General features: G+C 42.6%; 1 protein-coding gene across 1 annotated transcript; it reads left to right on the forward strand.

Moving 5' to 3' along the window:
* Positions 1 to 10,538: 10,538 nt before the first annotated feature.
* LOC147445417 (CA-responsive protein) lies at positions 10,539 to 44,604 on the forward strand. The gene is made up of 6 exons (XM_086524924.1): positions 10,539 to 12,523; positions 33,636 to 33,688; positions 33,821 to 33,908; positions 33,995 to 34,093; positions 44,129 to 44,259; positions 44,338 to 44,604. Exons 1-6 carry the CDS (start codon positions 10,682 to 10,684, stop codon positions 44,378 to 44,380), a joined length of 2,256 nt encoding a protein of 751 aa, XP_086381050.1. The 5' UTR covers positions 10,539 to 10,681; the 3' UTR covers positions 44,381 to 44,604.
* Positions 44,605 to 72,089: the final 27,485 nt, after the last annotated feature.

A 72,089-nucleotide genomic window follows, 5' to 3' on the forward strand; every position in this document is an offset into this window, starting at 1 on the left:
ACCACTAGTTACAATACCATCTACCGGTAATTTCTAATCTCGGGTGAATGGTTTTTTAAGTATGATTCAAGAGCTTGCTTGCTTAGTTCATCTTTTGGTTTTGCAGCTGGAGGTGACGAGCATGTCCAGATTCTGCATCTTGGCCGGGACAAGACAGAGGATGACTTGAAAAATGCATTGTTGAGCAATGTCAAGCCTCACGTGGTGGAGAAGTGTTTGATGCCAATGGGAGATGGGTCAGACACAAATTCATTGGTGAACACATCTATTCTTTTCCTACCATCAAACGTGCCTGTGTATGGGCTGTCTGAAACATAAGTCCTTGATTGGAACAAGATGGAAGTATGCCATTTTGGACAACTCGCACGACTTGCATTGGCAACAGCCGATGATAGAGGTCTGTTCGTGGTTGTTTTTTCGTCAGATAATTATGGAATGGTGCATGATATGGCATCAGCTGTTGGTTGGCGAGAAGATCACTTGAATGTGGTTGTGTGTAAGACAAAAAGTAGAACCGTGCGTCTGTTGTTGGTGTCAGCTATGAGAAAAGAGCAGACTTGGACTTTAGAGGCCATTGACATTCCATCAGATGCTTGGTACGATTTGTTGCAAGAGGATGATTAGACACAAGAGGAGGATGGGACACCAATGCAAGGTACATTCCGTTTTTTATTGGCTCTAAGTATAGTTTTCCTATGTCCTATTACTAAATCCTAGCAACATCTCTTGTGGAGCCACATCCAAACATTGTGGAAGTGGATCCACCAGCCCATCCCATAGAGTAGACTAACAACAAGATACCTCACATTTTGTAGATGATGTTGTTTGTGGTCTTCCACTATATACGCATGCTTTGAACATTCTATGAATAAATAGATGGGTTTTGTTTGCTCGCAAATACTTGTAAAGATGGCTTTTGCTTGTTGGCGTCGTAAACCAGATCATTTATAGTGAAAGAGGATGTACAAACTTGTCTGTTTTTGTTTCTTCAATACTACGTGTTTTTTTTTGGTCTATTTTGTAAGCACAATTGATCATTATGGTTGTCCTAAGTAGGTGCTACATAGAGTAGAGAGAGAGCTTTTTCGTCTTTTTGACTCAATCCACTAAAACGAGCATAGAGAAAGCTTTTTCAAAAACATAATCAATTGTTCTATTTTTTAAAGAAAATCTTTTTCGAGAGCTCCCTCAAAAATCTTCCTCCAAGCCCCTACTCCCAAAATGCTTGAGAGTTTTCATTCCCTTTTGGATCATATAACTTAGCTATAGAAATGCCACAATTCAGTAGACGACATCTCAATTATAGCAATAACATTGTCTTTTACACACAACACATGCATGGAATATAGTGAACCATGCTTCTAATCCTTGGGAATTGGGAATAACCAAGTTTCTCTTCTTGATAGTCTAAGACTGATTCTTAAATATGGTCATGTAACCCAAGTCATCAAGCTTTTCATTAGAAACCAAGCTCTTGATCACTCAAGAACATATTTGACATTTTGTAGTACAAATTTATATCATTCGAGAGTATCAGTTGAATGTCTCTAATGCCAACTATGTCAAGTGCATAACTATCACCCAACTTGACAATACCATGATAACCTTCTACATAAGTAGATAACCAATCTCTATGTGGTATAACATGGAAACTTGCACCTGGATCTATCATCCAATTCTATGCATATATGTAGCAAAAGCATCTGCACTAAGATATGAAGTAAATACACAAAATCCAAAACATGTGCATCAACACCATATGGACTATCACCTTGACAAGCCATGTGTGATTCAACCACATTGTTTTCCTCAATCTTAGCTTTTTTCTTAGAGTCTAAAGTGGTAGGATTCTTGTCATCATTATACTCCTTCTTATTTTCCCTTTTTGTTGCATAGCAATCCCTTTTCATATGCGCCTTCTTAGGGCAATAGTAGCACTCAACATTAAGCATAGAATCATGAGATTTACTAGGAGTGCTTCTATGCTCTTTTGGCTTACCAAAATCATGGTACAATATCTCTACTTGTGAAAGTGGGAAACATAGGCATCACCAAATTTGGTTGGCTCAAGAGTATTCTTACAAATATCCTCTATAAGCAAACTACCAAGAATGACATCATTAAATGCCAATGTGTCTTTTGGTGTTGAATTTATTCATAGTCTAGCGTACACTGCAAAAAACACGCAATCATATGTTTCTCGGTAGGCCAAGGAAGATTTATTTTGAGGAGGATATTTGGAGATGGAGATGGAAACAAGAATCCTAAGGCAAAGGGGAAAGTTTGTGTTTTAGAGCAGAAGGTTAATGAATCCATATGGGCAATTTGAAGAACACTCCATGGTAGCCATGTTACATGTAGAGGCACACCCAATAATGGAAGAAGATGTGGACATCATATTAAAAGATGTAGCAAAGGCACTCTACACTATCATTTGAGGGGTATATAAAACATCCAAGTAGGCTACATAGATTTACAAAATAGTGGTTAAATTTACAATAAAAAATGCGATATAGGAAATGAAATCTCACAAACTTAAACAATCTTATTTTCTTATGCCTTCCATTGTCCATATACACCACTAGAATAGGTAGTATGTGTCATATCTGTATGTATCAAGATATGATTGGTCACAATCATCACTCAATAGCCAAGGTCTACCAATTCCAAGTCTAATTTCCTGATCTGATGAATCAACACCAATTTGGCGTGTTGCCTAAACCAAGAATCTGCACTAGTGATGTCTAAGCTGGCAAATCTCCATTATAAGGATGGTGTTGCCTAGCTCGACAAATCAACACTAGAATGAAAATGTACATGGCCTAAATTGAAAAATTGATATACTTGTAACCAATGTGCTAGGTATGGCATAAAGTTTTTTTATAAAAAACTTGCTACCATTTTGAATAATTCCAAGTAAAGATGTACTTATGAGAGCATTGCACATTGCTCTAAAAAAATTGTAGCTTATCTCTCTAGCTTTAAGTGAGAAGAGTATTAACTTGACAACCAACCAATTGAGTACTCTCAAGACAACACAAATATAATAGCTTCTCTTCTAGCCAAAATACAAGAACTATGTATATACATATGTAAACTCTCCTTTCAAGTAAAATTAGTGATGCTCTATTAAATGTAATTTGATAGAATCATCACCATACCTTGAAGATATCTTACCATTATAAATCTTTTGCAAATTCAAGAGATCATTTGCATCACAAGAAGTAAGTTTATTATCATATGTCAAGACAATACCTCGACAATATTGATAACATAATACACAATAAGGTTGACAATACTTTCAAGAGGCAATTTATCATGATCACACTATTAGTTTTTAGTAGGGTATATTATCTTCATAATCCATTGTACCCTGTGCATAGGATCTTTGATTGGGTAGCAATTGACTTGCCACATTACTTTTGGCTAGACTTAGTCTGCATAACAAAATCATAACTTGAAACTAGAAACATAAGTATTTTTTGGAGATAGATCATTAGCCGAGAAAGACATTGAATTTTTCAAATTTGTAAGCTCCTATGAACTTGCTTAAATTAGCAATATTAGCAACGATTTTGATAAGGGGGTCATCTAGAATAGGACTTTCCCTTCCAATCATCTACAATCTACTGAGAGAAACTTCGCATCTTCAAAGGTGCAGGGATACCCAAGTGGGCTTTCATGTTCAACAAAGGGTAGGTCTTTGCCTATGCATTTCTATTGCTATGCCAAAGAATTACTAGGCTAAAAATATATATATAAATTACAAACTAATTTTGACATTTGATTTGGACAATAGGCAAATAGTCCATCATTAAAGATTACATATTGTTCTAGTATGTTATCTCCTCATGTTTGTAAGTGACTATGCAAAAATAAAAGAGAAGAGAGTGTAGAAGATGAATTACAATTCTACTTAGATTTACTTGCGAACAATATGCCTTAACCAAAAAACATTCAGGGAAACATTATTCCTTTTAGTTCAAATACAAATCAATGTCTTACTAGATAGTGTGCAACTAAAAATACAAAAATATAATAAAGGTACGTTTAATAAGGTCTTAACCAAAACATGTTACCAAGGTTTGGAGACTAATAACTAGACTATAACCTACACAATTAAGATAAGCTATGATCAACTATTACATGTGAACTAAGAAATGAGTAACACCATGCTTAAATTGAATAAAATAACCGAAAATACAGCAGGAATTTGAAAGCAAATGGAAAATTTTGGCTAGAACTAACCTTGAAGAAAAATGGTAAGATGCTACAACTTTTTAATATAAATTTTGATAGACATTCTGTACAACGTTTGGTCTTTATGAATATCTAGTCATGCCTTTTGGCTTAACTAATGTACCAGCCACGTTCAATCGTTTAATGGAGAAAATATTTAGACCCTACTGCAAATTCAGTGGAGTGTTCTTTGATGATATTATCATCTACTCCAAGTCCTTGGAGGAACACAAGCAACATCTCCATGTGATTTTTCAAGCTTTGAGGAAGAACAAGATTTTTATCAATCAAAAGAAGAGAGAATTTTTCCTTCAAGAGATTCAATTCTTAGGTCATATTACCTCTCAAGATGGTATCCGTATGGATCCATCAAAGTTGCAGGTAATAAAAGCATGGCCTAACCCAAGGAGTCTACATGAGCTAGTAAGCTTTATTGGTATGTGTGCATACTATTAATGCTTTATAGCAAAATTCGCTCAAATAGCATGACCATTACATGACTTAACAAAGAAGAACGTTAAATACTCATGGACTGCTAAAGAGCAAAATGCTTTTGACAAGCTCAAAGAGAAGCTTACCTCCCAACCAATCCTTATGCTTCTAGGTCTCTCAAATCCGTTTGAGGTCCAATGTGATGCTTGTAGTGTTTGCCTTGGAGCAATTTTGCTTCAAGAAGGGCATGCCATAGCATATGAGAGCCGAAGGCTCAATGCCGATGAAAAAGTCTTGGGCATATGCAAAAAAGAGTTTTTAGTTGTTCTACATGTCCTAGACACGACACTATCTATTGGGGACTCCATTTATTTTGCGAACGGACCACCAAAGTCTCAAGTACTTCATGACGCAAACCAAGCTTTCTGACAAACAAATGAGGTGGGCAAAATTTCTTTTACAATTTTATTTTCATATTGCTCACATTGCTAGTAAGCATAATCAAGTGGCCGATGCACTTTCAGGACGAACAAAAGTTAATGCGGTGTCTATAACAACTCACAATGATCTATCTTCTATGATAGATGAGTATGCTATTGACCCTGACTTTAAAGACACAATGTCAACCCTTGCATTGGGCAAGAAAGAAGAACCATCAACCTTGCAGGATTGTTATCTTCTCCATGGCAATAGGCTATGTGTTACCCACTCCCTTAGTGACAAAGTCATGTATGAATCCCATGCTCTTCCCTAAGTGGGGCATAGAGGAATTCAACCTACTCTTTGAGGAGTAGAGACATACTTCTATTGGCCTACCATGAAAGTGGACATACAAGAGTGTGTTTCAAAATCTGTGGTATGCCAAAAGACCAAGTATGATAGAGGGAAGCAACCTGGATTACTCCAGCCATTTCTAATCCCTAATTCACAATGGGAGAGTATATCCATGGATTTTATCTTTGGATTATCCAAGTCTATCCATAGAAATACGCGAATATGAACAAGATTCAACAGGTGTAGCAAGCAAGCACATTTTATTCCTATAAAAAAGACTATTAAGGCACACCAAATGGCAACTCTCTTCGTATCTCAAATTTTCAAACACCATGGATTACCAACATCCATCGTGTCAGATACAGATCCTAGAATAACCAGTAATTTTTGGAAAGTCTCTTTGAAAATATAGGTACAAGATTGAATTTCTCTTTGACCTTTCACCCACAAACGGTCACCCACAAACGGATGGCCAAAGTGAGATAGCCAATCTTACGATTCTTGATCTACTAAAGACTTATGTTACAGAAGTAGATCAACTCTCACAATGGAAAAAGTACTTACCCCTTGTAGAGTATGTGTACAATAATACTGTCCATACTACTAGGAAAAGACACCTTTTGAGATCACAGAGGGAAGACCCAAAAGTCCCTTGCTACTTAAAGTACATGGGAAGATCTTCGCTGCCTATGAGTATAGCCGTGACCTACAAGAATCTTTTCAAAAGATTAAGGAGGCTATATTCATCTCTCAAGAAAAGCAAAAATTGTTGTTGTTGACAATCACATAAGGGCCTTAATGGTCAAATAAAATGGTTGGGTCTTACTTAAGTTTCCCAAGGCTCGATTGAGGCAAACGACGGGCAAAAATCCTACGGGCCATCAAAAGTATTATGCTAAACTAGCAAAAAGATACTATGGTCCTTTTCAAATCTTGAAGCCAATCAATGAGGTGGCTTATCAACTCAAGTTGCCCAACCATTCGCTCACACACAATGCTCATCGACTAATGACTAAGGCTTTATCTCTTCTACCTCATAGTTGAGGACGACTATGATTTCAAGAGAGAGGTAATGTCATAAAATCTAATATCTAACCAACCCAAATGATTTTCTCATATTAAACTAATCATTTAATGTGGGAGCATAAATGGGAACAAGGGTTAGAATATAGACATGTGCTTATGGATCTATCTCAATAGGGGCCAATGTTAAAGGGGTCCAAATGAGAGATGGTTTGTCAAAGAGCAAGGCTAGCTAAAGGATCTTAAAGACCTTAGGGTTAGCTTTATTAAAGAACTCCAAAGGTTTGTGTTAAAAGTCCTTTGACCTTAGGAAAGCTAGGGTTGTGCTTGAGGTGGGAACCCGGCCATAGCTTGAGGTGCTTGTCGTGCTTGCTGACTAAAGTGCTTGAGGTGCTTGCTAACTAGGGTGCTTGAGGTGCTTGGTGACTAAGGTGCTCGAGGTGCTTAATGACTAAGGTGCTAAGGTGCTCCATGACTAAGGTGCTTGAGGGGCTTGAGGTGTTCCACAAAGTCAAACATATCCCTACTCGGGGTCGAGCCCTCATTGTAGGAGCATGAGAGAGAACACACACACCCTCACACAAGGCAAGCTTGGTCTAAAAAGCAACTAGGACACTTGTCAAGTTCCTCTTCATGTTGCCCTCGTGGCGTGCCTAAAGCCTATTGGTTGGCCTCTCAAGGGGTCCAATGATAATTTAGTTAATTAAATTAATTGATTATGCATTTATCAAGTCCTCTCTCTCAAAGGGGAAAGGGGACACTTGTCCCAAGGCTAGCATGCTTGCTTGATATGCACTCTGCATGTGATTGGCCAGGCTTGGAGGGGTCCAATGAGCTTCCATCTTGAGCTAGAAGAGGGGGTCGACCAAAGCAAGGAGGGGGCTAGCTTGGGGGGTATACTCTCTCTCACTGACTCTCTCTCTCTCTCTCTCTCTCTCTCTCTCTCTCTCTCTCTCTCTCTCTCTCTCTCTATCTATGAAGTGCAAAGTGCAAGAGCTCCATCTCCTTCTCCAAGTTTGTTGAGAAGTTGAGAGTCTACACCAACACTCTTGGCTATGGGATGCAAATCCAACCAAGAGCCATGCTTGAATGCTTCAACTTGCCATCTTCTCCATCTTCATCACTATGCTATTATGTATGCTAAGCAAGAAGAGTGATGATAAGTGAGGAACTATTTCTTTCTCCTATGAATGTTTCTTCTTCCTCTTCCCTACCCTCATTCCCCACTAGCTCTCTCCACCTTTGAAGGTGTTTGAGGCCTTGGAAGTGAGGTCGGGGATTGTTAATGCTTTTTGCAAAGATTATGTTATGCTCGTGATGCATGAAGTTTTCCATCTTCATTGCATCACCTAGGTCACAAGGAACACACATATTTTATTGTACCAAGCCTCTCTTGATGGGAGAATCTATAATACAAAAGCCTATTGGAGGGGGGACTGGCTCCACATAAATCCTGTCCTCAACTGTTGTCAAGTTCTCTAACTTTCGCTCTTGCAAAAGTATTGTTCATGCCAAGTTAATTAAGTATTATGGTTATGTTGCTACCACTAATTAAGTTCAGCCTCTATGTTCTCAAAGTAGTCTCACAAAACTGCTCACTCTCATTCTCTTAATTCCGATATTCTCAAAGTTCATAGGCCATTTCCATTATATAGGCTCAACTTTGCCATTTCCATTATATAGGCTCAACTTTGCCAATGCCTCTACCCATTTTACTAGGCCTAAGGGTGGGTTTAGATGGAGGCAAAGGGTGAAGGGGAGTGCTTGCAACATGGCATGCATGCATTGCTTGGGAAGAGACTTGGACTTCTAAGGATTCACACGACATGCATAACTGATGCTCCCCTTTCAACAAAAAATGTAGAGCTACTAGCAAGTAGTTTATCCAACATCTCATGTTGCTCTTGCAAGATAACATCATCCATTTCGTATGAACTCGGATGGTTGAAGCTTCAACAACTCAACCTTCATTTTTGCAAGCCTAGCCCCTACTTTCTACTGAAGGTCTAGCCTAAAAGTTGCCCTTCTTTGTGAAGGGCACTATTTTGAACTTGCCCTTCAAGTGATAGATACATTTTTTTGTGCCCTTCCAAATACTAGTTTGGCAAAAATCCGTACTCCTCATGAAGCCAAAATAAACACAAAACATTTTTAGGTTTTGTTCCATCTTGGTACAAACTAATAATCAATTGTTTGTTGCCCCTAATACATACATGATTAAAATCCCACACATACAAACACATATACGTCTGATTTTTTTTGCCAAAACAAGTGCCCTTGGAGGGGGGCCTTGCGGTTCGCCCTCTACAAGAAGGGTAAACTTTTAAAATGACAACTTGAAGAGATTTCCCATAATTTGGAAGGTCAAAAGTCGCCTTGAAGGGCTATGTAACCTTCACAAATGAACCTCAACTTGAAGGCCTTAGAACCCCCCCCCCCCCCCCCCCCCCCCCCCCCCCCCCTCTTGAACATGAAGGGCCCTTGACACACCAATGTTGGTCTCAACTGGTGGAAGTGCATGCCCAACTTCTGTTTATCGAGAACAACCAGTTCAAAATGCGATACGTGAATGTTCAGGGTGCTTCAACCACCCTTCAAGGAAAAGGCACTAGTTCTTCGGTCACTGGCTATTTTGTCGCCTTGTAGAAATGGTTATGGTGAACGCCAAGTAGATCTAGAGGGTCCTCCACAGACGTTGTTAGGGTGCCTTCTCATAGACCTGCCATAGGCGATGTTAAAGGACCATTCAAATCGGTAGAGACATCTCATACACCACGAAGAGCGCTGCTGCCAAGAAGTCGCAAGCGGTTTTGACTCTAGCATGGGAGGTGGTCCAACCACCCTCCAAACTTCTAAACTACCTTCAAAACCGGGTAGAGCCCGTCTCACTGGCCGCCTTCTGCTGCCTACTGAACGAGACAGTCACATAGTGACCGACACAAAACAATTTGGCAATGGTAAAGTCGTTAAGCATGGTATTGGAGCTATCTTGCTAACGAATCCTCCAAACGTAGAGGGCCTTCTCTGCAAGCGACACCTTTTAACTACCTATGGGAAGGCACTCTTAGAGGGCCTATGGGGAAGCCCTCTTAGGCCCGATTCAAACGGGGCAGAGGAAGGCGAAGGCTATGCAAGTTGGTGCAGAAGGATTGGACGGTCAGAGAATGAGTCGAATCGCCACTTCTTTTTCGAGACCCCCCCCTCGGAAGAGCTCACTACCATGATGAAGAAGACAAAACAAAGCTGTCTTTTTGTGCCAACGAGAGCTTTCTAAGCCAATCACAGATCGCAATGAGTGAGCTTTTAAAGACCCTAGGGGTGGAAGACGAGGCCCAAGAACTCCGGATTTACACCACGCCGTCTTAACCCGGCCTTAGGGAGTGAGACTCCTCCGTGGGAGGGTCAACCACGACACTAAGTAACACAGGGGCGCACGTGGGGGCGGGTAAGGGGATCAACGGTGAAGGACTATGGTAGGGATTTTGAGGCGGGCAGGTCAACCCAAAAAATGGCGGCGCCGTTGGGGAGCTGGGATTTGAACCCGCGACGCCGCCCCTCAATGATTTTCGAAGCATGGGCTAACCACTACACCCGCCCACGCACGTTTGAAACCAAATCCATTTTACCAAATGTTATAAACGTAAAACCTGGACTTCCCTAGGACTAAACCCGGATAGGCCCCGTGTCCGGGTTTAGTTCTTGGCCGGGTTTAGTTTTAATAAGAGATCTACTGCGGGCATCGCCTCAACGGCTGCACGCGGGCTTCCCATCCATTGATCCCCTCACCCCCCCCTCTTAAATGCTCCGTGTCATTTAGTCCCGAGGGTCAGTCAGCCCGCCATAAGTTCTTGTCCTTAAGAGGCTCTTCCTCAAATGGTGGGCAGCGTGCGAATCTGCTCTAGGTAGTGGAAATTGGCCACTCAATCAGAGCGCGCCTCTTTCCGCCCCAACAACATCCCCACTCACTCAATCTGCTCGTCTCGTTGTTCCTCTTGATTCGTTGCAGCAGTCCTTCTGCGTCGAAATTTCGATATCGTGGTGGACACGCTTCCACTTCCGTCGCTTTCGCCATATCCCTTGCATTTGCGCAGAGCCTCGGTCTCTCCTACATTTGAGTTTGGTTGAATGAAGCAGGCTTAGCTCTTCTTGAATCGCCGTTAGAGACGCCCAGAAGCCTTTTCAGTAACAGAGCAGGCATTGGAACGCAGCCACCATGTTGGTCCTTTTGTTTGCAAGCATGCTGTTGTTTGCAGGGCTGGTGCTTGCATCGACCATGCATTTTCTTAAGAGCAAGCGTCATCATAACACACATTCCGGAAGCATTTCAAAGAAAGTGGAATCTGACTCTTCTTATAGTGCCAATTCTTCATGCCAGACATGCCATTTGTGTGGCGGTCTACGGTTACGGACCCGGAATGCAGCCTCTCTCAATTATTCTAATGTTTCAATGTCGCGCAATCGGCATCTGGACGAGGCCTCTAGACCAATTCAACATCAGTGGGCAGCAATGAGAACTCAGATGTTGTTGAGCATCAAGCAGGCAATTCAAAAGCTGATAACCCACCATAAGAAGCAAGCACATGTAGATTTTTTAATGAAGCTAGCGAGTTCAAGCAACTTTTTGACACGAAAGGTAACTAGACACTCCAGAGATATGTGTGTAGTGCCTACTGGTTTACCTGCATCTAAGGGTGGTTCTGAATCCTCAACGGCTTTGAGTTTGGGCACTTCTATTGTTGGCACAGCTCCTAATGCTATCGATGCTGCAGCTACAGATGGCTTTAGCAAGCTTGCGGTTCAAGACACTCAAAGAAGCACCGAAATTCAGCCAGATGCTGCACCTGTTCACAGGGTTGTCTTGGAAATTTTGGTATCTCCCTCTGGAAATTCAAGGGACGGTAGTTGCACAATTAGTCCTGGTATAACTTTGAAGCTGGAGACCAGTCATTTGGCTGGCTGTGCGGAGGCTCTCAAGAAAAACGCCACCAGGAAACATGAGTGTACTCCTGATATAGCACAAGTTTTGCACAGAGAAAAAGATGCATCGCCGAAAACCTCGGGCTCCAATTGTGACCACAATTCTCAAAGGTTAAGTCAATTTCTCCAGGAGGAAATTTTGTCGGCAAAGGATGAAATCAAGTCTTCAGATTTTGTGGTTGCAAGATTTGAAACTGCTGAGAAAGATCCCATGCTCAATGCCTGTTCACTTAACACAGAATTTCAGGCCTTGATGAGCCTCAAGGATTGTCCTCAATGTTGTCATCTGTTGAAAGACAACATGGAGCACGAGCCTTCTAATAGTGCCGCCTCTGCCGCAGGGAAATGTTCTGCTCAGCTGAAGGGTAAAAGCAGCAACTGTTTGTGTGGAAGTGTTGTGTCTGATGTGGCTATGCAGCATATGGTCGAGTTTGAAAAAGGATTAGGTAGAGCATCGGGGATGCCCCTTAATAACTTAGGTTCTTTACACATATCTTTCTCGAAGTCTAATGAGCAAGAGAGTAATATAGATGTCAATAGTCAGGCTGGATCCATGCTGGCTTCTTTGAATGTTACTGACAAAGTCACTGGTGGAATAAGTTTGGGTAGTGCAAAAAAAGAAAAGCCCAAGAAGGTCGGTGTACTTTCAGACATTGGCGATAGTCACAATTCTGCTTTGATCAGGGTGGCTGAAGGTGAAGGTATGTGTGAGGAAAGCTCAATGAAGAAAGAACTGCCTTGTCCTTTGCAAGGTTCAACAGACATATCGTTTTCTAAAAGGAATAAGAAGAAAAAGAAAACGAAGGGCAAGAAACCAAAAGCTAACGTGGAGTCCTCGGTAGTGGATGCAGAAGTGATGCAGGAAATTGGGAAAGTAGCTTTAGAATCTGCAAAACATGTCTCTGTGTTTCCTGAGAGGGAATTAGGGTGTATTTGTGGAGCTATGAAGGGCAATCTACACAATGAAAGCTGTCCCTATCCCTTTATATCACCAGGTAGCATGCTCCAAAGGAAAATGCGAGAACAATACAATGATCTGGTTAGGGCAAATGCCACAAAGACCCTCACGCTTGCGCAGGTAAGTGTCTAGATTCTGGCTTTATATGCCAATTTTGTGAGTTTCATGTAGATGTGTTCCTTTGTTGAACTTCGAGATTGTGATTTGGATGGAAAGTGTGAAATTGGTTAGCTAGGTGGTGATAGACTTGATTCAATGGAAACTAGCAGACCCTCTAGAAAATTTTCAAAGGACTATACAAAAGCTGCAACATTGTGATGAGAAGAGGTGTAGTTCCTCTCAGGAGGACTGGTGCCCCTTGCTGTTGTTCTTTACTGGTGTTATTGAAAATCGGCACTGCACTAGAGTGCTATAACAACTTTTTGTGAGTATGCACCTCTGCCACATAGATGGAGCTCCACAAAATGATGCTTAGATACAGAAAGTTGATTGCAGGCTACTCTCAATTACGCAGAGAAGGTACTTAGAGACCAAGAACTCAACTACAAGTTGCTGACGACGGTGATAATCCTCAGCTAGCTAATGAAAGATCTCTTGTCTAAAGCGTCGCTCTAAAACTGCTTCAAGACCTAGCGCTGTGAAAGCTCCCAATACTTTCAGTTGTTAAAGTTTATGCATCTCAAGTGAATGCCCAATGCGATCTTATCATTTTTTTTTCATTTTTCTCTAGGTAGTATATAAGTAGCACTCTACCCCCATTGTACAATTATCTAATTCATTGCCTTGGTTGGTTGGTTGGTTTGAGCAAACTCTCTCTCTCATGCATTGTCTCTCTATCTCTATTTCCCGCACCGTCGAGTTTGACATGGTATCAGAGCTGAGCATTCGTTGATTGTAGGAGAGCGGCCCGAAGAGGAGATTGTTAAGGGCTTTACCGCATGGCTTTGCTTCACCAAGATGGCTCCTCCATGTTCGAAAACTAGCGACAAACTGACTGGAGATAACGTTGCTCATTGGAAATTCATCATGCGGCTGTTGGGTTCTACGAAATGGCTTAAGAGTTACAACTTTGAGAAATACAGAATGCGCGTTTTCGCTTCTTTTCTTTTTTCCGCAAGATACGGAACTGTTTGACGAAGATCGCTCACTATTGAGTGTTCATGAGATTAGAACCGAGTTTGAAAATTGTTTTGTATGATGAGTTGGTTTGGTGATACACCGGAAAGATCACAGATTGATCTAGTAGTTGGTAGTTATTCATTAGATTACGTGCTACATTGGGTAGAGTGTACGAAGGAACCATTTGGAGACTTTGACAAAAGACGGCTTTAACTAAGCTTGAGTACCTTTTAAGTCCCCCACCCATACTAGTTAAAGGAAGTTCATTGTGATTCTTGCAGGACACGAGGTGATTATGACGACATTCAAATTGCATTTGATCTCTCTCTCTCTCTCTCTCTCTCTCTGTGTGTGTGTGAGGGAAGGAACAATAGAAGGTTACGACGTGCTCGAGGAATTCCAGGATCAAAATCCAAGTTTACTTGAAGATCGAATGTTATGTTTTGATCATAGAAGAGAGGATCTAGTCTATGACACCGTGGGGATGGGTGTTTAATGTTCGGGCGGATGTAATGTGAACCCAACTAGTGTGTTCGGTCACTTTTATGAAAGGAGGCCAAGGCCTCATTTATAGATCATCGACATCTACTGGCAGAGTGTTAGTGATTAGTCTGTCACAAAATTAAGATGTGGCATAACCTAATGACAAAGACCAGATGCTATAAGTTGTTTCAACTTATGTGCTCCTGCCGCCAAGGCCCCAAGGGACACAAGGAAATTAAAAGAAGGTTGGTGGGGAGGCTGTACAGACCCACTGCAAATCGTGCTGAAGACTGGCTGATCGAATGATCGGAAATCGCTAAGCTGTGCTAACGTGGCAACGTACAGAATTCTGTAATTTACGCTAGTTAAAACGCTGCAAGCTTTTGAGACAAATTGCTTTTGAGTTTAAAGATTTTCATGTAACTGCTTTTCCATGGCCAAGGGCCTTCAAATAAGACCCAAGGGCCACTCTTTGGCTCAGATTGCTAAAACGAGCCTTCGAGTAGAGAGGACCCGAGGGCATTGTAACTTTGCTCAAGCATTAATATAAAAATAAATATCGAAAGGCGTGCTAGTCTTTGGGGCAATCTCTCTGGGCACGAAACTATGTCGGGTTGTGCGGACTCAATTGGAGTGTGAAGTATTTTGTGATTCTCTCGTGTGTCGTGCTAGATTCTCGACTTGGGGTGCCCAAGTCTGTTACAGTGGTATCAAAGCTCAACCAATTTCTCTTCTATCGGGAAATCCGATCCCTTTTTCAGACACACATGGATTCTGGTGATGATTCTCGCAAGAATTGGACGAACCTTACTAACGCTTTTGGAACGGGAGGCAGCATGGAAAATTCAAATGGAACAGCAGATAAATATACGGGCCACCTCGGTCTACGGAGTATCAACTAATGGAGATGCAGCGTCATCCGGCAGGTTGATTGCGCAAAGCAGATGCTTCAGTTTCAAAGGATCCCCAGTATACCAGATTTTTGATCCGACATCCGATCGATGAAGTGCATTCCCAATGGCAAAAGGCCATCGATTCCCCATTAAAGTCGGGCCTCAAGAAGCCTCCTGTCCCACGGATGTTTACTGAAGATGAACTTGATGACGTTGTCGAAAGACGAGTCAACCAACTTTTGGGGGCGAAGAAGCAACCGAAGAAACACAAGGGAATTGACTACACTGGTTATTTGGGCCGTCAATCTCCTTTTGTGAATGCAAGAAAACAAAAGAAGCATATACGCTTCGAAGAATTGTCTAGTTCGTCCTCATCTTCTTCTGACGGTTCGGATAGCTCTTTCTCTTCTGATTTGAGTGATGAGGATAGAAAGGGCAAGAAACGAAGAAAGAACCAGAGACTTGGAAAGAACAAGAAGAAGGCCAAGAAAAGCAGACCCGACTGCAAATCCCGACACTTTTTTGACAGTTTTGATGAGGATTTATCCTCTTCTGAGAGTTCGGACTCCGAGGACTAGATATTTTAGTCAAAGAAGAAGCATTTTTACATAGCAAATCAATATGACGTTCTCGAAGACAAGGATAAGAAGACCAAAGAATTCAAGGAAGGTGGACAAGTAGTCAAAGTTGATACCTTTTCAAGGTTTCGAGATGCCCACAGTGCCCTTGCCTTCATTTAGCAGTTTGACATAGCTTTTTCTGGAGGGTGCTACTCAGAGCACTCAAAGATTAGAAAGGTGGCATCTTATCTAAAAGGAAATGCTCGAACATGGTGGTCCACTCTTCTCTTATGGAAAGAAGTGCCAATTAAGTGGCTTAAATTCAAGCGACTTTTTATTTCCTCTTGGCTCACTCAGGAATACGAGCGCGATGTGATTATAGCCTAGAATCGTCTTCGGATGACTTAGGGGAGACACTTTGGATTCATTTTGCGAAAGATTTTGGGATGCCTTTCTACCTGCCTCTTCCTTCAAAAAGATCAGTTTTAAGTAGCAAATTGAGCGGTTTTGCTGTAGACTCTCTGAAGAGATTCGAGATTACTATTTACTACAGAAATCCGAGTGCATCTAGCAATTGATGGGACATGCTAATTAATGGTTTGCTATGCATTCGGGTAACCTGACGTACCCTATAGGTCAACAATTGACGCCAAGGACCGGACAAAATTCGAACAATGACAATAGGAGGAAAAAGAGTTTCAAAAGAAGAAAGATACTCGTCCGCGTTTGAGGAGGATAGAAATCCGAGTATCTCAAAGAAGGAAAGTGTTTTGACTGTGGCGATCAATGGCATATTGCCGCACGGTGCCCCAAAAAGGCACACAAAGCACCATCAGAAGACAGGCCAGAGAGTTCCCGAGTAGCCGAAGAACAAGGGAGAAAAGGAAAGATGAAAGCGAGACTGATACCAGATTGTGTGGGGACCGACCCAGATCAGATGGATGAAAACACAGAACTTTGTCACGCATGGAAAAAGTACGAGGTCAAGAAGCCCTCATCTTCTTTGATGGAGGAGCCAAGGCCAACTTCATTTCACTTGAATTGGCCGATACAATTGGACCACAGGCAGAAGCTGTTCTAGCGGCACTCGGAAAGGATGTTGCCATTACACTTGGCATTGGCAAACTTCATTTGCATTGTCAGGGGCATTTAGGGCGCGAGGACTTTTACACCATGCCTTTGGACGGGTGTGACATCCTCCTAGGAATCCCTTGGTTCGACGAGAACAATGCAGTGGTCGACTATAGGGCGAGGAAAGTGACTTTGAAGAATGAGAAGGGCAGAGAAATTGTACTTGAATAGAATTGAAGGGCGAGTCCGTCCCACTTGTATCGGCTTCGGCCATTTCCAAATTAATGAAGTCAAGTCTTTTTGTTTACTCCATCTTCTTGAAAGAATTGAATGATGAACAACGAACAAATATGTCTGAATTGGAAAAGAAACGACAAGAATTTTTGCACACACTGACTGATTGTTGCTTTGAAGGCCTACCAAGCGAGTTACCTCCACCTTGTCGTGAGGACCATACGATTGATTTGATTCTCAGAAGAAGTACACCACCGAACCGGCCACCTTATCAAGTTAGCTGAGCTTAAAATGAAGAAATAATGAATCAAGTAAAAGAACTTCTAGAAAAGGATCTTATCCGACCTAGCACTTTACCTTTCTGTTCTGCAGTATTGCTAGTATTAAAGAAAAGACGGATCTTGGAGGATGTGCATTGACTATAGAGCTCTCAATAAAATCACCATCAAGAACATATTCCCTATTTCAAGGATCGATGTTATTCTCGACAGACTACAGGGATCCTCTTGTTTTAGCAGAATTGATATGAAGAGTGGATATCATTAGATCCGAATTGATGTCTACGAGACAACTTTTCGGACAACCTTTGGTTTGTACGAATATTTGGTTATGCCTTTTGGACTTACGAATGCTTCGGCAACTTTCAACCGACTGATGGATAGGATTTTGAGAGAGTATCGATCTTTTTTGGGCACTTTCTTTGACGACATTATAGTTTTCGCCAAGAATGAAGTAGAGTATAGACATCATTTGCTACAGGTCTTTCAAGCATTGCAGAAGCATAGATTGGTTATCAACGTGAAGAAGAGTGAATTTTTCTTGCCTGAGATACATTCATTGTCTTAGCAAAAGGAGTACAAATGGACCCGACCAAAATTGAGACTATTCGCAATTGACCTGACTTAAAGAATGTTCATGAAGTTCGAAGTTTTCTGGGCTTGTGCTCTTATTATCGGTGGTTTATTTGAAAATTTGTAGAGAGAGCTTTTGGGACTGACAAAGATTCCGCTTTTTAGACTCTCAAAGAGAAATTGACTAACGGACGAGTGTTGGCCTTGCCAATAATCCGGCGCGGGAATTGAAGACAAGAATGAAGATTTGGACAAATTTTTTTTCAGTGGAAAAGTTTGCCAGAACGGAGTACAAACGTCAACTGCAGATTGGCATATGTGTGAACAGATTGGTTAAGTACTCCAGGGACCCAAGATTGGCGAAACACCTGAAGGATTACCTGATTGTTGAGATTTACTTGAGAAGGCGTGAGGCCATTGATTCTCCTCTCAGGTCGGGAGGAAAGCTGGAAGGGAAGACGAGTGCAGACAAGCGGAACCTCTATTTGCAGAAAGAGATGGACAAGAACTCTTGAAAAGAAGATGAACCAGAGGCCCACCAAAAGATAAGCTAGAGAGTTACAAAGCAGCAGCCAAGTGCGGAAGAAAAGGAAAGACGAAAGCAATACCGGTACCAGATTTTGTGGGGATCGCTGACCTTTATCAGATGAAGGAAAATATCGAACCTTGCACAGCATGGGGCAAAGTGCAAAAGACCAGGAAGCCCTCATCTTTCTTTGATGGAGGAGCCAAGGGCAACTTCTTTTCACTTGAATTGGCGGCTCGACTTGGAATTACGCTCGACAGGCTAAGGCCACAGGCGGAGGTAGTTCTAGCGTCACTCGGACGGGATGTTGCCATAACACCGATCATTAGTAAATCAGATATAATTATTTTCAAGTAAATTTTGATGAAAAACTCATGTACTTGCTGATTTTTTCTTCTATGAGGCCTATGATCAGGTAATAAATCATCGACTTTAACTAATTTTCTGATGAAAATCAGATTTCTACTTGCGCATTTGCTGATTTTGAGAAAACAAAGCATTCTCAATTGAGTTTCCCAGCTTTTACATGGAAAAATCAGCAATTTGACAAATTTTACTCCCGATTTTCGAGAAAAATCATGGTTATCATTTGTCTATTGATTTCTCAGGAAAATCAAAGAATTTGAGGCAAGTTTTCTTAATTTGAGTAATTTCTTTCTGTTGAAACTTCTCAAAATTTACAAAGATTGGGAACAAAAAATTAATGACTTGATTATAGTACTCAATTTCCTCAATTTTGTCTCTCTGTCCCTGCTCATGTTGATATGTGTGTGAGAGAGAGAGAGTGCCTTTCCACTGATGTAGGAAGAGAAAGAGAGTGACTCATGCATACTGTCACACATGCAAAAATTACTTTCGTGTAGAGAGAGAATACTCCAGCTTGGGGAGAAGAGAGAGAACAAGCGTTCGAATTTCGTAGAGAGACGAGAGAGAAAGTACTCTTGCGTGGAGAGGGCAGCAGGATCCAACTTGCACTCCAACGTGGAGAAAGTGTGGGTCTACTCGAGAATACATGCGCACATGCGGTAGTACACGTGTGGTAGCCCTCTCCTCTTGCATCTATATTTTCGTCCAGAAACCCACGTTTTCTCTCTATTGATTTTTTCACACTACCTTATGTTCAAGTCAATTTGCCTTCTTTAAAAAGAAGGGGGTGGTCAAATTGTTTTAAAACTTTGGTCCATTTTAAATGTGAAACCTGTACCATTATCATACTCTTACAGAGAGTTTGATTTTAAAATGCAACTCTCGGAGAGTGTATACTTTCACTTCTCTCGAGCCTTCTCTCTCTCTCTCTCTCTCTTTCTCGTACAGACGCACTCCAATCATTACCTGCTACACTTGGCACGCCCTTGCCAATGCGGTCGAGCATAGAATTTCACCTTTTCGTGACGCAAAAGGTTGAAATTGGGTCAAATTTTGGTATATTCTCCGAGTTTTCTGTGATGGATTCCTCCGGCTTTGATTCACCTAATGAGGGCACTCAGGTAATATTTAAATTGTGTTCATGCACGCCTTGTCGTCATGGAATATCATAGATTGTGAACATTCGTATTTGTTCTTTCTGAAAAGCTATTTAGAGCCTTGATCTTTGTGTTTTTGCTCTCGAAAACCCAACTCAACCGACGCATGTGCGAACTTGAAATTCGACAAGTGCCAATGCAGATTGGCGATAATGTGTGTCCATAGGTTGGGTGATCACTCAATTCTTTGGCGAGGAGAGAGAGTGTACGGAGTTTGCAGACAATAATTGTCTTCGCTAATTGAACAATTTATGTTGATCTCCATGAAAAATAAGACTCGCAAAGAATGCTGATGCTTCCTAGGTACTTGAGAGGTGTCACATTCATCTGGTGACAAGGGGGAAAGGTATGTAAGATACGGTTCTGATTCAATACATGAAAGAGAAACTCACAATATGGGTTGACACGTGTGCGAAGTTTTACAATTACTTTGCCAAAAAGGATCCATTGAAGGCATACGCTAGGTTTCAAAGAGTGTTGATGAAATACTACCGCCTTCAAGGAGGCCCTCTACTTTATTGATTTGGACTCTGAACATTGCGTCCACATGTATATCCTTGGCTGACATGAGGAATATCTTTGGGCATTACTCAGAGGTAAAACTCCGATAGATGTCAAAGATTCGTGTGGCTAAGGCGGCAGGCCACAATGTGCTACAAAATAACAGAAGAAAGCATTATTGTACCCGCCCATCCACCGGCAGCCTTTCCAACAATTAATGTCAAGATTTTTAGTATACCCATTTCAAGCTGAAATTTGTTATTTTAGCGCACAATACATGCACTGATTGTAAGCTTACCACCGAAGTGTTTCACAAGCACGCTCCTTTGTGCGAGTGATAGCCACGATGTGACTATCTTCTTTGATAACAAGAACTTACACAATTTTGTGGATTTAAAATTGTTACAGATGGTGCGCCTATAGATGCGGGATAATGACCATGAGAATCGCATGAAGTTGGCTTGTGGTTTGAACATGGATATGAAACCAACTAGTTTTGGATTTTGAGCTTGAGTAGTAGACTACAAAGAGAATGTGCAGTTTATTGTACATAGACTATGTACATAGCTTTTTGTTTATGCAGCAAGACATGCCACAATTATGTATCTCTCTTTGTAAATGTTTGTACGTATCCTTTTGGATCGCCATTGCTCTTGCAATGCTTAAGGATATATAAAGTCTTTTGATGTTTCTATGTAATCCATGCCTATAGTTTCGTCATTGCTTTGGAAATGTTTGGGGATACAAAGTCTTTTGATGTTGACTTCATCGGTTTATTCGTCTCTGCTTGGTACATCTATCATTGAATTTCATAAGAGTGTATCTTGTTTAGCTGTTGAACTTCATGATTCTGACGAATCTATGATTGTCGAAGTAATCATGAGTGATTTCAAGAACATTTTTTTTTGACGATCAAGGCTTACCGCCTTGAAGGAGTAGATTATGCCATAGAAACCCCATAAGTTGGGAACAACTTATAAAATAGTCATTTTATCCATGTGAACATGCCTCATCATCACTTTGTGAAATGAGTTTAAATCTAAAGGAAGAGGATCAAATTGGTACAATCCACACACAATTGTACCCCGTTGAGTTCGAGGCCGGAGACTTTATCTTTAATCGATAGTGTGTGCTCATTAAATACCACCACCATGCCAAGTATGCAAAGCTCATTTATTGACAAAATGTGGTAACTAAGACAAGGCACATAAAGAATGTAGGAGATATACATTCCCCCTCTATCGTTGAATAGCCCCCTCACTATGTACAAGAGCCACTGATGTGTCTCCAAATATATTTGTACCTTCATACGGCCTCATATCATACATCAAATCATGAGAACAAGTCATGTGCCTAACAACACCACTGTCAATGATCCAAAGTCGAGAGTAAAGGAGAGTAAAATTACCCTCCTGCTTCAAAGGTATCTGCTCCTATGGGATCATCTGTGTAATAAAGGCAGGTGTTGGAGTCGTTGTGACAGACTCTGCCCTCTACAAAGGACATTTCATAGGGGTAACATACTCATAAATGGACTCCAAATGACCCTAGCACTTGTCATTGCCTTCACATGATCCAAAAATTGTGGGGTACAATTCAAGATGATAACGGATTGCACTCGAGCATTGACATGCTCCCAAAGTGCACCCCTCCTCCGTTGTAGATGGCTTCTCCACCTCCTCGGTCACAAAGAACCTGAGATCATACGAGTCGAATTTAATACCTCCATCATCATCATTCTCCAAGTACCATAGTTGGTACCATTTAATCGACGATCAGCTGGAAAAGTTGGAAGGGTAGATATCGTCATAGGGTGGTCACTCGTTTCCTTTTGATGCCAATCCCACGTAGCACCTGACGATGATCCAACACCACCACCATTTGAGTCACTTTCCAGCATGTTGGCAGGGAAAGTATTGTCGTGTGAAGATGATGGGCTCGAATTGTAAGATGCAACGGAATGAATGTTGAACTTTGCTCAAGATGAGTGCTCCGAACTGTGCTCAAGGGTTCCTTTTACTTACGGAAGGGAGAGCCTTCCGTTCCTTTAGTGAGAGAGTGTAATGGACACAAACAAAGTGGTGAACAGTGTGAATGAAGGTGCTGAGATTGAGAGATAGAGAGAGAAGAATACGGCACCAGAATGTTGTCAAACCCTCCTCCGAAGGCCCCACTCTCTATGGCGAGAGCGGTCTACTATTGATTGCACAAATCTCTACAATGCTTTGGACTTGCCGACGATGTGGACGACAACGAGACGGGCTGAAATCTGAAAACGCTAATGGCTGAAATCTGCAAATCTTTATCTGCTGAATTCTGACTCTTTGTCGATGATGACGGTACGACGACGACGCGCTGAAGACGCAGATGCTCAAACTTCGCGGGATCTGACCGTGCAGCGAGGATCTGCTGCGGGAAGGTGAGATTTGCGAGGTTCGGGACTTCTACTACGGATTCTGAATGCTGAAAACTGAAAACGCTGATGCTAACTGAGGTTCCGTCGCGATGAATCTGCAAAACGCTGAGTTGCTTTGCTGATGCAAAAAACGCTAGGGCTGATTTCTGTCTCTGAACCCAATGTAAGGTGTTGCAGTTTGCAAAACGCTAGGTCTTTTGATGGGGTTTTGCTGAGAAGTTGCTTGTTGAGCAAGGTGCTCCTGCTGCCTCTTCTGCCAGAAAGTGCTAGCGCTAGGTTTCTATATATACAAATTTATGAAATTTTCCCTATTCACTTTCCAACAAAAGTCACTCAATAAATAAGTGGAAAATGTCAAGATAGGGAAAATAGGTCTATGCACTGTAAAAATGCTCTCGATGGGTTCTGATGGAAATATGATGATCATGCTGTGTGCAACCAGAGGATATGCATCTATTCTAAGTGTTTGGACATGCACGGTCTGCGAATAGACTCACAAAAGTGCCAGATCACTTCCTATTCTAGACTGACTTGATTGAACTGAACCCTGGTCATGCTGTAGCTTGTCCACGGACACATAGGGTTGGATGTGTCACGTGACATCCCCTCCTTTTCAAAGTGAGGTACTCGTACCGAATTGCATGGCGTCGAGGGAGATCGCCAATATTTCCGGAATCCTAGAAAGGACTCTTCGTCGGCCCACTCTGATGCGTGGGTCATGCGATACTTAAACTTCATAAAGGTCTGCAATGCTTGCTTCTCTGGGCGGCGGTGAAAGCAACACAAAGTCTTCTTCAATGCTTCCACTTCACCTTCTTCAAGAATCTCCGAGGATGAAAATTCCTGAAACCACTTCCAACACAAAAACATGAACATACCCATTCCATGTAAAGTGAGTGGAAAAACTCTCGTCTTCTCTAAAGACTGTGCATGCAATGTAGATGAACATAGAGACAAAGTGCCAAACCGTTCATCAAACACACGCAAACAATGAGATCAAATCTTGTCTTTCTGATCTAAATCAATCAACTGTGGCAAAACATAATGGAAATGCCTATGCTTGATGCTCAATCTTTCTTGTGCTCTTTCTACGATTGTGTCATGCCAAGGAAGAGACATGGAATGTGACTTCCTTGAATGCATATTTTTCAGCTTTTCATGAGAAATCCGCATACATCCGTGCTCATTCATGAGTGAATCGTGCTCATTGTACAATATGTCATGCATGTGAAAAGGGATCATATAAGGACGGTGACTAAAATACAGGAAAGCGTCATGAATAAAACACTCAAACAATGCGTGCTGACTAATCATTCGTACACATAATACCATAGTTACATGGGACGGCGGGTCGGGGTCGGGAACAGGGTTGGGACGGCAAAAGTCAGGAAACGGGAACGGGGGTCGGAACGGCAAAAAAAAAAGAGTTTTTTTGGCATTTTTTGACCTACACACATGCCACACACATAGAGCATCACTTTGACCATAAATTTACACTAAATAGACCAAAGAACACGAGTCATATAGGCTGAAATGTGCTAATAAAACATCGATTATCGATCGATACAAAATGAGAAGTGCATGCCACAAGGGCTCAAGAGTCAAAAAGCCTAAAGGACTTAGGACAAGCCTGAGGCCTCAAGGATAACAAAAAGTACAAAGGGCTATGTAGTAGGTAGAGTCGTAGACTCAAGAGTCTAGACTCGAGAGTCGAGTGATCAATGATCATCAAACTCAAGAAGTGCTCGCCTGTTGAATCTCCACATCGTCGTCGTAGTCGAGGTCGTCAGCAACGTATGAGGGCTCCGGCTCGGGAGGCTCGCATTGAGGCTCGAAATCCTCCTCTAGCTCCTCCAAAAGAGTATCGGCCATAGATGGATTCTCTTGTGCCATCTCCCACTCAGTGAAAGGATCTGCCTTGTGTGTGACGCTCTTGGCAAGCATGCGCAAGTTAGCGCTCACAAACACCAAATCATTGGCCCTCTGAACCCCAAGGCGATTCCTCTTCTTAGAGGCAATGTGGCTGTACACACTCCATAGTTGCTCCAAGCAACTAGTGGTACATGCTTGGCTAAGGACACGAACAGCCAAGCGCTGCAAATGTGGGCCATCTCCTCCATAGTCCTCCCACCACAAAACCGAGCCAATCTTGTTGCGATCAAGTTGTGCATCTACACATCCATAGGAGCCCTTCTTTTGCCTGTAGTTGAGTATCTCGTCTCTAATCTTGCGCCTAATGTCACTGCTAGGCTCAAGGCGCTCCAATGCAAGCCGCCATCCTTTGCTCACCTCCTTGTCGGTCTCTTGACGCCTTCCTTGAAACTCAGGGTCAAGCACATAAGCTGCCGCATGAAGTGGAGAGTAGTATCCATTCCACCTCGACTCACACAAGCCATGAATCTCCGCATACTGAACAGGGTCAGGCACAAGCTTCTCAAGTGCCTCTATCATCCGATCCATGGCTTCGTAGACTTTGCCAATGCATGGCTGCAAGCCATCCACCACTCGAAGTAGGTGTAGAATAGGCTTGACCATGGCGTCAAGAGTCTTCACCTCCTCCCACCAAGCGGCGTCGTCGGCCCATTCTCGGCATTTCAATCCTACTGCTGATGTAGACTCCGGCATGGCCTGGAACTCATCACTGAGAAAGAGGCCCCTTAAGGCTCCGCCTCATGTAGACAAGCGGCCTAGCATAAGCCAATTGAATGCAAATCTTGTCTCTGAATATTTGAGCAAAGACAAGTGGCTCCTCTTTGAGAATTCATGGCGCACTTTTTGATGGTTGAGCACAAAGGAGACAATTCGAGAGGCGTCACCAATGGTGGGTGAAATCCATGACAAGTTCCCTATGTCCTTGAGGAGGTTATTGAGGCAATGCGCCATGCAAAATGTGATATGGATGCTGGGATACATGCCCTCAATGATAGCTCCGGCTGCCCTATTTGACGCCTCTCCATCTGCAACCATACAAAGGACATTCTCTGGGCCGGTGATCTCTATGGTGCTTGTCCACTCCGCAGCAAGCATCTCGGCGGTCTTGCCACTATCAGATGCATCATGTGACTCCACAAAGTACATCTCCCCCCGAGAGTAGGCCACCACCCCGTGGATGGACCGCTTGCGGGTGTCGCTCCATCCATCTACAAGAAGAGAGACGCCATTGGTCTCCCACAAATCCTTTGTTGCTTGGGCCGCTTGCTCCACGGCAAGCTTCTCTTTGTCAAGGAGGGTGGTGCGAAGCCTCTCCGATGAAGGTGGCACATAAGAGGAGCCATATTCCCCTATTTTCGTAACCATGGTTCGAAAGTATGGAGACCTATCCACACAAAATAGAGCATGTTGCGTTAGTATGGAGAGTCGAGAAATTATAACCCATTATGAATACAAAATGGAAGATTGCAATGTGTATATGCCAAGGGAAACTCACTGCGAAGCATGGAAGGCAATGTGGTCGTGGAAGAAGAATCGGACAACCGACCTATCCACCTCTTCCTTCAATTCAGGATTCCAATTTTCGTTGAGAGTGGTTTGGCGATGCGGAAGGGAAGAGGTCGGTGTAGATCCATGGCTCTTGAAGGTTCGAGAGATGTCGTCAAGGTTGGCTTCCCTTTGCTCTCGCGGTGTCGCCGTGGCGGAGGGATCAACGGCAACAAAACGGCCCCTCTTGGCCGCTTCCGCAACCTCATACACCGTGAGTTTCTCAAGAAGATCCAACCTCTTCTCGGGAGCTACATGAGGGCAAAACTTCACCTCGTGACCGGGTTCATGAAGAAGATGGGCTCGCACTTTGTTTGAACCACCCGATCTCTTGTATGGACATAGCTTGCACGTCCATGGTCTTGCACCGCCACCTTTGCCACGCGAGCTAAAGTCGACTTCATCCCACCACGACCACGTTTGCACGGCGGGCCTCCTTCGAGAAGAAGCGGCTTGAGAAGTGGAGTTGGCTTGAGATGACATGATGGTGGAGAGACTCGAGAGAGTAGAGCTTAGAAGTTAGAAGGGTTAGAGGAGAGCTTGTGTGGAGAGAGAGTAAAGGAGAGCTTCAAAGTGGGTAGAAGAGGGAGAGGAGAGCTTCAAAGTTCAAACTTGAGCCTTGAGCTTGAGGAAAATGGAATGAGTTTGAGCCTTGAGCTTGAGGGAAATGGAATGAGCATCGAGCATTGAGACTATGAGTATTAAGACGCCCAAGGGAGCCTTTTATAGCCTCCCAAGGGCCAAGGCTTAAAAAATATGGCAGTTGGGGCTGCACAGAGCCGTTGCAAACGGTCAAAAATGGCCATTTTTTAGAATCCGACCCCGGCCGACCCCTGCCGTCCCCGTCCGGTCCGTCCCCCCTGCGACCCGCCCGTCCGGCCCGTTTTCCGTCCGTCCCTCGGCGTTCCCAGCCGTTACCTGCCCGGTTACGGCCGTCCCCCGTCCCCCGGCCCTAGGGCCCGTCCCCCCCGTCCCCTGTAACTATGCATAATACTTCCTGTGGGGGTTCTTTGGACCTATGCTCGAGAGCCAAGATCGTTCTTTGTGTTTGATCGAATCTTCAATGAGGTTAGCTTCACTAGAGAAAGTATCAACTAACACATCATCCTTGTGAACAATCACATCATCTTCATGCAAATCATCATGCTTGTGAGAAATCACCGCTTTTTTCTGCAAATCATCATGCTTGTGAGTAATCACATCTTGATCATGCAAATCATCATGCTTGTCATTGTCTTGCAATTCTTCATGCTTATCATCATACAAATCCTGGTGTCATGCTTTGGAGAAGAAGAGACTGAGAGAGTCTCCTTTTCCCGAATCTCTTGCATCTGTGCCTGCACTTGAGAAAAGAGTCGCAACATCTCTTTCATGTGTCGGTCGTTCATTGCTTTTTTTGCTTTGTTCTCGCTATCAAATGTTGCCTCTCTTTCGTCGCGTTCACGTGCTATGGCTGCCATTCTTTCTTCGTACTTACGATCAGTTTCTGATTTTCTTGCTTCGCGTTCTAACTTGTTGTTCATAAACATCTGCTCCAACTCTTCCATAGGATCTGGTGCAATCCTTGGCGTATGTGGGGAAGGGGGAGGGTCGGAAAAACCTCCTGGTGGGGAAAATTCTTCCTTGCCTCTCTCATGCTCATCACCTCCAAGCGAAATATCCATTCCGCTTCGAGTGATGACCATCCACTGAAGTCGTGGGTACTTGTGGGTTCGTGTGGTCTTGGGTTCTTAAGTTCACGAGGAACTTGGGTTCTTGGGGGTCTTGGTTCTTGGCGTTCTTGAGGGTCTTGAGGTTCTTGAGGGTCTTCTTTCGCTTGCAATCTGTGTTAGAGAAGGATCTTCTCTTCACACGAGTTCTTCTCTTTCTCGCGGGCGCACCCCTTGGCGGCCTTGCGCTCACACCAAGGTTGCTTTTTCACACCTCACGTCGATTGGCCGGCCGCTAAGTGCACGGCCCTCTCTCAATGAGTGAAAAGAGGCACAAGGGGAGGCTGGACGCCTTCTTTCTTGGGTTTCCTGTCACTCTTCAAAAACACGTTTAGGAATCGACACGCCCAAGAAAACTTGGGTTACGTGCAACCGCAACAAGCAAAAAAAATTATGTGGTTCTTTCCTTGAGTGATATAGAACACTGCCAAAGCTCTGATACCAATGTAAGATGCAACGGAATGAATGTTGAACTTTGCTCAAGATGAGTGCTCCGAATTGTGCTCAAGGGTTCCTTTTACTTACGGAAGGGAGAGCCTTCCGTTCCTTTAGTGAGAGAGTGCAATGGACACAAACAAAGTGGTGAACACTGTGAATGAAGGTGCTGAGACTGAGAGATAGAAAGAGAAGAATACGACACCAGAATGTTGTCAAACCCTCCTCCGAAGGCTCCACTCTCTATGGCGAGAGCGGTCTACTATTGATTGCACAAATCTCTACAATTCTTTGGACTTGCCGACTATGTCGACGACGATGAGGACGACAATGAGACGGGCTGAAATCTGAAAACGCTAATGGCTGAAATCTGCAAATCTTTATTTGCTGAATTCTGACTCTATGTCGATGACGACTGTACGACGACGACGTGCTGAAAACGCAGATGTTGAAATCTGCGTTTCCGGGCTGAAACTGTAAACTTCGCGGGATTTGACCGTGCGGCGAGGATCTGCTGCGGGAAGGTGAGATCTGCGAGGTTCGGGACTTCTACTGCGGAGTCTAAATGCTGAAAACTGAAAACGCTGATGCTAATTGAGGTTCCGTTGCGATGAATCTGCAAAACGTTGAGTTGCTTTGCTGATGCAAAAAACGCTAGGGCTGATTTCTGTCTCTGATCCCAATGTAAGGTGTTGCAGTTTGCAAAACGCTAGGTCTTCTGATGGGGTTCTGCTGGAAGTTGCCTGTTGAGCAAGGTGCTTCTGCTGCCTCTTCTGCCAGAAAGTGCTAGCGCTAGGTTTCTATATATACAAACTTATGGAATTTGCCCTACTCAGTTTCCAACAAAAGTCACTTAAGAAATAAGTGAAAAATGTCAAAGATAGGGAAAATAGGTCTATGCACTGTAAAAATGCTCCTAATGGGTTCTGATGGAAATCTGATGATCATGCTATGTGCAACCAGAGGATATGCGTCTATTCTAAGTGTCTGGACATGCATGGTCTGCCAACCGACTCACAAAAGTGCCAGATCACTTCCTATTCTAGACTGACTTGACTGAACTGAACCCTGGTCATGTTGTAGCTTGTCCACGGACACATAAGGTTGGATGTGTCACGTGACATCCCCTCCTTGGAAGAAACCACTCCAAATTGGCGTGTAAAACTCCAAATCAACACCAAATCTGCGACACAAATGGACATCCTGCGAACTGTCTCTCCTCCGGACGGCTTATTCACCTCGAAAACCAGGTCTATACTCTATCAAAATGACCACTTAAAATTTGAAATTTACTGCAGCCAATAAACAACCTCTTTGTACTTGCAAAACTTGTACCAGATCCTCAAAAGCTTGCACCGGATGCAATAAGACCAGATCTGAATTTGAAAAAACAGCAAGTTATCTCCTACCCAAAAACTCCAGAGAAGCACCGGAACACGCCACAAAAAGCTTCAAGGTCGGATCTAAACACCGGAGCTTTGATACCATGTCGGAGTTGAAGATGGACGAATATGGCTAAAAACAGCGGCAATAGGTGCACAATATAACCGGCCCGTACAACGTAGAGGGCGGTACTATTTCAATTACCTGTTAACTTTACACAGAGCACTGAGAAGGGAAGTGAACACAGTTGCGTCCAGCGACTAGAATGTCACTGCGCACACGAGACCGACACCTTGTAGGCCCCAAAGACTGGCGCCCCTTTCGGTATTTCTTTATTCAAATTAAGGTAGACGATCCGACCACTTAGCACAAGCTTTCACAAAGCTATCCAAACCTGGCGAGGGCTGAAAACGCAGGTTTTCGACCGGATTTCGACAACATAACGGCGCAAAAACCCCTGTAGGTCAAAAACACCTGTCTAGGACGGATTCCCTCGATATCTGGAAGCTTTTTGGTGAGCTGTCACAGAAATTCAGCGGGCTGTAATTCTCTGTTTTTCACTGCCGGGAGCCCAAAAGCTTGTACACGCATCCCAAGGCTCTCACGAGGCTCCCCCGATGTTCCCTTGCAGTTTAGGTGCGAAACCCTAAACCTGCAGAAAAACACAGCAGGCTGTAATTCCCTGTTTCGGATCGTTTTTAGCGGAGCGAACACGCCTACGCGTGTCCCAAGGGCTCCCGCACGCAATGGGACAGTTCCCCTGTGAATTGGACGAGTTTTCACGCGAGAAAACTCTCCAAACTCGCAATCTTTCGTGATGGAACTGTGCGTACCTGTGGGAGATTAGCAATTAGCTAATCCGGTTCCTGTTCAGAAGGCTCTTGCCTTGGCAAACGCGCATAAACCCCCAGAACTGTACATAGGTTAAATGAGAAGCCCACTAGTGGGGCATAACATACTGTACGTAGGGGAGAAAGAGAGCAGTATGTAGCGTGCTGGGCATCACTCCCGTCACCATACTGTGCATAGAGGGCAAGGTAAGCATTCCATAGCTTCTGTACCTGCTACAATCCACCTGAGGCTGAAAATGGCGCCCCCTTTGTTGATATGCAGCTCGTTTTTGCCTCCCAAAGTGGTAGAATCGCTCACAGGCTGACACGTCGCCCAGTTTCCGAGTTTGGGCTTTCCCTGCTAAAAATATCTCAACTGGTGCGTCAGTTGACTTGGCAGCAGAGCAATAAAATGTTCCCCTTGTCATTCCAGAGCTAATGATGCGAACACATTTTCCGGTCAAAAATAGCAGTTCCCTAAATTTTAGGAGATGCTTCCATGGCGTCCCTATCGGTCTCCTTACCATCATTGAAGACTACCATTTGACCAACATCTACAATGTGGGTTAATTTACTGGCCCCTTTCAACTTATAAAGTTGCAGTGACTTGACGAGTGGCCCAAATTCCAGTTTGGCGCACACGAGCTTCCATACTCATCAGAATTCAGTGCTAACTGGCCCGGGCAGTCCCTGTCTGACTGACCTAGATCCCCGATGTGAGAAACCCATTTGGCTGCAGCCGTTTCACACTGGCCATGCAATGTCCACTTGCACCTTTTCAAGGGTTTTGGGACAAACAAGTAAAAATAAAATAAATATATCTAATACTTATTTACGGAAGGCAACAGGAAAAATACACCTCCTAGTGACACACAACCTCTTGTATCCGGTGGCAGATAGTAGCAACCTCCGAATGTGGAATCTCTGAGAGCAACCATGTTGTGGTGATCTCCTAGATCTTCAAGGTACATGCTGTTGAAGAGTTGCCCAGGGCAGGAGAAGGTATCGAAGGAGAGAGATTTGCAATACTGCAAGGGGTCCAAAGAAAGGGAGGATGATCTGGGAAAAACGCAAGAGAGAAAAACATTGGAGAAGAGACGCTGCTAGAGAGAGAGAGAGAGAGAGAGAGAGAGAGAGAGAGAGAGAGAGAGAGAGAGAGAGAGAGCCAAAATGTTGGCTTTGATTGCAATGCACAAAAAAGATACAATTGGGGTGGACACCCACCTAGGTTTGCCGACCTCCGCTAAAACCCCAAGACCCAAAAAATAGGGGTGAAAAATTTGGAAAAAAATAATAACGGGGCTGTAGGTGGAAACCAGTAGGAGGGGGTATGTGGGACCCTAGGCCTGGGGCCACCGAGAGGCAAACTACAAGACACCGCCAACAATTTAGGGTGGGCAAAACAATGGCGGAAACAGGCTGAAAATGAGAAAACTACCTTACATAGGCTGGGCACAGCCTATGTAAGGTAGGCTGTGCCCAGCCTACCTTACAGCCTCAAGAGCCAAAACAGACTCTTGAGGCTGGGCACAGCCTCAAGAGTCAAAACAGCCCTCACTCCCTATGATGAGCCCTTGGGAGATACTGGGGCACTAGCAGCTTTGCCAGGTTCGGCCGGAGAGGTGACCAACTCTAATGCAAACAATCCTCAGAAAACATTGATGCAAGTGTGAATGATTTGGGAGATGCTTCCTACGGCAATGTGAAAGTTGACCATCACAGGTTGCAAGTGTTGATGGTCCCTCTAGCTCTTATAGAAGGTGTCAGACTTACAAGGTAGTCTAGCAAAAGCTTTAGGATATCCAAAGCAGGAAAGAAGGCCAATATTGAAACATGATCAAGGAAATAGGGCAAGTCGGGCCAAGCTACAAGTCCCTGCAATATAGTAGCTTGCCTTCAAGGGATTTGGTGGATGTGGCAATTATGGATTGCTTGACATTAGAGACAAGTGGAAAAGACCAGCATTGTATGCGATAGTTGGTCAAATGTGAGATGTAAGCCGACTATTCATATAATGGCTATGTCCATTTACGGCTAAATGTTTTGTTCAACGTAGTTGTTGATACAAGCAGGACAAAAAAATTGGCCGAGTATACCTTCAGAATTGTAAAAGACGTAATATTCGTCTAGAGTATGTGGTGGGAGTATGTATGGACAAGGCCTTGAGCTGTGTGTTCGTTGGTGAGTCAGTGGAGCAAGAATGGCACAACATCTTCCTTAGTAGATGGACTTGTTTGATTGGATTTGTTGCTGAAAAGCTTACAGGGGCCTCTTCTATTTTGGCCAAAGCAACCAAGACTGACAGTTGCTACAAGCATATTGCATTGCAAAAAAGAAATGATAGTCGTAGGCCTTCTGTAATAGCATGAACTTGCTAATCATTTAAGCATCTCAAAATCAATCATAATATAAGAAACGAGTCCGCATTGTCCGGTGCACACTTTCTCTAATCCCTCTGATCCTCTCCAAATCTCTTTTTTTGTTGGAGTTAGTAAAGCCACAGAAGCAGCATTCTTTGAGCTTAGTGAACTCAGTTTCATATTGATTTCATAAGGTAAGTTCTATTTAGAATACAGACCTGTACCTACTGTTGGTGTGTTATGTCTCATTCCAGGTCTTTACGTTGTAGGTTCTCATCTTAGTTTAAGCACATGTGAGGAACTAAGAAGTTGCACTCCTTTTTGTGCCTTTGTTGTAGAATCAAGTCTTTGCACTTGTGTTTCATGGCTTCGATGCTGACTTTGTGAACAAGCCTCTATAAGCTGTGTGGCCTCTCTCTCTTGGGTTTTCCATTTTGAACTCGTTGTCATTGTCTTTATTTCTGTTAATTTTAATATTCAATGTTCTATCTTTTATATACTTGTATGTCTCTTGTTCGTGAGTTTTGTGCAAGTGTTCTGGCCCTGATTATAACTTGTAAGTTTGATCTTTTTGATCTTATAAAGGTACATATTAATGAACTCTTTGTCAACAATTTCTTGTTGCCCCGGCAATAATTGTAGGTGGACCTTTCGGCCTGAGTTATATGCCCTTTCATAGTTTCTCTCTTTCATAGTTTCTCTTTTGTTCTATAAGTCCTTTTGGTTGTTTTCAGCCTTGATGTTTAACTTTTTGATTCATTGCACCTGGGAATATTTTTTGCCTCAATTTCTACAGGATGTGACAAGTTGCTACCTTTTGTTAAAAATGATTTTAGTGAAGGATTATGTTTTTTCAAATAGGTGGGGCAGTTTACCTCCTGTCTTGTCGAAGCCAAGGCTACCCTTAAACAAAAGTAAGTGCCCAGTGACATGAAATCTGAACTACTGCTTAAATGAAGTCAGAATTCAGACAGAGCTATTCCAAGCTGTAAATTGTGTTAGCTGGAAGTCTGTTCAAAATTACGAAGTGCTTCGCCGCTTTTCAGGTCAGAGTCAATCCAAAGAAAGTATACAATAACAAAGTCTCTGCTTTCTAAGGCAGACAAGTCTTCTTTTGATCGGCTTTGTAGTCAGGTGAATGATTTATTAACTAGTTTGAAGGATGTAGATTATTCGTTTGATACAGCAAGTGATGGATTTTTTTTGTATTGAAACCCAAGGTTTATGGTTTGGAGATGGAGCAAAAGAAGTTGGAGGACGACACAGTTGTTTACAACCGTTTGCAGGAGCAGTTGAAACTTTCTCCTGCTTACCAAAAGGTAGTTATTGAAGGACACTTCTGTGTATGAACATGTATGTACACACACACACACACACACACACACACACACACACACACACACACACATACACACACTTTTTTTTGTAAATCAGTTTGATTAATTTACTAGTGGGAGACCTCAAAGCGAGGAAAACCCACCAAAAAGATCATATACAAGGGAAAGAACACAGAATGTTCGGCTGTACAATAAAAGCATACATAGGAATGCTGATGTATCTCTGCGGTGATATCACCAACTTCCAAGGCAAACCGTAAAGATTGCCTAAGAGAAAGCTTGAAGAACGGGAAGGGATCTGCATGAATGCGATGGAACATATAGCCATATTACGCTGACGCCATAGGGTCCAGTAAGCCCAATATCTGACCCCCATAAAGAAGACTGCAAATCGCTGTAATGTCGGTGAGAAAATGCCAAATGCCCGGCCGCATCCACCACATCCTCAACCACACGAATGCCACGACAAGAGAGAGAGTATGCCTGGCGAGGCGAGTGGTCACCCAAAGTATGAGAGAATGCCCGACTCCAATGAAGACTCTCCAAACGAAGTGAATTTCCTTCCTGCCGAGCATTCCATGATAAATGAATCGTAACCTCTTTTCAAGCAAATACCAAAGTGGAAGCAAGAGGATATCGCCCTTCCATCTTACCAAATACAACCTCCCAAATAAATGATTGCCTATGGCTAAATGAGGAAGTAACAACATGTTGACTTAGGTATGCAAACATAAGTGTCCAAGGCTGAATTTGTTGCGCAAGTGTAGGCAACATTATAGCTTTCCTAGCAAGAACATGCCTGCACAAGTCCAAAATATTGAGATCACCAAAACATTTAGGAGTGCAAATCTTCTCCATCGACATCAAATGCAAGCCATTTTTGTGAGCATGAGTCCGCCACAAATGAGACGAAATGGATGACAAAAGAGAATCAAGACAATGGCGAGGCCAATGCATCAGTGGCAAAAAGAATTGAACATATGCCATCAGGATACTCTGCAGGATTCGCAAACGAACATGCAATGGCCAAGTGGATAACTTCCAGTAATGCAATTTGACATTCAAGCGCTGCATAATCCAATCCACTTAGGGAGTGACATTGCATCCAATTGGATACCCCAAATGCCTGGTAATTACAATCGGAGGAATAATCTCACCTCGCCACAATAGACTATGCCAATTGCAAGAATGAAGTGGCAGAAGCTTCGATTTACAGAAGTTGACTTTAAGACCAGCCGCAATCCCAAACATTTTCAAAGCTTCCATAATCACTTGGACATCGATAAAACCCAGTCTATGGTCACATCGGTGGTTCCTTCAATTAAAATACCTGGACTTAACTACATACACACTAACTTCAAATCTCACTTCCTCGCTCAACACCAGATTGGCCCCGAAAACCGGTGCTCCTTGCGGTATTTCTTTTTCAATTAAGAGTAGAGAAATTGCAAAGATTGAGAGCTTCAGAGTACAGGACCTGTTCGCAACAAATTTTCACTTGTTCTAGAAAATCTCGATAGCATAATGGCACTATAGCTTGCCCATAACAAAATCTCAAGTAGGGAAGCACTTTCTCTGATCAAAACCCTCCTCCCATTTGAGCCCAAAACAATAAATTTCAAGCCGCTGTATTTTCTGGTTTTTGACCTGTTTTCCACTTGTTTTCAGTCCTAATCAATCCCTGTTCTGTCCCCTGCATCCTGGGCTACGTTGCCCTCAATTCTGGCATCACTCTGAGCGCAAAACAGTCCAAAAACAGCACTGAACTGGGGCTGAAATCAGCGCCTAATCAGAGAGGTTGTTACCCTCTTGCGTTCCTGCTTTGGAGTAGCAGTTAGCTACTCCTGTTCCTGATCAATGAGGCTCTTGCCTCGGCGTTTTAGCATCGAAACCACACAGCTGTACATTGAGGGAGCAAGCTCAACCTCCAGTGCATAGAGTAGGGAAAGGCAAGCAACAATAGCTTTCGTACCTGTTGCAATCTACCATCCAGCTGAAAATGCAGCCCGATGTTCATTTTCAATGCCTCTCTCTCTCTCTCTCTCTCTCTCTCTCTCTCTCTCTCTCTCAAGTTGGAAAGTGCCAACAATGTGCCAAGTGGCACTCATGCAAAGTTTTCCCACTTTGTACCTTCCGGTCTAAAATTACCTCAACTGGTTTCTCAGCTGACTTAGTGGCAACTTATTATTATGTTGAATACACACACAAGCTTCACACAACTTCGACATTTCAGAGTTAGACAAAGGCCGCAAATCAGCCAATACTTGCAGCCGTTGACAAAACTGTTTTGCAACATTGACATCCCCCTGAGTGCACTGCATGTAATGTGTGCCATAGTCATGAATAACACTTTGTACCCTGATGACAAAGCGACACCAGGCAGCATCAAGATCAAGATGCATGTGGGCAAGCAGAGGGGGAATAATACCAGAAATCAAGTCTCAAAAGACCTCATGAGTTAGATAAGCATTGTTAAGATGTAGTCGACGTTTCCTAGGAAGAGGCCGATCACAAAGAGATTGTCCAAAGTACAAAGTCAACAAAACAGGGTAATGATCGGATAACTGCAAGGTGTAATCCATCTCCACATCACATACAAAGTCTTTGTACTATTGCACATTAAGCAAATACCAACGATCCAACCGTGCTCGATAAGAGAAGCGAGTAGCATGCTGAAAGGTAAATCCAAAAACATTTGGATGCAAGTACCACCGTAAATCAATCATCTGAGCAGAAGCAAAGAGGTGATCCCATTCTTGCCTTTCCGCAAGCAACATGTGCGAATTGCGTGTGGTACTATCATTTGGATCAGGGGTATTATTAAAATCACCACAGAGAAATACATTGGAGATCCATGGGTGAGACAAGTTGTCTCGTCATAAAGTTTAAACTTGATAAAGAACGCCAAGATTTTCTCCACTCTCACGCCGATTGCTTCTCAGAGGGCCTACCAGGCGAGTTACCACCTGCTCATCTTGAAGATCATACCATTTGATTTGATACCTGGAGGCACACCACCGAATCGGCCACCCTACCGTATGAGCCGAGCACAGAATGAAGAGATTATGAACCAAGTGAAAGACCTCTTGGAAAAGGGTCTTGTCCAGCCTAGTACTTCACCGTATTGCTCTCCAGTGTTGTTGGTTTTGAAGAAAGACGGATCTTGGAGAATGTGCATCGATTATAGAGTTCTCAACAAAATCACCATCAAGAACAGATTTCCGATTCCTAGGATCGATGATATACGTGACAGGTTACAGGGATCCTCGTGCTTTAGCAGGATTGACCTGAAGAGTGGATATCATCAGATCAGGATCGCGCCGGAAGACGTCTACAAGACAGCTTTTCAAACGACTTTTGGGTTATTTGAGTTTTTGGTGATGCCTTTTGGCTTAACCATTGCTCCTGCGACATTTAACCGGATGATGGACATGATTTTTTGAGAGTACAGGCTATTTGTTGGCACTTTCTTTGATGACATCATTGTTTTCTCCAAGAATGAGGCGGAACACAGAGATCATCTGCTTCAGGTCTTTCAGGCATTACGAGATCACAAGTTAGTGATTAATGCAAAGAAAAGTGAATTTTTCCTACCAGAGATACACTTTTTGGGACACATTGTCTCAGCAGGCAGGAGTGCAAATGGATCCGGCCAAGATAGAGACTATCCGTGATTGGCCCGATTTGAAGAATGTCCATGAAGTTAGAAGCTTCTTGGGATTGTGTTCGTACTACAGGCGGTTCATTTGAAAGTTTGTAGAGGTTGCTTCCCCTTTGCATATCTTGACACAGAAAGGAGTCCCTTTCTCGTGGGGATCCATAGAGGTGACCGCCTTTCAGACATTGAAAAGAGAAATTGACTACAGGACCAGCTTTGACTTTGCCGGACTTACAGAAGTCATTTGAAGTATATTGTGATGCTTGCGGTCGTAGTTTGGGTGCGGTCTTAATGCAAGAAGGCCATGTCATTGCTTACGAGAGCCGATTGTTCTCGAGGCCGGAGATGACAACACAGATTTATGAGAAAGAGCTTTTGGCGGTTTTCCATGCTCTTACTCAATGGCGGCATTACCTACTCGGAGTGGATTTTACTGTCTTTACAGACCATCAGAGTTTGCGCTACTTCTTGTCACAGTAGCAGCTATCGGAAATGCAGATGCGGTGGGCGAACATCTTGTCACAGTTTCACTTCCAGATTGTCCATGTTCAGGGACACAAGAATATGGTGGCAGATGCTTTCTCTCGGAAGCCATTGGTTCTGGCTATTTCCGCGATACATCATAGGAGCTTTGAGGATATGGTCGACCAGTATGCCACAGATACAGATTTTGCAGATGTTTTCACACGGATACGGGATGGGGAGACAGTAGCAGGATACTCCATTCGGGAAGGCTACTTGATGAGAAAAACCATGTTGTGCGTTACACAGCCGTTGGGGGAAAAGGTTATGACTGAATGCCACTGTCCACCTTATACGGGTCACCGCGGCATTGCTACCACCATGAAAGGGGTAGAGAGATACTTCTTTTGGCCGAGACTCAAAAAGAATGTGGAAGAGTTTGTGCGCAGTTGCTTAGTATGCCAGAAGGTCAAGTTTGATAGGCATAAGGCACAGGGATTGTTACAGCCTTTACCCATACCCACCCGCCCCTGGGAAAGTATTGCAATGGATTTCATTTTTGATCTCCCGAGAACACAGAGTGGTCAGATGGTATCTGGACTGTTATTGACAGATTTAGCAAACAGGCTCATTTCATTCCAGTGAAGAAAACAGTCAAGCCGGATCACTTAGCGAGACTGTTGTGGCCCAGATCTTTAGATTACATGGCATGCCTGAGATGATTGTCTCCGACAGAGACCCCAGATTTACGAGTTTGTTTTGGAAGGCAATTTGGGAGAACATTGGCACGCGGTTGCAGTTCTCGTCATCGTTTCACTTGCAGACTAATGGGCAATCTGAGATTGCAAATTCAGTGGTTCTAGATTTATTGAAGTCTTATATCTCAGATCAGAAGACTCAATGGGAAAAGTACCTACCTTTGGTGGAATTTGCCTACAATAACACGATACACTCTTCGATGGGGAAGGCGCCATTTGAGATTGTTGAAGGTGCCGCGAAGGTTCCACCCTTCCTAAGCACGAAAGAAGAGATTTTTGAAGCGGATGAATATACGCGAGACTTGGATATGGCTTTTGCCAAGGTTCGCGAGACTTTGCAGAAGTCTCAAGAACGACAGAAAAAGGCAGCGGATCGCCATCGTCGCGATTTGAAATTGAAGGAGGATGTGCTCTTACATTTTGAGAAGGCACGCCTGAGAAAGAAAAAGGGAAAGGAGAGGCTTTTTCCAAAGCTTAGTATGCGATACTACGGACCTTTCCAGATCACTGAAAAGATAAATGATGTCTCCTTCCGATTGAAACTGCCAGATATTTGGAGGATTCACAATGCATTTCATATGAGTCTCTTGAAACCTTTTAAAGGTGATGTGCCTGATGATGGGGAGCTTGATGAGCAACCCGAAGTGAAAGAAAACGAGGGAATCCTTGTTCCTGAACAGATTTTGGCACATAAGGATACGAAGAAAGGTAAAGTCCGAAGGTGGTTCTTGGTTAAGTTCAAGAACTATCTTGCATTTGATGCAAAGTGGATGGAGGAGGAGGACCTAGCATCCTTGGATTGTGAAACTTTACCTCGATGCTTTTGGTTTAGCATAGTCTACTCCAAATGGAACCCAGAATTCAGCTTGGCCGGAGATCTGGTGCAGTGGGATGCACAAGAGGGGAGTTACTCCGCTCCTTTGTCAACAGATGCCTCGATTTTGATACTAAAGTCACTGATGTCTCTTTGAGCTTCAGGGATATTGAGAGCTGACAATATTCTGCTGGATGACTTTATGAAATGGAATTCTTGATTATGATACTGATTTGTTGTTGACTTCTTTTAAGTGCAGGAACTGATAGACGAAATGACTGCAGCATTTTGGTTTGATTAATCTCGAATAGACAAGGGTTGCAATAGGGGTTAGTCAATCAAACATCGATGAGGTCCCGATTGGATCTAGATGCGATTGCTAGCTACATTGCAGATAAATCATGCTCTAAGATCGAATGAATGTTGAATGTCATGTGATGTCTAGTGATGTCATGTGATGTGACTGTCGATTGGTACATGTGCTAGATGTGTGTTCCTAGTACGTAGGTACTAACAGTCAGTGTCTGCTAAGACGGTTTATGGCCTCTGTCTGTTTTGCAGGCGTAATCAAGGGCGATTCCAATGCTTTCAAGAGGGGGGTATGTCACAAAGTGATGACGTGGCTACTGAGAGCAGAAACCCTAAAACCTGCAAACCCAAATTTCTGCCAGAAACCCTAATTTGCTGAAACCCTAATTTTTGGAAACCCTACTCTAACTGCTGGCTGAAACCCTAAAATCTGACGGCAAATGCCACGTGGCAGCAGTACGGCTTTTCCGGCGAAATTTTCGGATGTTGATTTTCAGCCTGAGCGACGCAAAATTCTGCTTTTTCTCTACGCTTTGGCAAGGGGGGAGAGAGAGAGAGAAGGATTACTTGCTTTATTTCATGAAAACTCTCTTGTGAGAGAGAGAGAATTTTTAGCTTTTGGGCATCCCTTGTAATCTTTAAATAAGTGGTTTAGGGCTCACTTTACAGAGCATCTGGACGCAGAGTCTAAGAGTGAAACCCTAACCGCTCTCTTGTACTTTGACATTGATTTAATACATAAAGAAATACAGGGGCGCAAGTCTTTGGGGCCAATATCTCTAGGCATGGAACTCCGCCGGGCCAGTGCAAATCTATTGTGATCTGTGAATTGTTTTGAAGTGGTTTTTTGGTACTGTCGTGATTGATTCTTGACTTGGAGTGTCCAAGTCTGTTACAAGGACCCATGCCACTTCTCCGTCATCTTCTTTTGAAGCTTTTGTGGTCCACGAGTTAAAACCACTCAAACCATAGGCTTCGAAACTTAAATTTTCTCACCCAAAGCATGGTTTCTCAAAGACAACTAGACGCAAAGTACCTTCGTGCGGGCAGCAAAAGTCCCGGCATGAATATTCTTGGAAATGTTATAATTCTCAGCAACCAACTTCTTATTGGAATCATAAGCAACAACAGTAGCAACATGAAGCTTCCAAAAGATCTTATCTTAAAAAGAAATCGGTCATACCAAGATGGGCTTTGTAATATTTTTAGCTACGGCTATAGTTAAATGAAAACGATTTTTGTGCAAACAGGATGAATATATGAATTTATGAATTTATTGGTACCAATTAATTATGAACGGGTAAATTTCTTGGTGCAATGTGCTATTTGAGAATTTATCCCTGTCCGGATAGTATGATAAGTAGAGTAGTATCCGGACGCAGTGCATAACCGATCAGAATAAGCGCATAAATAAGATGGTGTCACTAAAGGGCTCAAGAAAATTCATAATTTAATATTTTCACAGTGGCCGCCCATGGAAGTGGCCGGTCGGACAGTGTAAATATGTCCCAGTGAGAAGCAGACATGCTGAGTCGGGAGAGGCATGAAAACGATCAAGCTAATTACACTCAAGTTTGGTTAGAACATAGGGTTTTACGTGTGTTTTTTAGTTAAAAGGTTAAAAATCCTTATAAACTCAATGTGCAGACAGTACGAACGCGGTCAAATGACTTAAACATTAAAATAAGAGTTAAAACTTAGTAAACTAGCGTAAGCTTTAGAAACCTCTAACGTTGGCAACTTGCAAAGAGTTATCTCTCTCTCTCTCTCTCTCTCTCTCTCTCTCTCTCTCGCCATCTGGCAAGGATTTAGCATGCACAACCTTACATAAGGCTTAGCGCTACCACTTTGTGGAGTTCTGCAATAGTTTCCACCCTCGCACAGAATCTCCTCTGTCAGCTCTTAATTCAGCCAATTCTTTCTCTCCCCACGATTTTCCAGCTTTGGTGTCTGTGAAGGCCGTGCAGAGGCTGTGAAGCGCGCGACGAAGGTAGAGCGCAGCCAAAAGAGCTTGTGTGCATACCTGCGGGGAATAGTCGCACTCAGACAAGCGTAGTACCGGCTGTCCGCACAAATTTCAGCATTCCAATTGTGTCTAGAAGCAGAATTCAGCCAAGAAGAACTCGTGCGGGTTCTCTTTATGCGAGCAAATAACTGCAGAAGCATTTTCCGCTTAGGAAATCTCAGTACGAAGCAAAATTAGCCATACATGGCTATTGCTTGGATGCATCAGACTAGTGTCTGGGACATGAGCAATGTATGCTGTTTTAGGTTTATGCGCTTGTAATTGTTCAGAACTAATAAGAAATCTCCTCCGGGGGGGGGGAGGACCAGCCCATCTTCCGATCCCTAGTGCTGTTCCAATTTTCTTGCATTGTTCTCTCAATTGTGTTGTGCAGTGTTCTTTTAATGAAAAATCGTAAATAAGATCTAAAATTGTATGATCACGCTTCCGTTTCTGTGACAAGCTTACTTAGTGGCACATATATTTGACCGTAGTCGAGTACTCGGTCCTGAACACCGCGACGCTGGACAAGTTCCCTCTCACAAGCCATGCCTTACATTTAAGTCTTTCTTGTCTGATGGTGGTAAAGTTGAAGATTTATTGATTCTTTCCTTGTGCAAGAGGATTCTTCATAGGTCTAAGAGGCAACAACTCCCTCAACCTCTCCCTTCTCAATTGGAAGCCTTAATACCCGCTGAAACAGCTGAAGATTTAGAAGATTCTGGTACTTGTGTGATAACCAACAGGCACATAACCCTTTCTTTGGCCGTGTTTCGGGCAAAAAAATTCGCCTCGTCAGCACCCCTTGCAGAATAAAGTCTTTGTCTCTGAACAGATACCAGATGTTGTGGTGAATGATAATTCTTCAAAATTGAAGACTCTATTCCTTACCTTAGCGATGCAAAGGATAAATCTGATGCAGACTCTTACAACATGACTTTGCTGCAATTGAATCTTTGCACAACTTGTTCCAGAGATAAACCTTCATAGATGGATATACCTTCAAGCACTACTCAGTCTCAGTCTACGACATTCCTTCAAGAGGATTTTAGTGTTCCAGACAAACCAATGGAATACCTTACAGATTTTCAACTATTGGTCGTTAATCAACAAAAAACTCGACTTAATTTACCAATAGTTTCACTCGAAGCAAATAAAGATTTAGTACTTTCTCATACAGAACTCGAAGCTGTGACATAATTCCTTACAAGCTCTTATTTCAATAAGAATTCTTGCCAAGTTTCAAATGTGATACTCATACTTTTGACAAAGATGGGACAAGCTACATATATGATCAGTTTTTAGCTTGGCAAAATAGTTATGGTCAATAGCAGTGAGAGCTTTGGATGTAGAAGCAAGCAAAAATACGTTCTCTTTCTTTCGGAGTTTCTACAACTACCCCTAGGTTTTATTTTAAAGGAGGAGGGAATGTCACGATTGTGACTACGTTAAAGTATTACATCTACTCCTAGTTGCAGATATGTGAAGTGTCATGCCAAGGAGGACCCCTATGCTTGTATGATCATGACCTTTCGCTTAAGAGACATACCTCTTCGCCAAAAGCCACACTCCTTCAACGACTGACCACACCCCCTCGCTCTATGGTTGGACTCTTCGTCCAATGGTTGCAGCTCTTCGTCAAAAGGATGTGTTTTTACGTCTAAAGTCATGTCTCTTCACCACGAGACGGTCTTTTCATTTATGACTCTTCGTCTCCTAAATAAGGAGCCTATTGTACTCAGTTTTGATTCTTGAAGCATTCATTCGATGAATCAAACATCAATGTTCTCGTTTCTTGAGTCTCAGATTGATCTTAAGTATGAAGTTTTACTCTTAAGTATAGGATTAGCACCACTAATCCTCTCTCTCTCTCTCTCTCTCTCACACACACACACACACACACACACACACACACACACACACAGAGAGAGAGAGAGAGAGAGAGAGAGAGAGAGAGAGAGAGAGAGAGAGAGAGAGAGGAAGGAGAGCTCTTTGTTTTGGTTTTGTCCAGATGTTGGAGTATGGACGGGCTCATTTTGAGTTGCAGCCTCACACGGGCCAGATAATGGAGAAACTGGATCCAGAAGACTCGGAGATGTCTTTTGAAGAGTTTTTGGAGCAGGAGAAGAAAGATGAATTCTGGTGGATCACTAGACTTGTTAACTACGGTGTCATGTCTGGTTGTTAGTGTGTGTACTAATCTGAGAACAATCTTTGCAGGCAAAGACACAACATGGCGAGGTTTGCTCTTTCAGCAAGTTGATTTGTGGATTGCTACAGCCTTGAAGCAAAAGCCCATGATACCAAAATACACGTTGGTTGTGAGAGGGATCAGCTTGTGTATATCCTCTAAGGTATACCTTGTAATAGCTGGAAAATCCCATGGCTCCTTACCTGAAAGCTTGCATGTTGAGTATAGGCTGGCGCCTAGGTTTTACTGGGAAACATTTACGTGAATTGTTGGAAAATGGTGTACATTTCTCAGGATCTATGGTCATACTGTGCCAAGCTTAGCTATTACTCGTAACCAATTTACTGTTTGATAATCTGCTGCCTAGAAGGCCTAAGATTTAAAAGGAGTTTAACACAGATGATTGTACGATTTCGAGATTTAACTGTCATCCTCTGTCCAATCAGGAACAATGTAAGTTCCTGAAGGGCATGCTAGGTTAGTAGGCAAGACCTTATACACATTGCTTCAGCAGAGGGTTTTTCAATTACAAGGCCTGCTTTGAAGGCATTTTCATACTACCCACCTTTGCTTGGAGCTAGTAGAGAAGACTGGCTTTTTAGCACGTAGGCGACTTTATGGCTTCTTTACTGTCCAATCAGAGTTTCAACTAATTATGCATCTTTTCCTCTTAATTTTTGTTGGCACCGCGTTTCGGCAGAAAGGGAGGGTGTATGCCAACTTTTGAAATTTATGATGGGGCATTTTTTTAAAAATTTCCCCATCACTTGGTTTAGATTTGAAGGACTTGCCGGTTTTAATACAAACTTGCAAAATTTCCCCATCACTTGGTTTAGATTTTAAGGACTTGCCGGTTTTAATACACACTAGTTTTCTTCAAGGCAAGCTTGAAATCTAGCCGGGATTTTGCCTGCAAAAAATATGCTAAATCTGGTTTTTCGATAACACTGGTTATAACATAGTTACTGGGTGCGCAATCCCTGGACATTCTAAAGAGGAATGGTAGATTCTATGGAATTTTGTGTCACCCTCTGGATGTTTGGGGGAGAGAGGCGCATTGCTGTGATATGCTCCTTGTGAAGCATGATTGTTGATATTTGTCACAAGATCTTTTGAGTGTATGCAGGTCAGTTATACAAGGACGAATGCTTGTTTGGTTGTTGTTTGACTGACAGTTCCTTTTATGTTTGTCCATTTACATTTTATGGTCTCCTAGGGGCCAAAGAGGATTGGCGTATGGGACAAAATCATATACAAGATGTCTGTGTCACCCATGCATAATAAGCTAAAACAAAAAGTATTCACCATAGTATGGTCGTGGATGGTTATGTGTGGGAAGTAGAAAAGTTTGAGGTGGTGTAGGACTGTAGGATGGCTGTGGATGGAGCCCTGATCTTTGTGGTGCTAATTGTATGTCTTCATGCCTGGAAAATACACCAGCATGCGAATGTGTCCCTAGTCAGCTCCATGCTGTGGGTGTTAGAAGTCCTATATAGAAGAGTCCTCTATAAAGACCCGCGTTATCGCTGATAATTCATCTTCCCTTGCAACCTCTCTGGAAGATGTGTGCTGTGTCTAGCTTTGATGTGCCAGAGTGCTCTCCCATGTCGAGGTGATAGTTTGTAGTCAGGATCTCGAAGATCACATGCTCTTATCTATATCTCCTGATGGATTAAAAATGAATGAATTCAATGCATACAAGCTAGATAGTACAGGGACCTCCAAGAAGAAGAAAGCGCTAACTTGAAGAAAACGCTAAGGGAAAGGCTTGCATGCATGCGAGGCACACACTGACACCCTCTTTTTATATAAGAGTCATTATCACACAGTGGACTGAAAACTCGGTGCATACTAAGGAAGGTAGCAGGCTTGTATATCACTGTAACAAGCACATCATCATACAAAATAAGCCTTACTCTCTTATCTTTTCCTTCCATAGTTTGCATATCCTAGCCTCTCGCAGTGCTTGTTGCTCTGCATGCCTTGGTCTCTTAAGGGCTGTGAAGAGACCCAATGGCTTCACTCATTCTACGTGGTAGAACGATTCATGTAATGTGGATGCTGAATGAAAGTGTCATGTATAAATATAAGAAGCTGATCTTTGTATTCCGCTGCCTTGGCAGCCAGAGGTTATGCTAGTGCCACCCATGTCCTCTCTATGTGTCTCTTGAGCTCCTCTGGCTCTATGATGTTCCCCTTGGCGCATATTTGTGGGGCACTCGAGGGCTCGTGGGTGGGAAGTGATCTATCCATATTGTGTGCAGTCCTGCACACACCTTGTCAATGATGCTTACTATACACTCTAGTCTCCCAAGAGGTTATGATAATCTTCGAGATTAGTAGATGTAATTCCAAACCTATTGCAACAGTTTAACCGGTAGTCCCAACAACATTATGACAAGGGTTGGCGAAAGGCTTTCTACAACACATCATTTGTGCGTGGGCAGTGGTTTTAAAAGGATGGAAATGGCATCATGAAGCATTCTCTGGAAACATGCCATCTTTAAAACACAAGCTTGGAACTCTTTCTTGCATAGATACATTTTGCAGCTAGGCTGACACATTGCCATTCTTGCATGCACCACCTCCTCAGATTGCTCATGACCCCTGTCGTGTATGTCGGAAATGGATGCAGGAGTGCATGGAAAGATGGGGCAAAAGATGGAGAAGCTAAAGGAGAGGCTCAAGAGCACACAACAAAAGTAGTAGTATTACTACATGTGCGAGTACAAGGACAAGACTTGCCCTAGAATGATGGGCATCTGTACAAGCTGGGGGATAAAAACCTCCTAGGAAGGGTAAATAGTGCCTTGGTGGTCTTAAGTGTGTTCACACACATCATCGCCTAATCTAGTAACAAATCCCCTTAAGAGTTATTCTGCGAACATGAGCCGGCACTCATGTGCAGGGAAGTGCCATACCCTATGTGATGAATTCACAAAGGGAAGTACGCATTGAACACGCCCTTACTACAAATGGCCTATTTGCCATTAGGCAAGTCACAAAAAGATCATTTGTCATTCTTTACAATAGCATCATAATCAAATTGCACTGTAGCTAATCAATTTTTGAATGTTGTGTTTACCCTTTTCAGTGTAAGATGCTTACACTGCAAACTACAAGGAGAAGCTATCCACGTGGCTCTTCGTGATTGGACGTAGTAATCACATAGGACTTAAACGTGCGCATAGTGCTAATTCCAGCAATTGAAAGCAAACGCAGGACGTAAACGTGCGCATGGTGCTAATTTAAGCAACTCAAAGCAAACGTAGGACGTAAACAGGGTAATAAAAAAAAACCGCAGGATGTTGTTTTCATCATCTCAGAGAGCAGCAAGCAAGAGAGCCATCACTAGCCGTAACCAACAATCATAGGATTTGCAGCTCTTCGATTCAAGGTAGCCAGGTAGTCTTCCTGTTTGGATGTTACACGTGCCTCTGTGTGTGTGTGAGAGAGAGAGAGAGAGAGAGAGAGAGAGGGAGAGGGAGAGATAAGTTCCTGTGATCAATTGGAACTCCAAGTTTTGTGTGTGTGTGTGTGTGTGAGAGAGAGAGAGAGAGAGAGAGAGAGAGAGAGAGAGATTGGAACTCCAAGTTTTGTGGGCTCACTAGTTATAGAAATACGTGGGACCCTTCCTTGCGGCGAGAGTACTCATGATCACGGTGCAAGTTGGAGTTGGAAGGTGGGCCAGACTCTTTTGTCGTGCCTCAGCTGGGTCAGACTCTTTTGTCATGTAGATTGTCGTCTGGCTGTGGGTGGCAGCTCAGAATTTTTGATTTTGAGGCTAGAGGATATCCACTACCTTGAAGAGATAGGGGGCTGGATAGGAGTCCCAAACCTAGTGGAGCTTCGTCTGAAGGCACTCCGTTCTCTAAAGCATATAGAAGCCATTGATGATAGGCTGTTTAAACGAGCTAGAGAGCCTGGAAGTGTCACACTATCAGCAACTGTGAGGGTTGCTTAGGCTGTTTGAAAATTTAGGGATTGCCGACAATTTTTAAGATGAGTCTAAACAGCAGCTGGGCTGGTTAGTATGCCTTTTTTGGTTTGGAGGACGTTGTTAACTTCATAGCTGGTCGTTGATTGAGCTCCTCCTGCCACAGTATCTGTGCTATCCCGACCTGAGGCTGCGGATAGTGTAGCCTCAAGGGCATGACCATCACGTTGGAGGTAGGGTTTCCTAGCTACCATTGATTCATTGCTGCTCCTCTGCATAGTCATACCATCAAGCAATCACCTATGTCGATAGCATATTAGAAGGCCATCATGGTGTGCTAATTGCCCATAAAAATGAACACCACCACAAAGAAGAGCTAGGTCTAGAAAACACATCACCATCACTAAGTTGGACATCTTTATCTAACAATCCCTCACTAGCTATCTCATTGCCAACCCAGCTTATCATTAGCTAGCTCCTCCATCCACTTGAGCACCTTGTTGCATGGCGTTAGCTTGCTCCATTCACACATCAACAAGATCGCACAAAAATCAATTTGAGAGTTAGCCAGCAAATCAAGTAAACGAATTTTGAGATTGTGATATGTTTAAAATTCAGAGATGCATTAGGTGCATGGGATGCCTGTGCCCAAAAAAAAAAAAACCATACATATGTATGGCGGGGAGGTGGCACTATCCTCGCCCAAGTCTTCCCCACCCTCTATGTACAGTGAAGTGCAAGAACTGAAGCCTTGCACAACATTCACTGAAGCCTCTCTCTCTCCCCCCTCCGTGCTCCAAAATTGTGATGATGAGAGTCACAATGGAGAGCGCACACTATGGTTGGGAGAGGAAAGTGTGTAGGTCTAAGTCATGGTTGAAAGTATATGGAATGTGCCTTGTCCCCGTATGCCTTTTTTCTCCTTCAACAATGCTTCTCCTCCAATGTTGGAGAGATGACATTTTTTCACAAGACATTACAGGGCTGCTCCATCCTATGTCAAGTAACAAGAACAGTCGATTGATAAATGTAGAAACTATTGAACATAACATTGAAATTAAATTTTGTATGTTATTTATTTTACAAAAAAACTAATCTCTTGTTAGTTTTCCGTCAACATTAGTTTTTTTTGGATTCGATAACAGGTAATACTTTAATATCTACTCACACACCTAAGTCTTATAAAAACATGAGCAGAGCAACTCCATCCCTTGTCCACGAAGCAAGAACAATCGAGTGATAAATGTAGAAGTCATTGTATATGAGACTAAAATGGAAGTCCTAATGCTATCTACTTTATTTTAAAGAAAAACTAATGCAACACACATAAATATACAAATTCCAAATGATAGAAAGGTATCCCTCCAACACTGGAGGAGAAGCATTGGTGTCCCTTTTTCACCTCCATCCCTGGAGGTGAAAAAAGGTGACCGGGGAATGGCATGTTCCCTATGGTTTATAAAACTTGGGTGAGGACGATGCCACCTCCCCACCATACTTGCGTACGGTTTTAAAAAAAAAATTTATAATGAGCATTGACATGCGAGCACGTACTGCATTTCCTGCATCATTGAAAAACCAAACCACAATTAAGAAACTCTAATGGATAGGATGTTTAATATTGTAATTAATGCTTTCAAATCCCAAACATGGTGATGGACAAACTCACTCAGAAAAGAAAGAGGCAAATAGCAAAACAACGAACAAGAAAAAAGAGGAAAGAGAGTCTGAGTGCAGCTGCAAGTTCATGGTCTGGAATCAACATTCTATCACGACATTGGCAAGATCAGTGCATTGCTGCATCCTCTCAAAAGCTCGCCTCGGAAAGAAAATACTAGACGATACCCGTGTTAGTCTAGCTAGCATGACATTCCTAAACGCTGCCGAGAACAAACGAGTATCGATACATTGGTCATGTTGCTACAGCTATGACAGAGACGTCAGGACCAAAAGCGTAGTAGTATTGCTACCACACTATGTTCGACGTATCCTGGAATCCAACCAGCTTCACACTCAACTCCTCAGTATAATTGACATTTCTTTAAACGTCGTAAGCTCCGCAAACGCTATAGCATCCGGTGTACTTGAAAAAAGATCCTTGCTTGATGATCCTCTGTTGGACAAAAGAGGCAAATCTATACCAACTGTCAAAGTAGCTGGTATCTCGCGCTTATCAGACATTTTGGCCTACAACTTACTCCATAATCCTGTTATCAAGATGTATAAGACTGTGGCAGATCAACCCCACAAAAAAACCACTTTGTGTGTGCTGACACCAGATGCTGTTACGTCAATCATAACAAGCCACTCAGAAACGGAGCCTTTTGCATTGATGGAGGAAGCAGAAGCCCAATGTGAGATGAGCATTCTTGAAAACACATACACCACCTCAAGAAGAAGGGCCTATATCAGAGCAGATTCTCACGACTTTGGCTCAATAAAGCTCCATGAGGACTCACGCCTCATTGAGCGTACGACAATCTTCAAGTACAATGGAATGCCTGCTAGCCACTTAGAGGTCAAAGACGTGACAATATAAAAAGTTGTGTTCCCTTTTTTATTCTTGTTCGGACGCAGAAACTACTTCGACATCACGAAAGTCCAACTCTTGTTCTCCATCCCCTTGTCATGGAAGCATTGAACCGACCTTTGCAGAGCTCTTGTGTGATTTTTATGACTACATCAGGATGAGGATCAACATGCTGTTCTCCGTGTATACCTTGTACAAGCCATACCTGCTCATCATGTAATAACTCAAGAGAGCAATCATGATATCGAATTCTACAAACACGACGATGTTGTAGTGTGACATAGACGCGTATAAGAGGAAGCACAAGAATGCATCCAACCAAGATGCAGTAAGAAACATTATAAGATACAAGCTTTCGTCGACAATGCCCGACACTCCATCATGGCATCGAAAGAACCTCAAAGAACTCATCGCAATGGTTGACTTGTGGGGCCTACCCGCTCTGTTCCTGAAATTTACAGCAGACAAAGTCACAGATAGCAGGTGGAACAAAATTACAGTAATCGAGAATATCGCTCATTCATTCACTGGAAGCTACACATGGAAAGATTGTCCTGTTGAGTGTGCTGTGTTGTTCCACGAGCGTCTGCACATGTTCTTGAACAACCACATTTTTGGGGGAAGCAAAGTCCCGGGCGAAATAGAGCATCATCTTTTAAGGTATGAGATGATTTTGTGGGTTTCTCGAGGTGACATTGAATCGGTAGTAGATGAAATAGCGGCATACATACCTGACCCACAACAGCCTCCTTTGAATTTCTCAAACCATTTACATCATCTCGTCATAAGAAAAAATATTCACAGATGCAAGTCCACGTGCAGGATATTGGGCCAACACTCTGGATGCAAATACGGCATTCCATTCAGTCCTCATCTATCAACCAAGCCCGTAATGGACCCATAAACATCAAGATGGTTGTACTATCGGCTCGGAGATGAACACCGTAACGTAGTTCCCTACCACTCAACAATCTTGCTGTTGTGGGGAGCGCACATGAACATCTAACGTGTGACCAACTCATCTATATCTCACTACGTGCTAAAGTACGCAATGAAGATAGAGCCAATGGGTCCACTAAACCTATCAGAGGAGAACGGAGCGAGGCTCGGCCTGTATGGATTAAACAAGGTCAAGCTCCGCGTAATTCCAACATCAATAATGTCCAAGCCAATTTCAGCAATAGAGGCAGCACTCAATTGCCTGCAAATTTCGATCATCACAAGAAGCGAAGCCGTGGAATATATCGACTCATCGCCACCTTCACTAAGACAAAGATTGTTATCACAGAGCCAAACGATCGTTATGCACCCAATCTACTTGTACTGTGCAAGGCCACTACAGCTAGAACAATACACGTTCGGCATGTACCACAAAAATTTCAAGATCGAGAAGAACACCACAAGATCTAAGAAGAGCCAAATGTACGATGCCTACAACAACTCAATACTAGGAAATCACCGGCTAGTACGATTCACCGAATACCACCCTGGCCACCAACCGGTGGGCTTCTTCTTCAACATAATGCTATAGAAGGCAACATTTAGAATCGAGTCCGAACTGATCTCGTAAGAAAACCCAATCTCTTGCTACTTTACAAAGTGCAAAATCCGACAGTTAATAAGAGACGAGGAGGACCTCGAGATGTACATGAACAAGTACACACAACTAAACATGCTTTTGAACGAGAACACGGGGCACATTGTGAACCTGATCCACCAGAAGCTCTTCCTGAACCGCGAGAAGCCGATTCATTCAAGTCGTGTAGAGATGAATGATACCAAGGAAACTAGTAGGTATACAGGCTGCAGCTTCTAAGGAGTTCGCCAATGTCCATAACAGAGTACTCACTGTTGAACAACATAAGATTTTCGAAGACATATCGGGCGTCCCAGGATCCGGAAAGTCATTCCTTATCAAATACATGACGACCAGGTTTGTAAAACAGAACAAGACAGTCATATTGACAACATTAACTGGCGCAGCTGCATCTCGACTAAGCAGTGTCGCAAAAACAGTGCACTCTCAATTCAAGATAACGGCGGGCTCAAATAAACACTATCTAGAATCAATAAATCCAGGGGACGAGAGATTCACATCCATCAAAGAGGCCGACGTTATCATAATGGACGAGATATCAATGCTCACAAGCACAACATTCAACATGGTCGTTCGCCAACTGGTCAATGTCACAAATGTATCAATTCATGATCCATCATGCAGTAAATTGGTGCTTCTCTTTGGAGACTTCGCACAGCTACGGCCTGTCTGTAAGCACCCTGGACCTTTCTGTCATGTATGTACAATTACACAATTGTCACACTTCAAGCTTGGCATTGTCCACAAGATGACATTTTCAATTCGACATGCAACGAACCCAATATTCCTCAACTTTTTATATACAATTAGACAAAAAAGGCAATCAAACAAGAGATAACAAGTACCCTTTCAGAGTGCATCATAAACGAACAAGAACTATTAGAAACTATGGACGAAGACACCACAATCATTTGCACACATCGCGACGACGATCGAAGATACAATGACATGATATTGTAAAGGAGTTTTGCAAATGAGCAGATAGTCCGAATAGCATTAAAAACAAATGCTGACACGGAGCCACTCTTAGAAATCTGGGTCAACGACACCTCTTTCAATGAAATACACAACATCGTTGTTGGTGCAAAGTGTATGATCACCTCAAATCTCGACTTGGAAATTGACACTGCAAACGGCGCCACATGCAGAGTGGAGAATATATCCCATGATTGCAACGGTCTAGTAGACGTGATCAGTGTGCTCATACACAACACAAATATCAAAATCACCATTCGGCGTACAAAACACTTCACTAGAGCATTCAACTTCAAATATTACCACAAATATACAGTCCCTCTAATACTGGTACATACTAGTAGGGTTAAAAAAAAATTCATTAGTGGGAAGATTACCCCCCTTTCCCCTCTCCCAGCCCTTCTCTGCTCTCCACAACCCTGCCCGCGAGCTCTCCTTCCCACAACCTTGCCCTCGCAGAGAGAGAGAGAGAGAGAGAGAGAGAGAGAGAGAGAGAGCCTTCTGAGGCCTCGCGTGCGCGCAGACACTCACACACACATAGAGAGAGAGAGAGAGAGAGAGAGAGAGAGAGAGAGAGAGAGAGAGAGAGAGAGAGAGAGAGAGAAGCATGCGTGTAGATGGCCTTTTTATAGGGAGTGTGTTTGAAGGGGGAGGCCAAATTCACCGCAAAGCATCGTATCTTCACGGATTCCATTTAATTTCTACTTTTTTTAAGTCGTAGGTACATACTAGCATATGCAATAACGGGTCACAAATCGCAGGGTGCAACAATAGGTGAAAAGGCCATACTCAGCATCAAACAAGTTTTTGCGCCAGGCCTTGCGTATATCATGTTCTTGCGAGTCACCGAAAGAAGACACATAAGGATGCTAGAGCTTCCTACACTAGACATGTTTGAGCCTATGAGAGATTTGCTTTCAGATGTTGGGTTAAAGGCCCAAATGATCCCTTTTTATGTACATTTTTAAAGGTGACTAACCTTTGGCCAAGTTCACATTGAACTTGGCCACTAACTTAAAAATGGTCCTATACTTCTAATAAAGGGAATGTGAACCAATTTTTGCTCACTCACTTATTCCCCTCAAAAATCGTGTAGCTCTCTCTCTCTCTCTCTCTCTCTCTCTCTTAAATCTGTAGCTCTCCATCTCTGCAAAAGTGTGCCTTCTCTCCAAGCCTCAACCCCTGCACTTCTCCTCATTCTCTATCACTTGCACCCATTGCTCCACGCTCATCAACTGGTATCAGAGCCAAATTAGGTTTGCTTCCAAACCTACAAACGCTGATTTTCAGCCAAGGAGGTCAACTTTCACGTGAGATTTTGCAATTTTATCGCCAAAGGACTTGTCCCCAGACACTAGAGGGCTCCCGACAAGTCAAATTGACCTAAAACAGGCTGAAATTAGGTCAAAATCAGCAAATTAAAGGTTATGATAGCAAAATACAAGTTTTACAAATCATGTATTAAGGTGTGGGAACATCTTTACTAGGTCCCCGCTACCCGAAGACAAAGAAATTGCCGAAAAACAGGTCCCAAAACAAGTGTTTTCAACAAATTTCAGATTTACGAAGGTTTTTGCAAGTGTATTTTTGATGCATCTACATTGAGCAAAGTGCAAATTGTTGGAATCTACTCACATTTGACAAGTTTTGGCTATGTATGACCATTTGTGGCTCAATTTTGTGCAATTTGATTCTATAAATTGGGGCTTTTGCTCATATATGCTTCTAAAGGTTGTGCATTAGCCTTATGTATGTTCTGTGAGGCTAAAAACAACTAAAATTGTTGTTTTTGAGCTCAAATTCACTCGCTAAAATTTTCTGCATATAAATTTTAAAAATTATTTTTTGTGCCTAAATTGATATCTTTTGCCCCAAATTGCTCCTGTGACCATTTGGAGCTGTGGTGCACACTTTTGTGAGGCTATACTTCGATTTTGGTGCATTTTGCCCAAAAATTCAGCGTATTAGCCCTCTTATTTGTGCAACTATGGCCTCATCTTCTTCGGATGTGAAGAATCTCTTCGAGATTAGGAGGTTCGATGGAATAGGTTTCGACCTTTGGAAAGACAGGATCCAGGGAATCCTATTTCTTAAGGATTGTGAAGGGACACTTGAACAGGTAAAGCCACAGAATATGTCGGATGAAGCATGGGTTAGCCTGAACAGGAAGGCTTACATACATTAAAATGGCCATGACCGATGAGACAGACATTGATTTGAAAGGTTTCACAAATGCTTTTGATGTGTGGGAGAAGTTAAAGGCGATGTATGAGAATACAACGCTTGTCAACCAAGTGCATTTGATGCAAAAACTTGTTGGCATACAACTAGATGAGTCCAAGAGCGCTGCAGAGCACTTGTCGTTGTTTACAGGTACTTTGTCGCAGTTACAGGATTCAAGCTTGCCTCCTTTTGATGATAAGCTGAAAGCTGTCTTCTTGCTTATGAACTTACCTGATTCATGGGAAACATTGGTGGTTTCATTGTCGAATAACCCCAATTTGACCTTTGATGGTGTTAGGGGCTCTATCTTGAATGAGGAAATCAGGAGGAAAGCAGGTGGAGAGGGAGGCAGCTCTGCCAACATGGTTAGAGGCAGGACAGAGAAGAAGAATGTCTATGCACAAAGGAGTAAGAGTAAGAGTAAGGAAAGGGGAAATGCCAGCAAAGGCAAGGGTGATGTGACTTGCTATCAGTGTGGCAAGAAGGGTCACAAGAAACCCGATTGAGGTACTACAAAGTCGAGTTAGAATGGTGGAGACAAAAAGAAAGAAAAGAAGGAAGCCAAGCCAGATGCACAGGACAGCTCAAAGGACAAAGAGAAGGCCAATGTGGCTTCTAGTGTTGTGATTGAGGAGCTGTCAGATGTAGAGGACATCTTGTGTGCCACTTTGTCAGATGATGATGCTTATGACCTTGATGCCTCTCTTAATGTTCATTCACACGACATGCAGATCACTAAGAGTGATCTTATTGATGCTTTATTGAATGTCAATGATCCATTATCCTAGACGTGGATAGTTGATTCCGGTGCTTCATTTCATGTGACTCCTATCAAGGAGTGTTTCTCTACTTTTGATGTAGGCAAACATGGCCATGTATACCTTGGAAACAATCATGCATGTTCCATTGAGGGTATTGGCACTGTGCATCTCTCCATAGATGGCACAAATGAGCTTGTTTTGCATAATGTTAGATATGTGCCGGGAATCAAGAAGAGTCTGCTTTTTGTTGGTCAGATGGATATGCATGGTTACAGCATCTTGTTTGAGAGAGGATCATGGAAAATGACTAAGGGCACAAAGAAAGGGACACTTTACTGCATGCATGGAAAGGCCGTGTTGGGCAAGTTTATTGCATTGGCTGAAATTAACTCTCACATGGAGTTATGGCACAAGAGGCTTGGCCATATGAGCCAAAAGGGCCTTTCTAAGCTTTGTACTTTGAACAAGCTTGATGCTAAGGGCACAAAGCTTGAATTTTGTAATGAATGTCAATATGGCAAGCAAGTAAAGCATTCTTATTACTCCAGTGTCTCTCGTAAATCTTGTGTGCTTGATCTTGTACATTCTGATGTATGTAGCATGCCTACTAAGTCTATGGGAGGTGGATGCTATTTTGTCTCCTTTGTTGATGATCATTCTAGGAAAATTTGGATTTAGTTGCTTAAATCTAAGGATGAAGCCTTTGCTGCGTTTAAGAAATTTCATGCACCCAAACAGGTAGAAAGCTACAATGCTTGCGTACGGACAATGGGGGGGACTTCACAAGTACTGAACTTAACAAATTTTGTGAAAATTTGGGCATTAAGAGGGAGCTTACTGTGCCATACAACCCCTCTTCTAATGGTGTGGCTGAAAGATTCAATAGGACACTTTGTGAGAGGGTGAGATGCATGCTGTCCACAGCTAATCTCTCTCATGGATTTTGGGGAGAAGCTTTGAAAAGTGCAGTGTATATATGTAATTGATCCCCTCACATGTCTTTGAAAAGTGACATCACTGAAGAGGTTTGGTATGGCAAGCCTGCTTCATATGATCCCTTACACATTTTTGGTTGTGAAGCTTTTGTGTATATTAGACCTGAGTTGAGAAGCAAACTAGATGCCAAGTCCATTAAAGGCCTTTTCATGGGATATGATGAAGAAGGTGAAATGGGTTACAAGATTTGGTTACCTCAGCTCAAAAGGGTTGTATGCAGCTGGGATGTTGTTTTGAATGAGGCAAGGCTGCTTCAAAACAATTGTGCCTCAAAGCATGACCATAAAAGGGTCAAATTTCAGCATGACCAGCCACCTATTAGGCCTATTATTGACCCTCAAGATGCACCACATATGGCTGAAAATGTAGATGATCCAGTGGTGTTTGAGCCAGAAGATGTTGGACAGAAAATTGAGGCTCCTGAAGGGCATTTGCAGCCACAAAACAATGCTGAAAATGATGTACAACAGCCCATTGTTGATGATTTTATCATGCCACGTGATTCAGACCCATTATCGGATAATGTGGATCATTGGGTGAGGCGGTCTACTCGTTCGAGACGGCCTGTGAGTAGATATGATCCCTCTTTGCATTACATTATGTTGACAGATGAGGGAGAGCCTCTTACGTATAAAGAGGCAGACATGTGAGCATAGCGACAAGTGGGAGCTTGCTATACAGGAAGAGATTAAAACTTTGCATGCTAATCATACTTGGGATTTGGTGGAATTGCCCAAAGGAAGGAAGGCTATTTCTAACAAATGGGTGTATAAAATCAAAACAGTTGATGCAAAACCCAAGTATAAGGCAAGGCTAGTTGCAAAGGGATATGTTCAAACCAAGGGCATAGACTTTCAGGAAGTGTTCTCTTCCGTTGTGAAGATGACCACTTTGCGTGTATTGTTTGCCATAGTGGTTGCCCTTGATTTGGAAATGGACCAAATGGATGTACATACCCCTTTCTTGCATGGTGATGTGGAGGAAGAGCTTTACATGAAGCAACCCGAGGGTTTTGTTATTCCTGACAAGGAACATTTGGTATGTATGCTCAATAGAAGCTTGTATGGCCTGAAACAATCATGTAGACAATGGTACAAGAAGTTTGACCGCTTCATGCTCAAACATGGTTACAAAAGAAGCAATGCAGACCATTGTTTGTATACCAAACGTGATGAGGATGGCAGCCCTATCATTCTTGTGCTCTATGTGGATGATATGTTGATAGCTGCAAAGAAAAGAAGCACTATTGATGCTCTTAAAGGGCAGCTGAAATCTGCATTTTCAATGAAAGACCTTGGGGCAGCTGAACATATACTTGGAGTGCGAGTTAGAAGGCAAAGTGACCAGCGCATATTGTATTTGTCGCAAGAAAAGTACATTGAAAAGGTGCTGGACAGATTTAACATGGCTGAAGCAAAGCCTCTTGGCGTGCCATTACAGCCATATGTCAAAATCTCCAAGGATGATTGCCCCAAGTCAAAGGAAGAAGCCAATGACATGCGAAGTGTGCCTTACGCTTCAAATTGTGGTTCACTTATGTATGCTATGGTTTCTACTAGGCCTGACATAGCTCATGCAGTGGGAGTTGTGAGTCGGTTTATAGCTAATCCAGGCAGGTTGCATTGGGATGCAGTGAAGTCCATTATGAGGTACTTGAAAGGGACTAAAAACAAATGCCTCTGCTATGGTAAAGGACCATTGGAGTTAAAGGGATTTTGTGACTCTGACATGGCTGGTGATGTGGATACACGGAAATCCACAAGTGGCTATGTGTTTACTCTTGCAGGAGGTGCTGTTTCATGGTGTTCTAGATTGCAAAAGATTGTTGCATTGTCTACTACAGAGGCTAAATATATTTCAGCCACTGAGGCCTCCAAAGAAGCCATTTGGTTAGCCCGTCTATGCAGCGAGTTTGGTTTGCCTGACAAGGCACCTATGCTTGGTTGTGATAGCCAGAGTGCCATATGTCTGGCAAAGAATGCCATGTTTCATGCACACACAAAGCATATTGATGTGCGGTATCACTTCATTCAAGAAGTGCTTGAGGATAGCCTTATTACATTGGTTAAGGTCCATACATCACAAAATCTAGCAGATGCTCTCACTAAGTGCTTACCCAAAGCACAACATCAGCTATGCATACAGATGGTGGGAGTCACGTAGCTTAAAGGTGCCATTTATGCCTTTAAGTGAGAGGTTGTTGGGTTAAAGGCCCAAATGACCCCTTTTTATGTACATTTTTAAAGGTTACTAACCTTTGGCCAAGTTCACATTGAACTTGGCCACTAACTTAAAAATGGTCCTATACTTTTAATAAAGAGAATGTGAGCCCATTTTTGCTCACTCACTTATTCTCCTCAAGAATCGTGTAGCTCTCTCTCTCTCTCTCTCTCTCTCTCTCTCTCTCTCTCTCTCTCTCCTTCTTCGATCTGTAGCGCTCCATCTTTGCAAAAGTGTGCCTTCTCTCCAAGCCTCAAGCCCTGCACTTCTCCTCATGCTCTATCACTTGCACCCATTGCTCCGCGCTCATCATCAAATACTTGAGTATGTACAGTGATGTAAAATTGTATAACTCCATTTCATATAAAGTTTGTCCTCGCCTGCAGATCATATGATGCATTTCTTAATATCGGCTCTTGTGATACATGTTTTTAAGAAAACAACTACAACATGGCGGCCAACAAGGTCTGTACATTCCAAAATCTATGTTCCTTGAAGATAAACGATATGTTTGAATGGCTCATTAACTCTTCTCACAGCATACTTATTCTTTGTCCACACTTGCAGCTGTTTGATCAGTCCAAAGGTAACACAACAAGCACTTCATCTGCGACAAACAACGACAGCTCATCAAACTATCCAGCAGGGGAGCTTTCACAGTCATACATAAAACCACGACCATACTACTCGCACATTCGCAGCTACATCAACTCAATGAAGCAGATATTGAAGCAAAACATTGACAAACAGTTCAGGTTCGCAGCCGGACTGCAGAAAGAAATACTCAACAAACTTGAGTTGGAATACGACGAAACAGCGGGAAGACTTCTTGACGGAGAGGCTCTGCAACTGCAACATACAAAGACAAACAACATTTCATTGTTTGCCATTGAGATGATGCACTTTGGATTCAACATAGAGCTCGACAAACTCCTCGACCTTGATAGGAAAAACGACGACATGATATTAAACAAAATTAGGGTCGAGATGGGACTCGAAGAAAATGAACCAATATTGACAGATGAGCATTTCACTTGGCACTTCGACCAAGAGTTATTCAATAAACGCTTCGAAGAAACAACAAACCCGTTCAAAAAAAGGGAGAAAACAACATGTAAACATTAAATCCACTCCTTAAGTATAAGAACTATTTACAACTAACTGCATTTCTAAATCACAACACAAATAACACTTAATTATGTAGTGCAGAGATACAACGCAGATATAAAGATTGAAATGGAGGACAATACTCAAGCAACTCAGACACATGAGGAGACATTGCAAGAGATGCCAGCATCAAAGAGGCAGCGAGATAGACGAGGAAATCAAATACATAGTCTACTCGATAACTTGCACAAAAAATGGAAGAAGATACATAGGTGTGACAAAGAACTACGATGCGTGGAGAAAAGGACACAAAAGAAAACCACAAAAAAAAGAGAAAAGAAATTTCACCATACCAGCCCTTCACTGATAATTTTAGGTTCGATGTTTTGCATACGACCAATAGCAAAAGTGTAGCTCTAGCATTAGAACAAAAGGAGATCATAGCTCAGGAAGCAACTTCAACAGAGAGATATAATAATGTGCTAGGCCATCCTCCTAATTGTCCAAAGTACTATTTTTTGAAGTATCACAAAAAAATATAGTAGGTGATGTATATTCTCTTTTGACTTATTTCCTTATAGTGCAAGAAGTCATTTTGGAAGTTTTGAGAATCTATCCGTGCTTTGTTTTCACATTACTCTCTCTCTCTCTCTCTCTCTCTCAATCAATCGATTGCAATTACAGTCAATAAAATGTTATTTTAAATGCGCACTTGTAATTGTTTAGGTACATAATGTCTTTGCTCGCACACTACTCTCTCTCTCTCTCTCTCTCTCTCTCTCTCTCTCTCTCTCTCTTTCTCTCTCATTGTATGAAAAAAAACTCAATCACTGTCAATACCAAGTTATTCTCATTCTCAGCTTGTTTATGTGCTCAATGAGTATCGATTTCCATCGCTGGAGTCATGTCAAAAGGTCACACTGTCAATACGAAGTTATTCTCATTCTCAGCTTGTAGATTTTTATGTGCTCAGTGAGTATCGATTTCCATCATTGGAGTCATCTCGATTTCCATCACTGAAGTCATCGATACTCACTGAGCACATAAAAATCTACAAGCTGAGAATGAGAATACTGAGAATGAGAATAACTTGGTATTGACAGTAGACCTTTTGAGATGACTCCAATGATGGAAATCGATACTCACTGAGCACATAAAAATCTACAAGCTGAAAATGAGAATAACTTGGTATTGATAGTGATTGAGTTTTTTTCATACAATGAGAGAGAGAGAGAGAGAGAGAGAGAGAGAGAGAGAGAGAGAGAGAGAGAGAGAGAGTAATGTGAAAACAAAGCACATACAGATTTTGAAAACTTCCAAAATGACTTCTTGCACTGTAAGAAAATAAGTTAAAAGAGGATATACATTACCTACTATATTTTTTTGTGATACTTCAAAAAATAGTACTTTGGACAATTAGGAGGATGGCCTATCAAATTATTATATCCCTCTGTTGAAGTTGCTTGTTGAGCTATGACCTCCTTTTGTTCTAATGCTAGAGCTACACTTTTGCTATTTGTCGTATGCAAAACATCGAACCTAAAATTATCAGTGAAGGGTTGGTATGCTGAAACATCTTTCCTCATTTTTTTGGTGGTTTTTTTTTGTATGCTTTTCTCCTTGCATCGTAGTTCTTTGTCACGCCTATGTATCTTCTTCTTTTTTTTGTGCAGGGTATCGAGTAGACTATGTAGTTGATTTCCTCGTCTATCGCTGCCTCTTTGATGTTTGCATCTCCGACGATGTCTCCTCCTGTGTCTGAGTTACTTGAGTATTGTCCTCCATTTCGATCTTTATATCTATGTTGTATCCCTGCATTGCATAATTAAGTGTTATTTGTATTGTGATTCAGAAATGCAATTGGCTGTGATTCAGAAATGCGCAAAAACTTGTTTGATGTTGAGTACGGCCTTTTCAGCTATAGTTGCACCCTGCGATTTGTGACCCGTTATTGCATATGCTAGTATTAGAGGAAATGTATATTTGTGGTAATATTTGAAGTTAAATGCCCTAATGGAGTGTTTTGAGGGGAATAAGTGAGTGAGAAAAAATTGGTTCACATTCCCTATATTAAAAGTATAGGACCATTTTTAAGTTAGTGGCCAAGTTCAATGTGAACTTGGCCAAAGGTTAGTACCCTTTAAAAATGTACATAAAAAGGGGTCATTTGGGCCTTTAACCCAACATTTGAAATCAAATCTCTCATAGGCTCAAACATGTCTGGTGTAGGAAGCTCTAGCATCCTTATGTGTCTTCTTTCGGTGACTCGCGAAAACATGACATACGCAAGGCCTGGCGCAAAAACTTGTTTGATGCTGAGTACGGCCTTTTCAGCTATTGTTGCACCCTGCGATTTGTGACCCGTTATTGCATATGCTAGTATTAGAGGGAATGTATATTTGTGGTAATATTTGAAGTTGAATGCTCTAGTGGAGTGTTTTGTATGCCGAATGGTGATTTTGATATTTGTGTTGTCTATGAGCACACTGATCGCGTCTACTAGACCGTTGCAATCATGGGATATATTCTCCACTCTGCATGTGGCGCCGTTTGTAGCGTCGATTTCCAAGTCGAGATTTGAGGTGATCATACACTTTGCACCAACAACGATGTTGTGTATTTCATTGAAAGAGGTGTCGTTGACCCAGATTTCTAAGAGTGTTTTTAATGCTATTCGGACTACCTGCTCATTTGCAAAACTCCTTTGCAATATCATGTCATTGTATCTTCGAGCGTCTTCGTGATGTGTGCAAATGATTGTGGTGTCTTCGTCCATAGTTTCTAATAGTTCTTGTTCATTTATGATGCACTCTAAAAGCGTGCTTGCTATCTTTTGTTTGGTTGGCTTTCTTTGTCTAATTGTATGTAGAAAGTTGAGGAATATTGGATCCGCTGCGTGTCGAATTGAGAATGTCATCTTGTGGACAATGCCATGCTTGAAGTGTACCGATTGTGTAATTGTACATATGAGACAGAAGGTCCATGGTGCTTATAGACGAGCAATAGCTGTGCGAAGTCTCCAAAGAGAAGCACTAATTTACTGCAGAATGGATCATGAATTGATACGTTTGTGATATTGACAAGTTGGCGAACGACCATGTTGAATGTTGTTCTTGTGAGCATTGATATCTCGTCCATTATGATAACGTCAGCCTCTTTGATGGATGTGAATCTCTCGTCCCCTGGATTTATTGATTATGGATAGTGTTTATTTGAGCCTGTTGTTATCTTGAATTGATAGTGCACTGTTTTTGCAACACTGCTTAGCCAAGATACAGCTGCGCCAATTGACGCTGTCAATATGACTGTCTTGTTCTGTTGTACAAACCTGGTCGTCATGTATTTGATAAGGAATGAGTTTCCGGATCCTGGGACGCCCGTGATAATGTGGAGGCCGGATGTTCTGGTGGATGTGTCTTTGAAAATCTTTATGTTGTTCAAGGAGTGAGTGCTGCGTTATGGACATCGGCGAACTGCTTTAGAAGCTGCAACATGTTATGCCTACTAGTTTTCTTGGTATCATTCATCTCTACACGGATTGAATGAATCGGATTCTTGCAGTTCAGGAAGAGCTTCTGGTGGATCAGGTTTACAATGTTCCCCGTGTTCTCGTTCAAAAGCATGTTTCGTTGTGTGTACTCGTTGATGTACATCTCGAGGTCCTCCTTGTCTCTTATTAACTGTCGGATTTTGCACTATGTAAAGTAACAAGAGATTGGGTTTTCTTGCGAGATAAGTTCGGACTCGGTTTTAAATGTTGCCTTCTGTAGCAGTATGTTGAAGAAGAAGCCCTCCAGTTGGTGTCCAGGGTTGTATTTGGTGAATCGTACTAGCCGGTGATTTTCTAGTACTGAGTTGTTGTAGGTATCGTACATCTCGCTCTTCTTAGATCTCGTGGTGTTCTTCTTAATCTTGAAATTTTTGTGGTACATGCAAAACGTGTATTGTTCTAGGTGCAGTGGCCTTGCATAATACAAGTCGACTAGATGCATAACGATCGTTTGGATCTGTGATAACAATCTTTGTCTTAGTGAAGGTTGCGATGAGTCGATATATTTCACGACTTCGCTTCTTGTGATGATAAAAATTTGTAGGCAATTAAGTGCTGCCTCTGTTGTTGAAATTGGCTTGGACATTATTGATGCTGCAATTATGCGGAGCTTGACCTTGTCTAATCCATAGAGGCCGATCCTCGTTGCGTTCTCCTCTGATAGGTTAAGTGGACCCATTGGCTCTGTCTTTATTGCGTACTTTAGCAGGTTAGTGAGATATAGATGAGTTGGTCACACGTTAGATGTTCATGTGCGCTCCCCACAACAACAAGATTGTCGGGTGGTGGGGAACTACGTTACGGTGTTCATCTCCGGGCCAATAGTACAACCATCTTGATGTTTGTGGGTCCATTACGGGCTTGGTTGATAGATGACGACTGAATGGAAAACCGTATTTGCATCCAGAGTGTTGGCCCATTACCCTGCAGGTGGACTTACATCTCTGAATTTTTTTTCTTGTGACGAGATGATGTAAATGGTTTGATAAATTCAAAGGAGACTGCTGTGGGTCAAGTATGTATGCGGCTATTTCATCTGCTATCGATTCAATGTCACCTCGGGAAACCAACAAAATCAGATGAGTATGCAGCGATCCTCGGATTTGTATCTCGTACCTTAAAAGATGATGCTCTATTTCGCCTAGGACTTTGCTTCCCCCAAAAATGTGGTTGTTCAAGAATATGTGCAGACGCTCGTGGAACAACACGACACACTCAACAGGAAAATATTTCCATGTGTAGCTTCCATTGAATGAATGAGCGATATTCTCGATTACTGTAATTTTGTTCCACCTGCTATTTGTGACTTCGTCTGCTGTAAATTTGAGGAATAGATCGGGTAGGCCCCACAAGTCGACCATTACGATGAGATCTTTGAGGTTCTTTCGATGCCATGATTGAGTGCCGGGCAGTGTCGACGGAAGCTTGTATCTTATAATGTTTCTTACTGCATCTTGGTTGGATGCATTCTTGTGCTTCCTCTTATATGCGTCTATGTCACGCTGCAACATCGTCGTGTTTGTAGAATTGGATATCATGATTGTTCTCTTGAGTTGGTACATGATGAGAAGGTATGGCTTGTACAAGGTATAGACGGAGAACAACATGCTGATCCTCATCCTGATGTAGTCACTGAATTGGGTGTCTCCTTCATAGTTTCTGCGTTCGAACGGGAATAAAAAAGGGAACACAACTTTCTATATTGTCACGTCTTTGGTCTCTAAGTGGCTAGCAGGAATTCCAATGTACCTGAAGATTGTCGTATGCTCAATGAGGCCTAAGCCCTCACACAGCTTTACTGAGCCAAAGTCGTGAGAGTCTGTTCTGGTATAGGCCCTTCTTCTTGAGGTGGTGTACGTGTTTTCAAGAATGCTCATCTCACATTGCGCTTCTGCTTCCTCCATCAATGCAAAAGGCTCCGTTTCTGAGTGGCTTGTTATGATTGACGTAACAACGCCTGGTGTCAGCACACATAGTGGTTTTTTTGTGGGATTCCTCTTCCACAGTCTTATACATCTTGATAATTGGATTATGGAGTAAGTTGTAGACCAAAATGTTTGATAAGCGCGAGGATGCGGGCTGCTTTGACAATTGCTATATATTTGCCTCTTTTGTCCAACAGATCAGAGAGTCATCAAGCAAGGATCTTTTTTCAAGTACGTTGGATGCTACAACATTTGCAGAGCTTATGACGTTTAAAGAAATGTCAATTATATTGAAGAGTTGAGTGTGAAGCTGGTTGGATTCCAAGATACGTCGGACATAGTCTGTTAGTAGCACTACTACGCTTTTGGTCCTCTTTAGATTTGCCTCTTTTGTCCAACAGATCAGAGGGTCATCAAGCAAGGATCTTTTTTCAAGTACACCGGAGGCTACATCATTCGCAAAGCTTATGACGTTTAAATAAATGTCAAATATATTGAGGAGTTGAGTGTGAAGCTGGTTAGATTCCAGGATACGTCAAACATAGTCTGTTAGCAGTACTACTACGCTTTTGGTCCTGACGTATCTGTTGCAACTGGAGCAACATGACCAATGTTTTGATACTCTTTCGTTCTCGGCAACGTTTAGGAATTTCATGCTAGCTAGACTAACATGGGTATTGTCTAGTATTTCCTTTCCAAGGCGAGATTTTGAGAATATGGAAATTTAGCAACCGACACAAATTGTAATGTTTTTTCATGCAGCGATGCACTGATCTTGCCAATGTCGTGATAGAATGTCGATTCCATACCACAAACTTACAGGTGCACTCATACTCTCTTTTCTCTTTTTTCTTGTTCGTTGTTTTGCTATTTGCCTCTTTCTTTTCTGAGCCTGAGTTTGTCCATCACCATGTTTGGGATATGAAAGCATTAACTACAATATGAAACATCCTATCCATTAGAGTTTCTTAATTGTGGGTTGGTTTTTCAATGATGCTGGAAATGCAGTTTGTGCTCGCATGCTAGTGCTCACCATACGCAAGTATGGTGGGGAGGTGGCACCGTCCTCACCCAAGTTTTATAAACCATAGGGAACGTGCCATTCCCCGATCACCTTTTTTCACCTCCAGTGTTGGAGGGACACCAATGCTTCTCCTCTAGTGTTGGAGGGATACCTTTCCATCATTTGGAATTTGTATATTTATGTGTGTTGCATTATTTTTTCTATAAAATAAAGTAGATAGCATTAGGGCTTCCATTTTAGTCTCATATACAGTGACTTCTACAATTATCACTCGATTGTTCTTGCTTCTTGGACTTGAGATGGAGTTGCTTTGCTCATGATTTTATGAGATTTGGGTGTGTGAGTGGATATTAAAGTATTACCTGTTATCAAATCCAAAAAAAAAAACCGTTGACAGAAAACTAACAAGACATTAGTTTCTTAATAAAATAAATAGCCTCCAAAATTTCATTTCAATGCTATGTTCAATAATTTCTACATTTATCAGTCGGCTGTTCTTGTTAGTTGACATAGGATGGAGCAGCCGTGTAATGCCTTTTGAGAAAATGTCATCTCTCCAACATTGGAGGAGAAGCATTGTTGGAGGAGAAAAAAGGCATACGGGGACAAGGCACATTCCCTACACTTACAACCATGACTTAGACCTACACACTTTCCTCTCCCAGCCATAGTGTGGGCTCTCCATTGCGACTCTCATTAGCACAATTTTGGAGCACGGAGGGGGGGGAGAGAGAGAGCAGTGAATGCTGTGCAAGGCTTCAGTTCTTGCACTTCACTGTACATAGAGGGTAGGGAAGACTTGGGTGAGGATAGTGCCACCTCCCTGCCATACATATGTAAGGTTTTTTTTTTTTTTTTGGCACAGGCATCCTATGCACCTAATGCATCTCTGAATTTTAAACATATGACAATCTCAAATTTCGTTTACTTGATTTGCTAAATAACTCTCAAATTGATTTTTGTGCGATCTTGCTGATGTGTGAATGGAGCGAGCTAATGCCATGCAACAAGGTGCTCAAGTGGATGGAGGAGCTAGATAATGATAAGCTGGGTTGGCAATGAGATAGCTAGTGAAGGATTGTTGGATAAAGATGTCCAACTTGGCGATGGTGATGTGTTTTCTAGACGTAGCTCTTCTTTGTGGTGTTGTTTGTTTTTATGGGCAATTAGCACACCATGATGGCCTTCTAATATGCTGTCGACATAGGTGATTGCTTGATGGTATGACTATGCAGATGAGCAGCAATGAATCAATGGTAGCTGGGAAACCCTACCTCCGACGTGATGGTCATGCCCTTGAGGCTACTATCCGCAGCCTCAGGCTGGAATAGCACAGATAATGTGGCAAGAGGAGCTCGATCAACAACCAGCTATGAAATTAACAATGTCCTCCAAACCAAAAAAGGCATACTAACCAGCCCAGCTGTTTAGACTCGTCTTAAAACTGTCGGCAGTCCCTAAATCATCAACCAGCCTACACAACCCTCGTAGTTGCTGACAGTGTGACACTTCGAGGCTCTCTAGCTCGTTTAAACAGCCTATCATCAATGTCTTCTATATGCTTTAGAGAGCGGAGGACCTTCAAACGAACCTCCACTAGGTTTGGGACTCCTATCCAGCCCCCTATCTCTTCAAGAAGGTGGTGGATATCCTCTAGCCTCAAAATCCAAAGTTTCGGAGTTGCCACAACCAGACGGCAATCTACATGACAAAAGAGTCTGACCTAGCTGAGGCACAACAAAAGAGTTTGACCCACCAACCAACTCCAACTTGCATCGTGATCATGAGTACTCTCGCCGCCGCAAGGAAGAGTGCCACGTATTTCTATAACTAGTGAGCCACAAAACTTGCAATTCCAGTTGATCGCAAGAACTTATTTCTCTTTCTCTCTCTCTCTCTCTCTCACACACACACACACACACACACACACACACACATACACACATAAATCAACTCTCTCTCTCTCTCTCTCTCTCTCTCACACACACACACACACACACACACACACACACACACACACACACACACACACACAGGCATGTGTAATATCCAAACAGGAAGACTACCTGGCTACCTTGAATCGAAGAGCTGCAAATCCTGCGATTGCTGGTTACGACTAGTGATGGCTCTCTTGCTTGCTGCTCGCTGAGACGATGAAAACAACGTCCTACATTTTTATTTATTATCTTGCGCGTTTACGTCCTGCGTTTGCTTTGAGTTGCTTAAAGTAGCACCATGCGCACGTTTACGTCCTGCGTTTGCTTTCAATTGCTGAAATTAGCACCATGCACACATTTACGTTCTGTGTGATTACTACGTCCAATCACAAAGAGCCATGTGGGTAGATTCTCCTTCCAGTTTGCAGTGTAAGCATCTTACACTGAAAAGGGTAAACGCATTCAAAATGATTGCAATTCCCTTTCTTATGAGTTTCTTTAGCCTTAGGACATTTCTTGATGAAACGATCAATTGCCTTATGAAATTTTATCTTTTTATTTTCTTTTATCACTAGACTTTTTAGACCTATTGTTTTTTGAGGAAGTAGCTACTGAAGGAGCATGCCTGCTACTTGAAGATGAAATCGAGGTGGCAACATTAATATTCTGCTTTTGCTGCATAGCCACAAATTCTTGTTTAACAACACGCTACCTAACCCTGCTTTTTCTATACTAGGCCCGTTGTAGCAATATAAATAAGAACATCAAACTTCACATCATTATATTTATTCTCTATGACACGTTTAAAGGTGGAGGTAGAAGCTGTTACCATATACATGTGGTAGTGATGTGTGTGAACACACTAGGTTAGCCGGGGCATTTTTTCCCTCTTTAGGAGGTTTTTTCCCCCGTGCATTGTATATACGCCCATCACTCTAGGGCTATCTATCTTTCCATTGCACACTAAGTAACACACTCTCTATTGTGTGCCTTGAGCTTCCTTCATCTTCTCCAAGCTGTGTGTGTTTTCTCTGCAACCCTAATTCCAACAATTGGTATCAGAGCAGGTCACGTCCTCCCGGGCTTAGTCGCCAGCTACTCCAGCACAAGCCTGCTCACTTTCTCCGATTTCAGTGAGCTTTGGCGAGCGTTCGCACTCCGTTTCCACTACAGGCAGTACTGCACAGGCTATTTCGTCATTTTGTGTAGAATTTCTGTCAGTGTCATTTTCTGCATAACAGGTGCCTTATAGTCTTCTACGGTTTGTGCTATATAGCACAGGTTGTTCCCGCTCCGTTTCCCCTATTTTCAGATAGTTTTCACATCAGGTGCAACATTTACCATGGCTGACAACAATAACACAGATGTGTTCAAGATGTTTGCTGCTGAGGACAGGTTGGATGGGGATAACTACCCTATGTGGGCTTATATGATGCAACATGTTCTTGTGTCAAAGGGTGTCTGGAACATTTTGTAGGGCATTGATGTACGTCCTGGTTCTGAGGATGTAGGCGATGTTGAGGATGTTGCAGGTCTTGCTGCAAGGATTGCAGCTGTTAGAGTTGTTTTGCCTACGGTAGAACAAGCTCGTTGGGATGTTAAGGATGCGCAGGCTCATGCATTGATTGCGTTGTCTATGAAGCGCACCATTGTTCCTCACATCCGTTCAGCAAAATCTGCAAAACAGGCTTGGGATATTTTAGCAGGTCTTTATGCAAGCCGCAATGAGGCTAAAATTGCTTTGCTGCGTAAAGAGCTGGAATCGAAGATTATGCATGAGGAAGATGATATGGACACTTTCCTTGCTAGTGTCAAGGATATCAATGAGCAGCTTATTTTTGTAGGTGAAGTCATTTTAGACAGTTCCCTTGTGCAGACTGTTCTTGATGCCTTACCAGATTCCTACTAGACTTTTGCTAGTACTTGGAGACTGATGACCCAAGGAAATCCTGAAGTTGTCAAGTTTGATGCATTATGCACATTGCTGTTGCAAGAGTCACTTTCTAGAAAAAACAGGACTAGGCAGCGTGCAATTGAACAGGCTTTTATTGCTTCTCAAAGAAAGGGTGGTTACAACAATGCAACCACTTCTTATGGTTCTGCTGCGAGTGGCAAAAATTCTGTTCCTAATGCTTCTGCTGGCAGTACTTCGTCTGGCAATTCTGGTGATAAGGGCAAAAAGAAGATGCGTTGCCATTATTGTAAAGCAAATGATCACTTGATCAAGTCGTGTCCTAAGTTGAAGGCCAAAGAGGCTAAGAAGAAAGAGGGTGGTTCCACTGCAAATGCTGGTTCCACTACAAATGCAACCATTGTTGAGTCTTCTGTGAAAGGAGACTGTGTTGCTGATGTTGATGCAGAATGGGCGTTTAGCGCAGAGTGCACTTATAATCCTGCTGTCCATGATGCATGCTTGTCAGTTGCTGCAGATTCACATGTGTGGTATTTCAACAGTGGTGCTACAAAGCACATTACCTCACATCGTGAATTGTTTACCTCTCTTGAGTCTGTCCCTCATGGGAATTCAGTCACTTGTGCCAACAACGCCTCTTATCTAGTTCAGGGAGTTGGAAAGATAGTGCTCACTGCTGCTAATGGCAGTTCCTTCACACTTGTTGATGCACTTTATGTACCTGGGATCAAGAAGAATCTCTTGTCTGTATCCGCACTTGCTAGACTTGGACTTGTAGTCAAATTTGTGGATGACAGATGTACAGTTCATGATCTCAGTTTTGGTGATGAAATTGTTGCATCTGGGCTTTTGTGCCATGGGTTGTATAAGCTCACTTTGTATGACAAGTGTGGACAAAATTTTGCAAATGCTGTTGCAGATTCAAGGGCTATTTTAGATGCAAAACTTTGGCATGCACGTTTTGGTCATCTGAATTTTTCCAGTTTGCTGCGTTTGCAGAAATCTGATATGGTTGCTTCTTTGCCGCCTCTTGAAGCACCTGTCAAACATGTTTGTGAAGGATGTATTTTGGGTAAGATGCAGCGTT

This window comes from Adiantum capillus-veneris, chromosome 12 (assembly GCF_014529385.1).
Source record: "Adiantum capillus-veneris isolate H3 chromosome 12, ASM1452938v2, whole genome shotgun sequence".
In the NCBI taxonomy this organism is placed as follows: Eukaryota; Viridiplantae; Streptophyta; class Polypodiopsida; order Polypodiales; family Pteridaceae; genus Adiantum; species Adiantum capillus-veneris.

Coding starts and splice junctions, on each gene's coding strand:
- LOC147445417 (XM_086524924.1), top strand. CDS start 10,682: ATGTTGGTCCTTTTGTTTGCAAGCATGCTGTTGTTTGCAGGGCTGGTG. Junction 33,689..33,820: donor AAGGCTACCCTTAAACAAAA/GTAAGTGCCCAG, acceptor GCCGCTTTTCAG/GTCAGAGTCAATCCAAAGAA. Junction 34,094..44,128: donor TTTCTCCTGCTTACCAAAAG/GTAGTTATTGAA, acceptor GGTTTTGTCCAG/ATGTTGGAGTATGGACGGGC.